The following is a 72,089-nucleotide window of genomic DNA, read 5'->3' on the forward strand; positions in this document are numbered from 1 at the left end:
GCAGAGCCTCGGTCTGACGTCATTAAAAGGTCATTTACCACCTTCACAAGTGCAGTCTCAGTGCTATGATGGGGTCTAAAACAAGACTGAAGCGTTTCGTATACATTGTTTGTCTTCAGGAAGGCAGTGAGTTGCTGTGCAACAGCTTTTTCTAATATTTTTGAGAGGAATGGAAGATTCGATATAGGCCGATAGTTTTTTATAATTTCTGGGTCAAGATTCGGCTTTTTCAAGAGAGGCTTTATTACTGCCACTTTTAGTGAGCTTGGTACACATCCGGTGGATAGAGAGCCGTTTATTATGTTCAACATAGGAGGGCCAAGCACAGGAAGCAGCTCTTTCAGTAGTTTAGTTGGAATAGGGTCCAGTATGCAGCTTGAGGGTTTGGAGGCCATGATTATTTTCATCATTGTGTCAAGAGATATAGTACTAAAACACTTTAGTATCTCCCTTGAGCCAAGGTCCTGGCAGAGTTGTGCAGACTCAGGACAATGGAGCTTTGGAGGAATACCCAGATTTAAAGAGGAGTCCGTAATTTGCTTTCTAATGGTCATGATCTTTTCCTCAAAGAAGTTCATAAATGTATTACTGCTGAAGTGAAAGCCATCCTCCATTTGCGAATGCTGCTTTTTAGTTAGCTTTGCGACAGTATCAAAAAGAAATTTCGGATTGTTCTTATTTTCCTCAATTAAGTTGGAAAAATAGGATGATCGAGCAACAGTGAGGGCTCTTCGATACTGCACGGTACTGTCTTTCCAAGCTAGTCGGAAGACTTCCAGTTTGGTGTGGCGCCATTTCCGTTCCAATTTTCTGGAAGCTTGCTTCAGAGCTCGTGTATTTTCTGTATACCAGGGAGCTAGTTTCTTATGACAGATGTTTTTAATTTTTAGGTGTGCAACTGCATCTAGGGTATTGCGCAGGGTTAAATTGAGTTCCTCGGTTAGGTGGTTAACTGATTTTTGTCCTCTGACGTCCTTGGGTAGGCAGAGGGAGTCTGGAAGGGCATCAAGGAATCTTTGGGTTGTCTGAGAATTTATAGCACGACTTTTAATGCTCCTTGGTTGGGGTCTGAGCAGATTATTTGTTGCAATTGTAAACGCAATAAAATGGTGGTCCGATAATCCAGGATTATGAGGAAAAACATTAAGATCCACAACATTTATTCCATGGGACAAAACTAGGTCCAGAGTATGACTGTGGCAGTGAGTAGGTCCAGAGACATGTTGGACAAAACCCACTCGATGATGGCTCCGAAAGCCTTTTGGAGTGGGTCTGTGGACTTTTCCATGTGAATGTTAAAGTCACCAAAAATTAGAATATTATCTGCTATGACTACAAGATCCGATAGGAATTCAGGGAACTCAGTGAGGAACACTGCATATGGCCCAGGAGGCCTGTAAACAGTAGCTATAAAAAGTGAGTGAGTAGGCTGCATAGATTTCATGACTAGAAGCTCAAAAGACAAAAACGTCATTATTTTTTTTTGTAAATTGAAATTTGCTATCGTAGATGTTAGCAACACCTCCGCCTTTACCGGATGCACGGGGGGTATGGACACTAGTGTAACCAGGGGGTGAGGCCTCATTTAACACAGTAAATTCATCAGGCTTAAGCCATGTTTCAGTCAGGCCAATCACATCAAGATTATGATCAGTGATTAGTTCATTGACTATAACTGCCTTGGAAGTGAGGGATCTAACATTAAGTAACCCAATTTTGAGATGTGAAGTATCACAATCTCTTTCAATAATGGCAGGAATGGAGGAGGTCTTTATACTAGTGAGATTACTAAAGCGAACACCGCCATTTTTAATTTTGCCCAACCTAGATCGAGGCACAGACACGGTCTCAATGGGGAAAGCTGAGCTGACTACGCTGACTGTGCTAATGGCAGACTCCACTAAGCTGGCAGGCTGGCTAACAGCCTGCTGCCTGGCCTGCACCCTATTTCATTCTGGAGCTAGAGGAGTTAGAGCCCTGTCTATGTTCGTAGATAAGATGAGAGCACCCCTCCAGCTAGGATGGAGTCCGTCACTCCTCAACAGGCCAGGCTTGGTCCTGTTTGTGGGTGAGTCCCAGAAAGAGGGCCAGTTATCTACAAATTCTAACTTTTGGGAGGGGCAGAACACAGTTTTCATCCAGCGATTGAGTTGTGAGACTCTGCTGTAGAGCTCATCACTCCCCCTAACTGGGAGGGGGCCAGAGACAATTACTCGATGCCGACACATCTTACTAGCTGATTTACACGCTGAAGCTATGTTGCGCTTGGTGACCTCTGACTGTTTCATCCTAACATCGTTGGTGCCGACGTGGATAACAATATCTCTATACTCTCTACACTCGCCAGTTTTAGCTTTAGCCAGCACCGTCTTTAGATTAGCCTTAACGTCGGTAGCCCTGCCCCCTGGTAAACAGTGTATGATCGCTGGATGATTCGTTTTAAGTCTAATACTGCGGGTAATGGAGTCGCCAATGACTAGGGTTTTCAATTTGTCAGAGCTAATGGTGGGAGCCGTCGGCGTCTCAGACCCCACAGCGGGAGGAGTAGAGACCAGAGAAGTCTCGGCCTCCGACTCCGACTCACTTAATGGGGAGAACCGGTTGAAAGTTTCTGTCGGCTGAATAAGCGACACCGGTTGAGCATTCCTACAGCGTTTCCCTCCAGAAGCCATGAGAAAGTTGTCCGGCTGTGGGGACCGTGCGAGGGGGTTTATACTAACGTTATTATCTGTACTTGCTGGTGGCACAGACGCTGTTTCATCCTTTCCTACACTGAAATTACCCTTGCCTAGCGATTGCGTCTGAAGCTGGGCTTGCAGCACAGCTATCCTTGCCGTAAGGCGATCGTTCTCCTGTATATTATAAGTACAACGACTGCAATTAGAAGGCATCATGTTAATGTTACTTAGCTTCGGCTGTTTGAAGTCCTGACGAACCATGTCCAGATAAAACCTCCAGGGTAAGAAAGTTGAATGAAAAAAGTTAAGTGAGGGTAAAAAGTAAAAATATACGGTAATGAAAAAGTAAAAACCGTTATGTAGCGAAAGTAAGATCGGCAACAAAAACGCACAGCAGCGTAAACAAGTCTGCAAGTTGTGACCGGAAACATGTAAGTTTTAAAATGTTTTTACCAACCCCCAAGGTTGTGTTAAATGTATGCATAATGTACTGTTGCAGCTACTGGAATCATTTGAAGAAAATGTGTTATTTTTAAGGATAATTGAGAAATTACATATGAAATAATGTTATCTTGAGGTCAAGAGGTCCTTGCATTTGACTGCATTCTCCCAGGACTATTAAGTTAAAGTACATTTGAAGTTTATTGTTTAAAGTTTGACCTTCAAATTTGACATGTCTTTGTTAAGGACATTTCTTTTCAGTCTGTTTATAAACAATTTTGTCATGCCCATTTGTTGGCCCTAAGTCAAGTCAAAAGGACATTTTATATAAAGTTCCCTTCTCACACAGCCAATACCCACTCGGTGATGCTTTCATCAGACGTCTCTACCACATTCCATGCACACACACGCATGCATGCACACACACATACACAAACACACACACACATACACACATCACAACTGCTGCAACCAGACTCGTATTACGTTTGCTAAATAATGCACAATTTAAACACTTGCACCCCAATCCCCCCTTCCCCAAAACACGTGTAAATATGGACTATAAATTGTGTCTTCCATTCTACTGAGCAATTCACTTTGTTTGTATTGTTATGTTTTATTATTTCTTATTGTTGTTGTATTGTCGAGAAGGAACCTGCAAGTAAGCATTTCGTTGGACGGTGTATTCCATGTGTATCCCGTATATACTACTAATGAAACTTGACACTTGATGAGGAAATGTCACAAGCTTGTTAGTTTGTGTAGTTAACTAAACTTTGTAAATCTATGGATCTAGTGTGACAGTGCTAGAAGCACACCCTGGTTAGACACACACACACACACACACACACACACACACACACACACACACACACACACACACACACACACACACACACACACACACACACACACACACACAACCCATTCAGAGACACAGGGGTGCCGTATTGACTGATTTGATTTCTCTTCCACTCTCTATTTTCAGTAGACTAGTCTATTTCTTCCAACGATCTATTGGGACAGAGAGAGACGGAGAGAAAGAGACAGAAAGGAATGGAGGGGGGAATAAGGGACTGATTTCCAATGTGTACAGATGGCCAAACAAAACAGAAGAGTAGGTGAATGGACAGGGGACAGGCTGGGAGAGGATTCTGTTTAATTAATGAGGGACTACGGTCACTCAATAAGGGGTAGAAGAATGGACAATGTTTTAGAATGGACAATGTTTTTCTATATAAATATGAAACACAAAAGTATTTCCCAACTGTGGGAGTCAAAAACAACAATCCCTGCATTGACTGTTTCAGTTGCGGTATAAATAGAATGGATAACTTATTCTGTCAGAAGATGAAAACTAAAAAGATGTTTGCTCACTCTTCTCTTCTGAGTGAGGAAAATGTAATTCATATTCAGAGAATGGTGTCTAGCTCGTCATTATTTCATCGAGACATTAATATGAACCACAACAAGTGTTACCCGACAAGCAATGTTGGGGTGATAATAGCATTCTGAGAAAGGTGAACAGTTCTGAGAATTGAATTTGGTCTACATGCATGTGCTTGCTGTTCATAGAATAGAACAATGTTCTGAGAAATCTATAGGTGGACAAACACCGTGTTCTTAGAAAGCTGTGACTCAACATTGAGTGAACAGGAACCTACTGAAAAGCACCTCCCCTTCTGTAGCCGATCACAGCTAGTTGACGTTAGCTTTAGCACGGCATAAACACCTTGCTTTCCTTAGACCTGAACACAGTTGCCCACAACCAATCAATGCCAAGGTTTTCATAGATCAGTGGTATTGAGTGTAACTGCAGAGTACACCGTGTTTCTTGTCTTCTTCTCATGCCTTATTTTTGTTTCTCCCGTGTTTTTGTTGTCATGTCATTTGTTTTGTACTACAATTATATTGATCAATATCATTGCTGGGTTTAGAGCTTTCAACAAAGGCATTTCACTGCACTTGTACACATGATATTAAAACTTGAAACTTGTTTCTGTGAGCATGGCATCACATCCCGCTGTGAATAAACACACACACACAGTATTCATCAGAAATTCCCAAACTACAGTATATCCTCTCCACTAATCCCATATACAGATGTAGGATCTTAAGTTGATCATCCTGTTGCTGGAGGATTTTCCTGCAATGCAGGAAATGCGAAACTTGTAATGTATTTGAGGTTTAAAAAGCCTTCTGAAGTTTGTAATTTCCAATTTGAAATGCCTGCTTTATTTTTACCTTAGGAAAAAATGTGTCAACCCCCACAAAAATATCCTAGAATTAAAATTCACATAATATTTCCACATGTACTGTTGCTGCAGGATTATTTTCCTGCTGTAGCAAACTAGCTCAAATTAAGATCCTACATCTGTAATCATCATCATAATGAGTCTGTTTTTATACTATAACACTATAGCATGATATATGTATGCCTTATAGCCTATTTCTAATTATATTAGCGTAGGGATTTGAGCAGAACATGTTGATTTTATGGTAGTGGTTTATGAGGACGGTGCTCTCATCCATATCCTAATCATATTGTAACCTCCACAGCTTTAGACACTGTAATCATACAAGCCGTGTTGTGTAGTGAGGATGACAGTGCAGTAATTAGTAGCAGCAATGACCTGCCTGTTGACTGGAAATATATGAACAAAATAAAGTGTATGGTTTTGGTGGTGGTCTTGACCTTTCAACTCTAATTTATTATGAAGACGCTTGAAGAAAATGTATAATTTGTCATATTAAATGAAAATAATTGTCAGAAGATTCATCTCCTTCATATCCCTCTTTCTCTCTTTCTCTCTTTCTCTCTTTCTCTCTCTCTCTCTCTCTCTCTCTCTCTCTCTCTCTCTTCCCCCCCCCCCCCTCCCCAGTGGAATGGCCATGCATGGAAGACGGGCTTGGGTAAGGCCAAAGCATTTTTTGCTTCAATTAATTATGCAGTGGAATATATGCCCCAATTATGAAGGGGTTTTCATTAATACAGTCTTTCATGCTATTCAAGCATCTCTCTCGCTATCTCTCTCTCTCTCTCTCTCTCTCGCTCTCATTTTCAATCAATTTCCAATTTCCTCCCTTTCTGCCTCTGCCCCATCTCTGTCTGTCCTCTCTCTCTCTGTCCCTCTGGTCCCTCCCGCCATCTCTCTCTCTCCCTCCCTCCCTCATCTCTCTCTCCCACATATCTCTCTCCCTCCAACTTTCTCCCACTCCATCCCTCTCTCCTTCCTTCCCTCTATCATCTATAAGCTGCCGGTAACGACATAGTAAATGGAGAGAGTTTTGAAGCGATGGTAAACAAAGGAAGCCAAATAGAGCAGTTGTCTGGAGGGCTGACCTCCCATTGAACTCCACAGTCACTGTAGCACACATATACATACAGTATACACCAGTGACAGCTACACTGCAATAAATCCCTTGACCAAAAGAACATTCTCTTTCCTGAAACTAGTTCAGCGACTTATTCAGAGCCTTTGTGAGTAAACAAGTATATATTTTTTTCATCTTGTATTTCAAGGTCTTTTGAGGTCCTTGTATTTGACTGCAGTCTCCCAGGACTAATATGTGAAAGTACATTTAAAGTTTAACATTTAAAATTTGGCATGGCTTTGCGAAGGACATTTGTTTCTTTGTACCAGTTTGTTATAAACAATATTGTCATGCCCATTTGTAGACCCTAAGCCGAGTCAAAATGATATTTTGTAGAAAGTTCCCATCTCACAAAGCCAACATCCACTGGCTGATGCTTTCATCAGACATCCGTGCCACATTCCATGCACACACACATACAAGCACACACACACACACACACACACACACACACACACACACACACACACACACACACACACACACACACACACACACACACACACACACACACACACACACACACACACATTTGTCTTGCAGAGTTACATAATGTTTTCCCCAGATCTCATATTTGGGTTAACACGTCTATTACTGCAGTGTAATACTGTGTTACTCAGCCACCATAGACACACATTACAGATTGCACTATAAGATTGTTCTGTCTGGTCCTCTGCTCTTCTCACAAGCTACCTTGCCTTTGATGATCTGAGAAATGGCTCTAATTCACTGTGCTGTGGTTTCCATGTTGGATTCATTAGTAACACATGTTTGTTAAGGACACCTGACAATACTATTTGTTTCTGGGCTGCGGAGATTGCACTGAAATACAGAGGTACTGTAGAGGGCACACACTAATATTGTGTGAATGTGTGTGTTTGCATGTGAAAATAAAAAGTAAACAACTCTCCGTTTTAATTAATCAAATATTTATCCAAAACTCCATAAATCTCCATGTCTGAACGATTCTAAAATAAAAATCTTTTGAGAACTGGACCCACCCCAATAACTGCTTTTTTTCCTAATTAAAAATCTGTGATTTATTTGTATTTGTTTATTCGGATCCCCATTAGCTTTGGCAGAAGCAGCAGCTACTCTTCCTGGGGTCCACAAAAAATCCCAAAACATGTCAAGTAACAAAACACTGATACATTGATAGAAAAGGATAGTCACACAAATAAAGTACAACAATATACACACAATACAACTAAAAAACGATGTGTGTTTGTGTGTGTGTGTCTGTGTGAGCGTGTGTGTGTATCTGTGTGTGTGTGTGTCTGTGTGTGCATGTGTGTGCGTGTTTGTGTCTTGCCTCACAAATCTTTCTCGTCGTCTCATTAATTGTATATTGACACTGAATGACACATATTAGCACAACATTTTCATTGTTTGAGTGTTTTCTACATAGGAGGAAATAAGAATCAGTGTGTTGAAGTATTTGTCCTATATCTAGGAGATATTAGAAAGCTGAGGAAATGTATGATATATATATAAAACATTTACAAATATTTCACTCCTTTTTGGGGTAAGGCTTAAAACTACCTTCAGACTTCCATTCATTTATTTAATCTGGTACCGGATACTCACCTTTCCCTAGCGGTTGTAGGTTGAACCGTTCAGACGCTACAGATGTTTTCATGAGAAGACCGATTTTCGGGATGTCTCATGATCTGACAAACAGCGCTCTAGCTCTGTCACCTTTCACCGCGGATGCGGAAGTGCAACATCGGTGGATGTGGTGGTTTGAGATGCATCCAACGCATCCAGATGATGTACTGTATCTCTAGTTGGGGATTTTTTTATGATGTTACTTAGATGCACGCAATTGTGCGTCACTCGACTTGAGGGGGTTTTAATAGGGTTGTCTTTGTCTGTTGTTTTCTTTCCAATATTGGATTCTATTTCCACGAAACCTCTGTTCCCTTGCTTATCCATCCATCCGTCAATCCATCATGTTTCGTTATTGTGGACCCTTTCTGTTTGGTTCTTCTCTAGTTCGTTCCATCCATCCCCTTCCAATCCATTCTGTTCCATCATTAAAAGCCACACTTCCTGTTCTTTTCTGCTGAGAACAATTCAATCCCTGATAACAGGGGACAAGAAAGATTGTGGGACATCTAGGGAGTACCTGTCCCTCTCTACTACAGAAACCCCCATCTGTCTGTCCATACCTAGCAGAGTAGTGTATATACAGTTGAAGTTTACATACACCTTAGCTAAATACATTTAAACTCAGTTTTTCACAATTCTTGACATTTAATCCTAGTAACAATTAACTCTCTTAGGTCAGTTGAGATCACCACTTTATTTTAAGAATGTGAAATGTCAGAATAATAGCAGAGAGAATGATTTATTTCAGCTTTTCTTTCTTTCATCACATTCCCAGTGGGTCAGAAAATTACATACACTCAATTAGTATTTGGTAGCATTTCCTTTAAATTGTTTAACTTGGGTCAAACACTTAGGGTAGCCTTCCACACGCTTCCCACAATAGGTTGGGTGAATTTTGGCCCATTCCTCCTGACAGAGCTGGTGTAACAGAGTCAGGTTCGTAGGCCTCCTTGCTCGCACACACTTTTTCAGTTCTGCCCACACATTTTCTATAGGATTGAGGTCAGGGCTTTGTGATGGCCACTCCATTACCTTGACTTTGTTGTCCTTAAGCCATTTTGCCACAACTTTGTAAGTATGCTTGGAGTCATTGTTCATTTGGAAGACCCATTTGCGACCAAGCTTTAACTTCCTGACTAATGTCTTGAGATGTTGCTTCAATATATCCACCTAATTTTCCTTTCTCATGATGCCATCTTTTTTGTGAAATGCACCAGTCCCTCCTGCAGCAAAGCACCCCCACACCATGATCCTGCCACCCCTGTGCTTCACGGTTGGGATGGTGTTCTTCGGCTTGCAAGCCTCCACCTTTTTCATCCAAACATAACAATGGTCATTATGGCCAAACAGTTCTATTTTTGTTTCATCAGACCAGAGGACATTTCTCCAAAAAGTACAATATTTTCCCTCATGTCCAGTTGCAAACCGTAGTCTGGCTTTTTTATGGCAGTTTTGGAGTAGTGCCTTCTTCCTTGCTGAGCGGCCTTTCAGGTTATGTCGATATAGGACTCATTTTACTGTGGATATAGATACTTTTGTACCTGTTTCCTCCAGCATCTTCACAAGATCCTTTGCTGTTGTTCTGGGATTGATTTGCACTTTTTGCACCACTGCGTGGTCCCATCGTGTTTATACTTGAGTATTATTGTTTGTGCAGATCAACGTGGTACCCAAGGATGAACCAGACTTGTGGAGGTCTTGGATTTCTTTTGATTTTCCCTTGATGTAAAGCAAATAGGCACCGAGTTTGAAGATAGGCCTTGAAATTCATCCACAGGTCCACCTCCAATTGACTCAAATGATGTCAATTAGCCTATCAGAAGCTTCTAAAGCCATGACATAATTTTCTGGAATTTTCCAAGCTGTTTAAAGGCACAGTCAACATAGTCAAATCAAATCAAATCAAATGTTATTTGTCACAAACACATGGTTAGCAGATGTTAATGCGAGTGTAGCGAAATTCTTGTGCTTCTAGTTCTGACCATGCAGTAATATCTAACAAGTAATCTAACCTAACAATTTCACAACAACTACCTTATACACACAAGTGTAAAGGAATGAATAAGAATATGTACATAAAAATATATGAATGAGCGATGGCCGAACGGCATAGGCAAGATGCAGGAGATGGTATAGAGTACAGTATATTCATATGAGATGAGTAATGTAGGGTATGTAAACATTGTATAAAGTGGCATTGTTTAAAGTGGCTAGTGATACATTTGTTACATCCATTTTTTCATTATTAAAGTGGCTAGAGATGAGTCAGTATGTTGGCAGCAGCCACTCAATGTTAGTGATGGCTGTTTAACAGTCTGATGGCCTTGAGATAGAAGCTGTTTTTCAGTCTCTCGGTCCCCGCTTTGATGCACCTGTACTGACCTCGCCTTCTGGATGATAGTGGGGTGAACAGGCAGTGGCTTGGGTGGTTGTAATCCTTGATTATCTTTTTGGCCTTCGTGTGACATCGGGTTGTGTAGGTGTCCTGGAGGGCCGGTAGTTTGCCCCCGGTGATGCATTGTGCAGACCTCACTACCCTCTGGAGAGCCTTACAGTTGTGGGTGGAGCAGCTGCCGTACCAGGTGGTGTTACAGCCCGACAGGATGCTCTCAATTGTGCATCTGTAAAAGTTTGTGAGTGATTTTGGTGACAAGCTAAATTTCTTCAGCCTCCTGAGGTTGAAGAGGCGCTGCTGCGCCTTCTTCACCACGCTGTCTGTGTGGGTGGACCATTTCCGTTTGTCCGTGATGTGTACGCCGAGGAACTTAAAACTTTCCACCTTCTCCACTACTGTCACGTTGATGTGGATAGGGGGGCTGCTCCCTCTACTGTTTCCTGAAGTCCACAATCATCTCCTTTGTTTTGTTGAAATTGAATGTGAGGTTATTTTCCTGACACCACACTCTGAGGGCCCTCACCTCCTCCCTGTAGGCCGTCTTGTTGTTGTTGGTAATCAAGCCTACCACTGTAGTGTCGTCTGCAAACTTAATGATTGAGTTGGAGGCATGCATGGCCACGCAGTCATGGGTGAACAGGGAGTACAGGAGAGGGCTGAGAATGCACCCTTGTGGGGCCCCAGTGTTGAGGATCAGCGGGTGGAGATGTTGTTACCTACCCTCACCACCTGGGGGCAGCCCATCAGGAAGTCCAGGACCCAGTTGCACAGGGTTGGGTCGAGACCCAGGGTCTCGAGCTTAATGACAAGTTTGGAGGGAACTATGGTGTTAAATGCTGAGCTGTAGTCGATGAACACCATTCTTACATAGGTATTCCTCTTGTCCAGATGGGTTAGGGCGGTGTGCAGTTAGATTGCGATTGCACCGTCTGTGGACCTATTGGGGAGGTAAGCAAATTGGAGTAGGTCTAGGGTGTCAGGTAGGGTGGAGGGGATATGGTAGTGTATGTAAACTTCTGACCCACTGGAATTGTGATACTGTGAGCTAGCTATAAGTGAAATAGTCTGTCTGTAAACAATTGTTGGAAAAATTACTTGTGTCATGCACAAAGTAGTTGTCCTAATCGACTTGCCAAAACTATAGTTTGTTAACAAGACATTTGTGGAGTGGTTGAAAAACAAGTTTTAATGACTCCAGCCTAAGTGTATGTAAACTTACGACTTCAGCTGTATATATAACCAAAAGAATGTGGACACCTGCTCGTCAAACATCTCATTCCAAAATCATGAGCATTAATATAGAATTGGTCCCCCATTTGCTGCTATAACAGCCTCCACTCTTCTGGGAAGGCTTTCCACTAGACATTGGAACATTGCTGCGGGGAATTGCTTCCATTCAGCCATAAGAGTATTAGTGAGGTTGAGCACTGATGTTGGGCAATTAGGCCTGGTTCGCATTCGCCGTTCAAATTCATCCCAAAGGTGTTTGATGGGATTGAGGTCAGGCATCTCTACAGGCCAGTCAAGTTCTTCCACACCGTGTCACGCTCTGACCTAGGAGAGCTGTGTTTTCTCTGTTTAGCTAGGCCAGGGTGTGATAGGTGGGTGGGCATTCTATGTTTTGTTTTCTATGTTTTGGCCGGGGCAGGTGTCATTCGTTGTCTCTGATTGGAAGCCATACTTAGGCAGCCTGTTTTTCCTTTGGTTTTTGTGGGTAGTTGTTTTCCGTTTTAGTCGTAAGTACCTGACGGAACTGTCTGCTGTCATTTTTGTTTATTTGTAAAGTGTTCATTCCTTTTTCATTAAAATTCAAGATGAACATATTCCACGCTGCACCTTGGTCGACTCCTTTTGACGCATGTGACACACCGATTTCGACAAACCATTTCTATATGGATCTTGTTTTGTGCACATGGGCATCGTCATGCTTAAACAGGAAAGGGCCTTCCCCAAACTGTTGCCACAAAGTAGGAATCACAGAATTGTCTAGGATATCATTGTATGCTGTAGCGTTAAGATTACCCTTCACTGGAGCTAAGGGGCCAAGCCCGAACCATGAAAAACAGCCCCAGACAAACTTTAAAGTTGGCACTATGTATTGGGGTAGGTAGCGTTCTCCTGGCATCCACCAAACCCAGATTTTTTCGTCAGACTGCCAGATGGTGAAGCGTGATTCATCACTCCAGAGAATGGGTTTCCGCTGCTCCAGAGTCTAATGGTGGGGAGCTTTAGACCACTCCTATCAAGGCACAAGACGAGACCCAGATGCAGACACAGGAGGCAGATGGTTAGAGTCTTACAATGTTTATTAATCCAAGGGGATAGGCAAGACAATGGTCGTGGACAGGCAAAAAGGTCAAAACCAGATCAGAGTCCAGGAGGTACAGAGTGGCAGACAGGCTCTTGGTCAAGGCAGGCAGAATGGTCAGGCAGGCGGGTACAGAGTCCAGAAACAGGCAAGGGTCAAAACCAGGAGGACTAGAAAAAGGAGAATAGCAAAAAGAGTAAGGGAAAAACACGCTGGTTGACTTGACCAAACACACAAGACGAACTGGCACAGAGAGACAGGAAACACAGGGATAAATACACTGGGGAAAATAAGCGACACCTGTAGGGGGTGGAGACTATCACAGAAACAGGTGAAACAGATCAGTCCGTGACAACTTGAGCCGACGCCTGGTATTGCGCATGGTGATCTTAGGCTGTTCGGCCATGGAAACCCATTTCATGAAGCTCCCGATGAACAGTTATTGTGCTGAAGTTGCTTCCAGAGGCAGTTTGGAACTAGCTAGTGAGTGTTGCAACCGAGGACAGGCAATTTTTATGTGCTATGCGCTTCAGCACTCAGCGGTCCCATTCTGTGGCTTACCACTTCGCGCTAAGCCGTTGTTGCTCCTAGACGTTTCTACTTCACAATAACAACACTTATAGTTGGTCAGGGCAGCTCTAGCAGGGCAGAAATTTGACGAACTGACTTGTTGGAAAGGTGGTATCCTATGACAGTGCCGCGTTGAAAGTCACTGAGCTCTTCAGTAAGGCCATTCAACTGCCAATAGAATGGAGATTTGTCTATGGAGATTGCATGGCTGTGTGCTCGATTTTATGCACCTTTCAGCAACGGGTGTTGCTCAAATAGCCCAATCCACTAATTTGAAGGGGTGTCCACATACTTTTGTATATATAGTGTTTGCAGTCACATGCGGGTGAGCTGGTGTGATTGAATAGTTCATCTTGAAGACAGCGACGGAGAAGAACAAAAAAATGGTGTCTTAATGTAACGTTGTTTTTTGTGTGCTCCGAGGCAGCGGTAACCATTAAGTTTAAAATATGAAAATGAATCCAATCTGATCTAATTGTTTCTGTTGATAAATGCTTTGCATTGTAAAGCGCTAAAATCCATCTGGTGGGCTCGCATGACTATCAGGGTCTCCAGTGTTCAAATGGAGAGCTGTGAATAAAATATGAATGAAATACCTAGAAACATAATTTCACTACAAACAGCTATTATACTGATGGTCAATGGTTATATGAACTGCACACGTGAACAATTACAGACAAACTAGTAATCTGCCTTTTATTCAGTATATTGGATTATGGGTCTAGTAGTAAATTGACTACTGATCACTGCTTATTATTAAATTATTATAGTTCAATATTGTGTGAGATAATCATTGCTATACTTCCATACTATGATTTGAATAAATACTTTGAAATAAAACATCTTCTGGAACAAATGTGATTTCCAATAAGTATTGGGATGTGCTGTCTTATATACAGTATGATTCACAAAGAGGTAAAGCCCACTGCATTCTGGGTAACAAAGCTCATTTAAAGGTGAGGAGGAGGATAAAGAAGATAACATGCTCTATTAGACTAATGTCTTTAAAGTTTGGACTAAAAATAATCACATTGAAAAGGCCTGCGTTCTGGCAGTTACCCACCCACACACACCACATGCCCTCATAAAATGAGAAAATGCACAAACCCTGTCAACTTCATTCGCAAACACACAAACATGTACTCTCTTTCACATGTTGTTTGAAGATGTGGAAAAGCACATACAAGCCTCTGGGCGTTTCACCACTCACCTACTGTCATGCACGGACACGTGCACGTGCACCGCAAACACACAAACAAACACACACACACACACGCAAGCCTAGAAGAAGATGTGCTTAGCTTCAGAACCTCTGAGTAAAAGGTTGTTTTCTGCTGATATCTAACTCCTCTCATTTCTCCTCTATGTCAACTGCCAGGCACTAGAAACCAAGTTTACTGGAGTTATTTTAGCAGCCACCGGTTTGGGATGAGTTGGACCGCAGAGTGAAGGAAAAGCAGCCAACAAGTCCTCATCATATGTGGGAACTCCTTCAAGACTGTTGGAAAAGCATTCCAGGTGAAGCTGGTTGACATAATGTCAGAGTGTGCAAAGCTGTCATAAAGGCAAAGAGTAGCTACCTTGAAATCTCAAATATAAAATATATTTTGATTTGTTTAACACTTCTTTGGTTACTACATGATTCCATATGTGTTATTTCATAGTTTTGATGTCTTCACTATTATTCTACAATGTAGACAATAGTACAAATAAAGAAAAACCTTGGAATGAGTAGGTGTGTCCAAACTTTTGACTGGTACTGTATATTTCCTCATTTATTTAGTATAGAATATTAGCTATATGATTTAGAATTTTAGGAACCCTTTAGGTATCAAAAAAATACAAACAAATTATTTGACAAAATATAGATTTTGGCCCATAGAAATGCTTATAAATGCATTGAATAACAGTGTCTGTCCTGAAACTAGTATATATATATATATATATATATGTTTGTTTATGTGTACAGCATTTAACTCCGTTTTATTGGGTAGGCACAAAACTACCTTCATACTTACACTTTTTTTTTAAACCAGTACTGGTTACCTTTAGATGATCTCAAAACGGAGAACACCATCTTGTTGTGAGAATCTCACGCAGTGGAGTCCCATTAGTTTCTAACCCAAACGGTTCGGATGTTAAGACCGGTTTTTGGGATGTCTCATGGTCTGACAAATGCCACTCTAGCTTTGCCACCTTTCACCACACACTGGTGGATATCTCTAGTTTAAACTGATGGATTTTGCTGAGGATTTGTTTGGTATGTACTGTAAATTAGATTGACACACCGGTGCGTCAATCGACTCTAGGATGTTAAGCTTCCTGGGTTGTGTGCTTGTTCTGTTACCAGTTACTGCAGGAATGTCTACCAATGGCATGCCCATCTTTTTGTGAGAAATTACACTGGTAACTCAAAATATTTCTAAAGTATTTCTAAAGTATTAATAGTGCTTACTTTAGATTAGGGACTGCGAAAGTAATTTACTAATGATTAGTAAATGTGTTAGAAATGTGGGAGTAATTAACAAATGGTGAACACACAATTTATTTGCCTTACAAATGGTTTATGACAGACCCTTAAAATAATGTGTTGCCATGTTTGTCTGTGTGTTCAAGGGTTTTTATGGGAAACTGTATGTGTGTGTCAGTCAGTCAGTGTGTATGTGTTCCTCTCTTTGTGGGAGTGTGTTCTCTGTGTGGGAGTATCACCTGTCCCAGGGGACCTCCACAGGGCTCTAGTTATGAGAGCTCCCACTCTCAGTGGTTACTGTCAGTTACAATTTGTCAAAGTCCTCATTTGTGTTAATTTACCAGTAAACACCTTTCACACTCCATCCTCCCTCTCCCAAATCATAACACAGCTCATCCAACTGGACAGAGAATCACCGCACCCTGACTCAGGCACTAAATACTTTGGATGGCCCTGATGTGTTGTGTTTGCTGTCTTTTCAGGAAGGGGTTTCAGTTATTCTGAAACCTTGAGAAGGACTAGTACCCTGGTGGATGCTGTTCGATCGATATCACATTAGAAACGAGCTAACCCCTGGAAAGCATGCTGTTCTCTGGGTACTGCAGGAAGGATCAGAGAATCCTGAACTGAACTGTGAATCACACATATACTGTGAGTGAGCACAAGCACACACACACACACACACACACACACACACACACACACACACACACACACACACACACACACACACACACACACACACACACACACACACTGGCTTCTGCATTAGCTGAGAGGCGAAACCCCTCGAGAGCCCAGAGACTTGTGCCCCCCAAAAATAACACTTTATTACATTTTTCAACAGCGTGACTGCTTGTGCTTGCCTGGCTTGCCTGATAAATTCACAGCCAAGGACATTTTTTCCATTGCTGATGTTTCAGAGTGATATGATTTTGTGAGACATTATGAGATATGCTTGTTTCAAACACTCTGTTTTAATCAATTAGTGGTCTTCCAAACTACAGTTAGTTGTCTTAAGCAGTCATTACACTGCTCAGTTGACTAGATTCACTCATGCTGTCTGAGATGTCCATCTGTACGCTGATGTGATATATCATTCCAATTGAGGATACATTTATGTATACATTTGTTTTAATGTGTGATGCTCGTTGAACATTTATGCGTATCTGGGTATTTTAAAATGCACAGATGTGTCCAGTGGTGTAGTGGAGGGTATACACAGGTATACTCCGTATACCCACTTATTTTTGCATGGGCATTGCATATACTTACTTCTTAATCTCCAAGATGAATATAAAGTATTGTAGTTAAGGTATACACCGTATCAATTAATAAGGCTGATGGAACAGATCAGAATGTTTAACTTAAAATGTTGATAAACTTTTATTTCTTCACATTTTATGCGCAGCAATGTGCACACAACGGTAGGCCTACGTGCGGATGTTCCAAAATGCAATTTGCTGGAAAACACATGCTCTCCACACATGCGAGCGATTTTATGGACAGAGATGGAAATAATAGTTTGAAATTTAGAAAGAGCGGACATCTGAAGAGCTAACAACTATTTTGCTAACTCCATCTCATGTGCTACAGTAACACCGCTAACCAAACAACAGTGCAAGGCGCCTGTACACTGGAATTAAAGGGTTACTACACATAACAACAAAAAACATTCTTCGATTTTTCCCAGGCTTCAAAAGTGGTCTCCTGATATGGTTAAAGAATTGTTATGGATGTAGAAACATCACATTTTGTTGTTTTTCTATGAAGAAATTGTGACTTTAAAATAAATTCAGGTTTTTGCTCTTATCTCTTTCAATAGTAGGCCTGCAATTAGCAGGGTGTCACCACCACAATGTCCTGGCTCCCCTGTCTGTCATGGTGTCACCATCAAGGTGTCCTGGCTCCCCTGTCTGTCAGGGTGTCACCACCACAGTGTCCTGGCTCCCCTGTCTTTCACGGTGTCACCACCACAGTGTCTTGGCTCCCCTGTCTGTCATGGTGTCAACACCACAGTGTCCTGACTCCCCTGTCTGTCATGGTGTCACCACCACAGTTACCTGGCTCCCCTGTCTGACAGGGTGTCACCACCACAGTGTCCAGGCTCCCCTGTCTGACAGGGTGTCACCACCACAGTGTCCAGGCTCCCCTGTCTGACAGGGTGTCACCACCACAGTGTCCTGGCTCCCCTGTCTGTCATGGTGTCACCACCAAGGTGTCCTGGCTCCCCTGTCTGACAGGGTGTCACCACCACAATGTCCTGACTCCACTGTCTGTCAGGGTGTCACCACAACAATGTCCTGGCTCCCCTGTCTGTCATGGTGTCACCACCAAGGTGTCCTGGCTCCCCTGTCTGACAGGGTGTCACCACCACAGTGTCCTGGCTCCCCTGTCTGTCATGGTGTCACCACCAAGGTGTCCTGGCTCCCCTGTCTGTCAGGGTGTCACCACCACAGTGTCCTGGCTCCCCTGTCTTTCACGGTGTCACCACCACAGTGTCTTGGCTCCCCTGTCTGTCATGGTGTCAACACCACAGTGTCCTGACTCCCCTGTCTGTCATGGTGTCACCACCACAGTTACCTGGCTCCCCTGTCTGACAGGGTGTCACCACCACAGTGTCCAGGCTCCCCTGTCTGACAGGGTGTCACCACCACAGTGTCCAGGCTCCCCCGTCTGACAGGGTGTCACCACCACAGTGTCCAGGCTCCCCTGTCTGTCATGGTGTCACCACCACAGTGTCCTGGCTCCCCTGTCTGTTGTGGTGTCACCACCACAGTGGTCTTGTTCCCCTGTTTGTCATGGTATCGCCACCACAGTGTCCTGGCTCCCCTGTCTTTCATGGTGTCACCACCACAGTGTCTTGGCTCCCCTGTCTGTCATGGTGTCACCACCACAGTGTCCTGACTCGCCTGTCTGTCAGGGTGTCAGCACCACATTGCATTACTGAGCTCATCAGCATGATGGAACCAGCTTCTTAAAATCTCTTTACAGCATATTGGGTGTGTGTCACTTTTTTACGTGCCAAAGGGACATCATTGCCCCAAGCTGTCCTACATTCCAGCCCATTCCAGAGCAGACTGGATCAAATAGATCAACAGAAACAGTTAGACAATGTTTAGGGAGAAAGGGAGAGAGAGTAATGCTTCCACCGCAAAATCACATATGGATAGTGAGTGTTAGGGGGGCACTGGGAGTGTGTATGAGTGTTTAGGGGAAGGAAATTAATCCTGCAACAGTGTGATCAAATTAAGATCCTACATCTGTACGTGTGTACATATAGTGTGAATTAGTGTATGTTTGGTCTTTCTATGCAATGTCTGCATATCAGTGGCGAAACGTGACTATAGGACCCAGGCATTCATAGGGCCCAAAACTCTTCCAATACGTTGTATCAAACTAGAAAAAAACAGAAAACACAACATCGCTTCATGCACTCGACATGATACATTTTGTAGTCGTACCATTCTTGTTCTAGTGAAGGAAGAGCAATGCTTTTTGTGACATTATGAATTAATCAAACTGGCCTGGCCTCGCTTCGGGCTGACGCAGACAGAGACAGAACCGGCACGGACACAACATGACACACAGAGTAGAATAATGTGACAAGCAAAACAAAAAAAACTCACTGTTTACACAACCTATGGTAGCCTAACACCACTATCACACTGTCACCAATAGCAACAACAACAGTGTCACATCAAAGGTGACAGGCTCGTGGTGCTGAAAGGACAGTGACCGTAATACCTGTGCACTCCATGATGCTGAAGGAGAGACAGTTTTGGTCAATAGACACTGCTGATAGACAGCAATCACACAAAGCATCAAATAATGTTAAAGAATAAGCAGACTATTCACTCCAGTTGGCCCCATGAAATCAGAACAATAATAAAGCATAGCCATTTCATTTCCAAAATGAAATGAACAAACCTTAACAAAGATATTCCCATTGCAAATATATTTGTTCATGTTTATGACACTAACCGGTGATCTAAAGTTTAAATGCAACAATGTTTCATAGTCATTATTTCCAGAGATAGCTAGCACGCGAGCTGCAACAAAAAAGCGGAGGGATTGTCATACCAAGGGTTTTTTTGCTATTTGATTTTAAATGTTAAGACCCCTTGAAGTATGAATAAAAATATATAGTATATATATATATTTATATATATATATATATATATATCTATATATATATATCATTCCGTGTTTTTCTTTGGCCTTATTTTTAGGGTACTAAGATTATTTTTGGGGTACTATCTGTTGTAAATCTGTTATTCAATATGTTTGTATGGGCTAATAGCAGTATATTGATGGCATATATTGATGGCACTAAACAGTCTCCATATATGTATAATTTCAGACGAGTCCCAGGATGCTTGTGGGGTTCATAGAGCAAAACGGAGAACATCATCAGGTTCGTAAGAGTCTCATAATAGTTTGTTTTCCAAACCATTCGGACACTACAGACAATTTTGTAAGAAGAACAATTTTCAGGATGTCTCATGTAGTGCTGTAGGTGGTCATGACATTTTTTCAGCCGGTGATTGTCAAGCAATAACTGCCCATCTCACGGTAGTTGACCGTTAATTAACATAAACACATTTAGCATCTCCTGGCTTCCCCGCACTGATGCAGACCTTTGGAACATCTACATTTTAAAAAGTCAACTAAATCCATGTAATATTGCCTACACCATCGCAATAAATATATTGTTTATATTAAGACAGGTCTAAAGAAACATGATATGAAGAAAATGTAGTCTATTTCAGAAAAACAGAAGAGCATACTCTGAGTTGTCGTTATGTTAGGCCTTGATCTGGTTATGCCATATGGCTGTGGGCGACACTAGTTAATTTAGCAGACAAGATTGGCTTAAAATTCAGTGCCATTGTTTTATATTATTTAATAGTATGCAGAATACAGTTGAACATAGCTTAATAAAATAGAAAGGATATTTTCTCCAAACGATTTGAGGGATTGCTGTCACGTCGTGACCAGCAGATGGAGCTGTTGTAGTAGTTTGGGGGTCAGGACGTGGCAGTCTTGTGTGTGTGTTTGATTGTTCTGTGTGTCTTGTGACTCCTGATCAGGAACAGCTGGGGATCGTTGTTCCTGATTGGGTGTCATATATGTAGGAGTATGTTTGTCACTTGGGTTTGTGGGTGGTTGTTTTGCACTGCGTTTTCAAGCCTGCAAACTGTTGCTGCTGCTGTCGTGTTTGTTTGTTTCCTGTGGATGCTTTACTCCTTTTGTTGGGTAATTAAAGATGAGTATTCACATACCTGCTGCGCCTTGGTCCATTTATGAAGACAACCGTGACAGAACCACCCACCTCACCAGGACCAAGCAGCAGAGGAACGAGGAGGAAGGATGGACGTGGGCAGAGCTAAGGAGGAGCGTTTCCAGGGCGATGGAGGAGTTTAGGAAACTCGAAAAAAAAATTGGGGGGGCACAAGGGGAGTTTTGCGGGGCAAGAATGGAGCCCCAGGCCAGCTCCCCGCACTAGCCTGGAGGTGCGTGTTCACAATCTGGTACGCCCAGTACCAGCACCACGCACAAGGCTTCAAGTGCATGAACCCAGCCTCGCCAGTCAACAGTCACCAGAGCTGCCCGCCAGTCAACAGTCACCAGAGCTGCCCGCCAGTCAACAGTCACCAGAGCTGCCCACCAGTCAACAGTCGCCGGAGTGGCCAGACTGCCCTGAACTGCCGGAGTGGCCAGACTGCCCTGAACTGCCGGAGTGGCCAGACTGCCCTGAACTGCCGGAGTGGCCCGACTGCCCTGAACTGCCGGAGTGGCCCGACTGCCCTGAACTGCCGGAGTGGCCAGACTGCCCTGAACTGCCGGAGTGGCCAGACTGCCCTGAACTGCCGGAGTGGCCAGACTGCCCAGAACTGCCGGAGTGGCCAGACTGCCCAGAACTGCCGGAGTGGCCAGACTGCCCAGAACTGCCGGAGTGGCCAGACTGCCCAGACTGTCCCGAGCTGCCAGACTGTCCCGAGCTGCCAGACTGTCCCGAGCTGCCAGACTGCCCAGACTGTCCCGAGCTGCCAGACTGCCCAGACTGTCCCGAGCTGCCAGACTGCCCAGACTGTCCCGAGCTGCCAGACCGCCCCGACAGCCTGGAACGGCCAGAACCGGAGCCACCTCCAGAGATAGGTGGGTTGGGGAGGGGGGGTGTAGCACAGTGCCGTCGGTGACGGCAGCCACCCTCCCTTCCCTCCCTTATTGTTTAAGGGTTAGTGTTTATGGGTTTTGTTGGGGATTTTGTTTGTTGGTGGGTTTTTTTTGTTAGGTGCATTCCGGGGTCTGCACCTTGAAGGGGGGGTACTGTCACGTCCTGACCAGCAGATGGAGCTGTTGTAGTAGTTTGGGGGTCAGGACGTGGCAGTCTTGTGTGTGTGTTTGATTGTTCTGTGTGTCTTGTGACTCCTGATCAGGAACAGCTGGGGATCGTTGTTCCTGATTGGGAGTCATATATGTAGGAGTATGTTTGTCACTGGGGTTTGTGGGTGGTTGTTTTGCACTGCGTTTTCAAGCCTGCAAACTGTTGCTGCTGCTGTCGTGTTTTTTTGTTTCCTGTGGATGCTTTACTCCTTTTGTTGGGTAATTAAAGATGAGTATTCACATACTGCTGCGCCTTGGTCCATTTATGAAGACAACCGTGACAATTGCGCACATGTTTATTCTGTGTTGAGCGGTTAACAAAGAAACAGGTACTCCTATGTGCTTAATTAGTTAGTTATTTTTGTAATTAGTTAGTGATACAAATGTTGGGCTATATGTTTAGATTTTTTATACCTTATAAGTTGCATGAAGGCATGACCTTTGCTTTGTTTTTTTGCACAGGCTGTACACACTTCATCAGTCCCTCATTCACAATTTGACAAGCACTTGATAATGCCTTGAATTTTCCGGTGGCATCCCCTTTGCGTGGCCGTAATGTCCCCTAAAAAAATTCATGTCTTTGTGCCATTGAGCTGATTATAATAATTATAATTCCAAAAGCACTTCTCATTCAAATGGCTCTCCATCACGTGATCGGGGCATTCTCACAGGCTACAAGTGAAGACAGACACATCGGGGACGCAACTGTCTGCGTCCTAATCCAATTCCCAGGCGCATATTGAAGATATTGGAAGTGATGTCCACATTTACTTTTCATCAGCCAACGAGATTAATAGGCCTAACGAACAGCCAAAGCATAAGCCTATGTCAATCTATTTTCACAATAGCACAAAAGTTGACCTATTCTGTGTGAGAAATAAATATTTCAAACAGTCTCGGACAGTTGGGGGATGAGATAGATCCCAAATTAATACAACCACTAGCATCAAAAAAGTTTTTACGCAATGAGGTTGACACAACAGATCAGAATGTTTTGCTTTCTTAGGGCTAGGACCCTTTTTTCTCAATTTCCAATTAACTGACTGACATGCCCAAAGTAAACTGCCTGTTGCTCAGGCCCTAACCCCTAACCCTTACCCTAACCCTAACCCTAAACCTGACCCATAACCCTAAGCATATCTCCAGTCCATCAGACTGTTAAACAGTCACCACCAGGGGACTCGGCCTCCGCCCAGTCCCCTGCCCTGAACGATAGTCAGTGTTACTAGCCGGCTACCACTCGATACTCTACCCTTCACCTTAGAGACTGCTGCCTTAAAATGTTGTCAAATTATGAGGCTATTTCTTAACATTATAAGTGCAGCAATGTGCACATGGCATTAGGCTATAAGCACAAATGTTACATTAGCGGGAAAACGCCATTCTCAAAAGTGACAGTAAATGCGATTGTGCATGTAATGCTTTTATTATAAAGGTGCATTTTTATGGTGAAAATGATCTTCCCATAACTTGAAACTCACCTGCTGCGTATGAATGCCAGTTTAGAACTAGTGTGCAACATGAGCTCATGGGCTATCATGAAATATTTGATTAGATTTTCGAATACATTTTCATTGATGTCAGAGTGATTAAATGAACAATAGAGCGCTGAGTGCCAGGCAATTAGCAAGTTTGGTAGGCTACTAATGACCATCAGCAGCATCAGAGCTTCGAGAAGCCTAATTACCGACTAAATGCTCACATGGAATTTGACTGCCATCATGACTCGTGATCGCCGGTGTGGCGTTAATACGGTCACTGTAAGAGCCCTAGTAACATGGTCTAAAAAACACAGCTCTAGGTCTGTCACCTTTCACTGCAGATGCAGAAGTGCAACATAGACGGATGCAGTAGATTGAGGTAAATCCAATGCAAAAAAACCAGATATCTCTAACTTAAATTTACATATTTATATGTACATATTTGTATTATGCTAATTTGTTTTCTTCTAGGATGAAGACATCAACCTTAGGGGTTTAAACGGTCCCACCTATTGCAAGTCAAAATATGATAAGTTCATTCCACTGTCACTCCAAAAATCTGCGTCATCAGGCCAAAGCAGGGAGGGAGTAGCGCCATTCTCAAATCGAACAGTAATCTGTGCCCTCTATCATTTTGTCAACCATGCATCATGGTGAATTGTCTAGAAACATACAACATCTCTTTCAATAAAATAAATGTTTGAATTTCAGAACCATTTTTCGTTGGAAAGGCAGAAGAAGCGTTTTTATTAAAAGCATCACTTTTGCATGGGAAAACACTGAATCCTACTAATTACTACACATGCTTATTTCCGTCACTGTTTTGAACCGACTTTGCCATGGGCTTTGAACGGTGCACCTGGCTCACGCCCGAGAGTTAGCCCGGTTCCAAATCGAATGCAATCCACTTTCAGCCAATGCAAAACACGCCTACACATGTGCCCGACGATAATTAATCGAACCGCTTCAATGGCAGAGGCCTTCCGTCCAGCTTCTGAAGACCTAGCCAATGGCTGGCTGAACTAGCTAGATTTTCCCACCCAGAGACCAACAAAGAAAAATCCTGAATAGATATGTTTTTCTCTTGGGTATTAACCGTTCTATTTACAACACAAACTGAAGAGATGAAATCAGAAGATCATAAAATTATTGTAAAGATAAAATAGACATTTTATACATCCTTTGGCTTCTCTGAAGGCCTAGAAGGCCCTCACGGTTCCCCACTGCTGCATATACACGTACATGTATTATTTGAATCTCATGTTGGAGACATTGATGATGGTACAGTGGGTGTGTAAATGAAATATCATGTATCTCTGTGTAAGCCTCTTTCTTTTCTTCCTCTCTCTGTCGCCTTGCTCTCTCATCCGTGGTGAATCTCAATTGTTTATTCGCCAAAAAGCGTGTGCCTCATTTTTCAACGCCACTCTCTCTTTTTACAGAGTATCAGTGCAGAGCGGTGTTGGCTGACTCGCTGTTTCATTTCATTGGTAGAACATTAACGCTTGTTCCATATTGGATGACACTCTCAATCCAATTTAGTTGGGGTTTTCTACTGTTCTACCCCATGTCGCCTTCTAGCTTGCGGTTAATAGTGGTGCGTGTGTGTGTTTGTCTGCGTGTGTGTGCGTGCGTGCTCGCAGTTGGATGTGTGTGTGTGTGTATGTTTGATGTGATTAACTCTAGCTGCCTGTTCTCCCAGGATCTGTTCTTCTCTGATTCCTGTGATAATGTGTTTGCCTGGATTGCCATAGTTAAGAGTCAAGCTAGTAGCAGCACTGGTAGTGAAATTAGGTTTCTCTCTAATGATGTGTTGTGAGTGGAAGGTTGTAGTACAAAATGGCTTCCAAGCTCTCATCCACACTTAGGTGGATGTTGTAGACTGTTGGGCAGTGGTGTAAAGTACTGAAGCAAAAGTACTTTAAAGTACTACTTAAGTCGTTTTTTGAGGTATCTGTACTTTACTTTATATTAATATTTTTGACTACTTTTACTTTTACTTCACTACATTCCTAAAGAAAATTATGTACTTTTTACTCCATACATTTTCCCTGACACCCAAAAGTACTCGTTACATTTTGAATGCTTAGCAGGACCAGAAAATTGTCTAATTCACACACTTATCAAGAGAACATCCCTGGTCATCCCTACTGCCTCTGATCTGGAGGACTCACTAAACACATACTGCATTTGTAAATTATGTCTGAGAGTTGGAGCGTGCCCCTGGCTATGCGTAAATAAATAAAAACTCTAAAATGTGTCCGTCTGCTTTGCTTAAAATAAAGAATTTGAAATGACTTACAGTGAGGGAAAAAAGTAATTGATCCCCTGCTGATTTCGTACGTTTGCCCACTGACAAAGAAATAATCAGTCTATAATTTTAATGGTAGGTTTATTTGAACAGTGATAACAACAACAACAAAAAACAGAAAAACGCATGTCAAAATGTTATAAAATGATTTGCATTTTAATGAGGGAAGTAGGTATTTGACCCCTCTGCAAAACATGACTTAGTACTTGGTGGCAAAACCCTTGTTGGCAATCACAGAGGTCAGACGTTTCTTGTAGTTGGCCACCAGGTTTGCACACATCTCAGGAGGGATTTTGTCCCACTCCTCTTTGCAGATCTTCTCCAAGTCATTAAGGTTTCCAGGCTGACGTTTGGCAACTCGAACCTTCAGCTCCCTCCACAGATTTTCTATGGGATTAAGGACTGGAGACTGGCTAGGCCACTTCAGGACCTTAATGTGCTTCTTCTTGAGCCACTCCTTTGTTGCCTTGGCCGTGTGTTTTGGGTCATTGTCATGCTGGAATACCCATCCACGACCCATTTTCAATGCCCTGGCTGAGGGAAGGAGGTTCTCACCCAAGATTTGATGGTTCATGGCCCCGTCCATCGTCCCTTTGATGCGGTGAAGTTGTCCTGTCCCCTTAGCAGAAAAACACACCCAAAGCATAATGTTTCCACCTCCATGTTTGACGGTGGGGATGGTGTTCTTGGGGTCATAGGCAGCATTCCTCCTCCTCCAAACACGGCGAGTTGAGTTGATGCCAAAGAGCTCCATTTTGGTCTCATCTGACCACAACACTTTGACCCAGTTGTCCTCTGAATCATTCAGATATTCATTGGCAAACTTCAGATGAGCATGTACATGTGCTTTCTTGAGCAGGGGGACCTTGCCGGCGCAACAGGATTTCAGTCCTTCACGGCGTAGTGTGTTACCAATTGTTTTCTTGGTGACTATGCTCCCAGCTGCCTTGACAAGATCCTCCCGTGTAGTTCTGGGCTGATTCCTCACCATTCTCATGATCATTGCAACTCCACGAGGTGAGATCTTGCATGGAGCCCCAGGCCGAGGGAGATTAACTCTGGGCTAGGTGGGACGTTTGCGTCCCACCCTAGTCAACAGCCAGTGGAATCCCATGGCGCGATATTCAAATACCTTAGAAATGCTATTACTTCAATTTCTCAAACATATGACTATTTTACACCATTTTAAAGACAAGACTCTCGTTAATCTAACCACACTGTCCGATTTCAAAAAGGCTTTACAACAAAAGCAACACATTAGATTATGTCAGCAGAGTACCCAGCCAGAAATAATCAGGCACCCATTTTTCAAGCTAGCATATAATGTCACAAAAAACAAAACCACAGCTAAATGCAGCACTAACCTTTGATGATCTTCATCAGATGACACTCCTAGGACATTATGTTATACAATACATGCATGTTTTGTTCAATCAAGTTCATATTTATATCAAAAAACAGCTTCTTACATCAGCATGTGACTAGCATGTGACTAGCATTCCCACCAAACACTTCCGGTGAATTTACAAAATTACTCACAATAAACGTTCACAAAAAATTGAACAATTATTTTAAGAATTATAGATACAGAACTCCTTAATGCAATCGCGGTGTCCGATTTTAAAATAGGTTTTCGGTGAAAGCACATTTTGCAATATTCTGAGTAGATACCTTTGCTGTTCTTCGTCAGAATGCACTCCCTGGACTTCTACTTAAACAACAAATGTTGGTTTGGTTCCAAATAATCCATAGTTATATCCAAATAGCGGCGTTTTGTTCGTGCGTTCAAGACACTATCCGAAGTGTAACGAAGGGTGACGTGCCCGGCGCGTTTCGTGACAAAAAAATTCAAAATATTCCATTACCGTACTTCGAAGCATGTCAAACGCTGTTTAAAATCAATTTTTATGCGATTTTTCTCGTAAAATAGCGATAATATTCCGACCGGGAGTTGTTGTTTTCGTTCAAAGACTGAAAATGTAAACATGGAGTTGTCTCGTGCACGCGCGCTTCCGTCTCATTGTTCTCAGATTGACCACTTACCAAATGCGCTACTGTTTTTCAGCCATGGCCTGCAAAGTCATCATTCAAAGTTCTGGCGCCTTCTGAGAGCCTATGGGAGCGTTACAAAATGTCACGTTACAGCAGAGATCCATTGTTTTGGATAGAGATGACAAAGAAGGCCAAGAAATGGTCAGAGGGGGCACTTCCTGTTTGGAATCTTCTCAGGTTTTGGCCTGCCAAATGAGTTCTGTTATACTCACAGACACCATTCAAACAGTTTTAGAAACTTTAGGATGTTTTCTATCCAAATCATATTCTAGTTACTGGGCAGGAGTAGTAACCAGATTAAAACAGGTTAACAGTTATTTTGTGTTTCTTCCATTTGCGAATAATCGCACCAACTGTTGTCACCTTCTCACCAAGCTGCTTGGCGATGGTCTTGTAACCCATTCCAGTCTTGTGTAGGTCTACAATCTTGTCCCTGACATCCTTGGAGAGCTCTTTGGTCTTGGCCATGGTGGAGAGTTTGGAATCTGATTGATTGATTGCTTCTGTGGACAGGTGTCTTTTATACAGGTAACAAACTGAGATTCGGAGTACTCCCTTTAACAGTGTGCTCATAATCTCAGCTCGTTACCTGTATAAAAGACACCTGGGAGCCAGAAATCGTTTTGATTGAGAGGGGGTCAAATATTTACTTCCCTCATTAACTTCTTGGGGCTATGTGGGACGTTAGCGTGCCACCCGTGGCGCACCCTATCAACAGCAGGTGCATTTCAAGAGCGGCAAATTTGAAACCAAATAAATGTCAAAATTCAAATTTCTCAAACATACAACTAACTTACAGCCTTTGAAAGATAAACATCTCCTTAATCTAACCACGTTTTCCGATTTCAAAAAGGTTTTACGGGGAAAGCATAAAGTTAGGTTATGTTAGGAGAGTACATTGACAATAGCTGTGTGTAGTGTATTGTCGATTCAAAGACAGGCGTCACCAAAACCATAAAATCAGCTAAAATTATGCACTAACCTTTTACAATCCCCATCACATGACACTCCTAGGACATTATGTTAGACAATGCATGCATTTTTAGTTCTATCAAGTTCATATTTATATCTAAAAACAGCGTTTTACTATGGCGTTGATGTTCAGGAAATCGTTTCCCTCCAATACCGGCAGTCAAGTCATGACAACAAAATAATTAATTCATATTAGAAAACATTGGTAAAATATTATAGTGTCATTCAAAGAATTATAGATTTACATCTCTTGAACGCAATGGACTTGCCAGATTTAAAATTAACCTTACTGGGAAATCACACTTTGCAATAATCTGAGCACTGCGCTAGAATAATACGCATTGCGATACAGACTAACCGCCATGTTGGAGAGATCTAAAATCGAAAATACTATGTAAATAATCCATTACCTTTGATTCTCTTCATCAGATGTCACTTCCAAAGAATCCCAGGTCCATAACGAATGTAGTTTTGTTCAAAAAAGCTCATCATTTATGTCCAAAAACCTCCGTGTTGTAGCACATGATCTAAGCCAGCCGGACTTCACTTCACTTCAAGAACGGAAAAAATATATTTACGTTCGTTCAAACATGTCAAACGTTGTATCGCATAAATCATTAGGGCCTTTTTTAACCAGAACATGAATAAAATTCAAGGCGGACCATTGGGTTCTCTTTTAAAACGTTTCGGAATGAGAGTACCCACCATCAACTCGCACGCCAGGTGTCTAATGGGCCATCACGTTCCAAGGCTCTTCTTCAGTCAGATCTCACTGTAGAAGACAAAACACTTTGTAAAGGCTGGGGACATCTTGTGGAAGCAATTGGAAGTGCCAAAATATTCCTCAGCCCCTTTGTTTTTCAATGGTATAGGCTTAAAGTCAATTCAACACATCAGGTATCCACTTCCTGTCAGAATCTGTCTCAGGGTTTTGCCTGCCAAATGAGTTCTGTTATACTCACAGACACCATTCAAACAGTTTTTGAAACTTTAGGGTGTTTTCTGTCCATATATAATAAGTATATGCATATTGTAGTTACTGGGTAGGATTAGTAACCAGATTAAATCGGGTACATTTTTTATCCAGCCGTGAAAATACTGCCCCCTATACCCTAACAGGTTAAAATGCAAATCATTTAACATTGTTGACATGCATTTTTCTGGATTCTTTTTGTGTTAATCTGTTTCTCACTGTTCAAATAAACCTACCAATAAAATTATAGACTGATCATTTCTTTGTCAGTGGGCAAACGTACAAAATCAGCAGGGGATCAAATACTTTTTTCCCTCACTGTATACTGGTTCTTGTACTTTTGATACTTACATTTTAGCAATTACATTTACTTTTGATACTTAAGTATATTTAAAACCAAATACTTTTAGACTTTTACTCAAGTAGTTTTTACGGGGTGACTTTCACTTTACTTTTTTCTATTAAGTTATCTTTACTTGTACTCAAGTATGAAAATGTACTTTTTCCATCACTGCTGTTGAGATGGTGAGACTCACACACGCAGAAATGCACACCAGCCAGGTCACTGGAGATCCACGTCAGGAGAAGCCTTCAAAACGGCCTCTAGAGCACCATCTCCAAGGGTTGTGTATTCAATCCCAGTGCTAGGCACTCATTTTAGTGTCTTTGTTGTTTTAACCCTAACCCAAACCTTAGCCCTTACCTTAACCATTCAGAATGAATGCCTAAACATTATGTTTGAACTCTAACCCAAACCTTGGCCCTTACGTTAACCATTCAGAATTAATGCCTAAATTTAAGCATTGAAATTTGACGTTTACCCCCCTCCCACCAACAGCCATTTAAGATCCATTTAGGTGGACGGGGGCGATTATGTCTTAACGATACAAGAAACACCACAACACCACTACCCCAAACAAGAACAAGGAGGATTAAAAACAAATGGTTTCTCTACAGGAGCCCAAGAGCTCAATTTAGCGTGATCTTCTTTTGATTAAAGGAATGACAAACACTTTGAGTCCCTGGACATTAATTGTTAATGTGAGGTCTGAGGTTGTTGCTAGGAGGCTTGTTTTGATTACAATCCCATTTCAATTTCTTCTTCTTCCCTCTCAAGCACTCTCCAGCTTTCCAAGTAGGGATTTTCTGGTCATCCAGGGATTTGAAAACTGTCGCATAGAACAAAGCACAACACAGCTCCATTTGATGGCAAATTAATATTTTGACAAGATCAAATCGAGCAATTGCTGTAAATCCGCTGATCCACTTTGGTCCCCATGGTGTCAGATCTATTTTGTTCTGCCTCAGGCCGAGCCCAGAGCTCGTCCGTAATAAGAAATACCAAGCAGACTCAACCCAACGGTGATCAAAGGGATTACATATCAAAATGTTATATTTACATGTTTAGATAAGATGTTTGTTTAAGAAATGTTTATTTATAGTTTTATGAAAAAAAAGGAAATTAACTGAGGTTGTATTTTGATTTCTCTTCACAGTCCCCGACTTGCAAAGTTTAGAAAGAGAAAAGGGTAAAGGACTGAGTCAGGAAGAGATATTTCTTGTGAATGTAGCACCCGGGAAAAATTGATTTTGGTTTGAGTTGAAGGTTTTATCACAATTTTTAATCTTGCGAGAAAAGGACATATCTAATCAGCTGACTGTTCTGTTGGGATTAGTGGGTTTAACCCCAGCTGGTGTCTGTTGAGATCTCTCTCTCTATCCCCCTCTCTCTCCCTATCTCTTTTCTCTCGCTCTCTCCATGAAACTCTTTCTCTTGTTCTCTCTCTACCTCTCTCAATATCTCTCTCTCTCCATGAAACTATCTTTCTCTTGTTCTCTCTCTCCCTCTCTCAATATCTCTCTCCATGAAACTATCTTTCTCTTGTTCTCTCTCTCCCTCTCTCAATATCTCTCTCCATGAAAGTATCTTTCTCTTGTTCTCTCTCCCTCTCTCAATATCTCTCTCTCCATTAAATTATCTTTCTCTTCTTCTCTCTCTGTATTTTAGATCTGTCGCCATATCTCTTTCTTCATTTCATTGTTTATTTTTTCACTCTTTTTTCCCTTTAGACTCTATCTACTATCTCTCATGTTCTTCCCTTGTCTCTCACTTTCTTTCTGGCTCTTATGCTCTCTCTCGATCCAAAGACTCATCACTATCAAGAGCAAATTTTTCCAGTGTGTGTGTGAAATAACATTTAAAAGTAATACCTTTAACAAGCATGAAACTGGTCCTCGATGACACTAGCTAATGATATTGTGGACTCCAAACATCACAAGAGAAACCTCTATACTGCTGCGAGATAGACTATATAGAGACTAGCCATAGAGACAGAGATGGAGTCAATGTGTTTATGCACAGTGTGGTGTCCTTGTGGGATTGAAGGAAAGCTCGCTACTCTTGTGTGATAAAGGGAAAAAAACGAGAAAAGTGAATACATTCTCTGTTACATCTTCACACACTATATATAGAGGCTATAGATACTTTTGTATGATGGTGAATAGTAATCCAGTTAGTGAAAAATCTGTTCATAGTTTGAGTGGATTAACGCATAATCTGAGTTTGGCCTGGATCAGTGTCATACACAACAATGTTAGGCTTACAGACAGTGTTTCTTTGAATCAACTGTCTGATTCTGGAACAGTGTGGCTTGTTTCTAGTGACTGATTCTAGAAGAAAGTGGTTTGGTTCTTGAGTCTGGTTCTAACAGTGTGGTTTGGTTCTAGAACAGAGGTTTGGTTCTAGAGTATGATTCTAGAATATGGTGTTTTGATTCTACAGGCTGGGTCTGGAAAATAGTTTTCTGGTTCTAGACTCTGATTCTAGAACACAGTGGTTTGGTTCTTGAGTCTGGTTCTATAACAAATTGGTTTCATCCCACAGTCTTGTTCTAGAATATGGTGTTTCAAGTCTAGAGTGGTTCTGGAACCGATTGGTTTGATTCTCTGCCTTGCCATTCAATGCCCTTTCATACCATCTCTCTTCATCTCTCCCTCTCTGCCCCAGTCTAAGGATGTACAGAACCGTGTGGGTGGTGGATAAGTCAAGATCCCAGCTGGGGTTGATGTTCAAAGGCAGCATCAGAGAGACGCGATCCAGTGTTATCTCAGTTAAGCAAACAATGGCCAAACAACTCCACAGCATCAAAGCACTCTGTCTTATACACCCTTATCCATTTTCTGAGCTTGAAACAAGCTGCTTGTGATGGATAGAGGCATCAAATTCCTTGTTGTTTCCTTTGCTCAGTGACCACACATGTCAAAGACTGAACATGCCACAGTAGAACCCACTCAAACAGACGCTGCATCAAAAATGAATGCATGGTTTGTGCGGGGGCGGGTGTTTGTGTGGATGCACGTGTGTGTGGTGCATGCGTGCATGTGTGGGTTCATGTGTTTGTAAGGATCCTCTTCCTTTAGCAATCTTCTCTTAGACCCACCCCAGGTTCTTATAGTGCTCTGTTCACACAGGCAAGTCTTGATTTTCTGGTTTCATCTTTATTTTAATGGGAATTTCTATCAACCATGCTGAATTATTTTTCTGACTGAGCGCAATCCGTTGGCACAAAACCATTTCATACTGTTAAATCTGTGTTTTTCTATTTCAATTAGATTTTCCTGCAGATCGATAGTGAAGTATACATTTCAAGTAGATGCAAAATGAGATGCAGGCCAGACTGTCTCCCCACCCACGTGTATGGCATCCAACAATACCAATTATACAGTCTTCCAGTTCAAAGCTTCTCATCTGTTTCAGTGTCTCTCTGTTTCATTTGTCTGACTCATACCATGCTCTACAACAGTATAATTTACACTTAGTGAGGCGTGATGGAGTGGTGATGGGCATTGATAGTGTGAGGCTTGACGGAGTAGTGATGGGCATTCATATTGTGAGGCGTGATGGAGTAGTGATGGGTATTGATAGTGTGAGGCGTGATGGAGTAGTGATGGGTATTGATAGTGTGAGGCATGATGGAGAAGTGAAGGGTATTGATAGTGTGAGACGTGATGGAGAAGTGATGGGTATTAAGAGCTTGTGTTTTCTTTCTCCTCTTTCTCCATCTGCTTTGTTTTAAAGATCAAAAGAAGAGATCCTAAATCATAGCCCTGGTTTTACCCTAATACTGTACTCTGCTCTAATCCAATTCATGTGTTTGACCATTTGAATGGTGCGGTGAAGATATTTTCTCTGGTCTTCAGATCATGTGTTGTTCTTGAGGCTGTGTTTGTGTTTCTGCTTTTGTTGTGTTCTTTGTCAAATGTTCTTATCTCTTTCCCCTCGTCCTCTTCCATGTCTTCTGTCGACCCATTACTTTTCTCTCTCTTCGTCTCTCCTTCTCTCTCTCAATCCCTCTCTACTGATCCCTTCTCTCTATATCACCTCTATCTCTTCACCCCTTCTTCTCTCTCATCGCTCTCCATGCCCCTCTATACCTCTCTCCACTATCTCTCTCATGTCTCTCTATCCCTACGTATCACTCTCCACCCTCCCTCTCGCTCATGTATCTCCAAGCAATTTCCTTCTATCTGTCTACTCCTCCTTTCTCGCCAGCCTGGTCTCATGGACTAGACGTGACATAGTAGAGGAAAGTAGGGTAAGTTGAGCCAAAGGGGTAAGTTGAGCCACCCTTGTTACTAGGAAACAATAGGCAAAATGTATAATTTCACCAAATATTTAGAAAGAGGTGATCCTTTCATGGAGTCTGTTAAGGAAGAAACCACATGGAAAAAGTGGTAAGCATATTAGGTTCAAAAAACTGATTTTCACCAAGTCAAACAACTGTATTGTTTTAGAGGTTGTATTGTATCTAAATCAAAGTAGATCATTTTAAGATTATGAGGTCCTAAACCTAGCATGAAAGTGCATCCTTGTAACTGTGTGACTACATACCGTACACAAGTAAAATAAATTGAAGGAGATAGAGTTTACGTTTACTGTGCTTTGTCTGCCCCTGAGTCCAGGTTGCTCTCTCAGGTCTCTCTCCATGTCTTTCAATCCCTACCTCTATCTCTCCATACCCCTCTCTATCTCTCCATACCCGTCTCTCTCAGGTCTCTCTCCATACCCCTCTCATAGCCAGTCCTAATGAGGTGCTGTCCTCCTGGGTCACAACCCTATTTCTCTCCCCCTGGATAAACATCCATTCACAGAGCAGCCTCGGCCTGATCCTTGACCTATCAGAGAGCACATCAAAGCAGAAAGAAGAAGAGAGGGGCGCCCCAGTATGAGAGATGTATCATCATTACAGAGAAAGAAAGGGAGGGAGAGATTGAGAGTCTGTATACAAAGATTCCAAGATGTAGAGAGAGAAGGAGCATGCCTGAACATACTATAGGAGAGAGATTGGAAAGAGAAGGCCAGAGGTGGAGGGAAAGAGAGATTAAAAAAGCAGGAGGAGGCAGAGACAGCTATGGAAAGAGAGAGGTAGAACGAGAGACAGTCACTGTAATAGATCTTGTCAAGTGTGATTAGTTGTCTACTCAAAATAGGTCAAAACTCTTCCCCCTCATGTGTCATCTTTATGTCAACATCATAACTCTCCCTGACACTACCGTCTTGACTTGGGGAAACTGTTCATTTAAAATGGTAGATTAATTCTGTGTTTTTGACTCTGTCTGTAGTCATAACTGAACATGTAGAGGGAGTTCTGTGACTGTGGGATCCAAGTTCTTAGCCCAAAATGTCATTGGGACCTTCCATGTATTGTTCAGACTTGATTAGATGAGCATTTTATTATTGATGGGCCAACTCTTTGATTCCACTCTGCTCTTTGACCACGTCATGAAAGTGAAAAGTATTATGTGATTGAGAGAGAGTGAGCCATGTTTGAATCATAAGGCCAATGCTGTATGAGACAGTACTGTAGGTAGAATAGGCTTGAATGGGACTGAACTCTAGTGACTTTGAAGGCTGCATTATATAAAGAGGAAGTTGTATTATTTATGATATACTTAAATTACCGAATGATTGAGAGTGGTGTAAGAGACCACACATGAACAGAGAGCGGTCAGAGATCGACGACCATTCTCTGTTAGTTAATATAGCCTGTTCAGCGTGTGTAGGCTTAGCGGTTCTCCACCATTGATCTGTCTGAAAGAGATAAGCATACTGCCACACTCTCTCACACACGCATACCTACACACACACACAGTGAGATATAAATATATATATATATATAGAGAGAGAGAGAGAGAGAGAGAGAGAGAGAGAGAGAGAGAGAGAGAGAGAGAGAGAGAGAGAGAGAGAGAGAGAGAGAGAGAGAGAGAGAGAGAGAGAGAGAGAGAGAGAGAGAGAGAGAGAGAGAGAGAGAGAGAGAGAGAGAGAGAGAGAGAGAGAGAGAGAGAGAGAGAGGTGTCATACACTCCTGATTTCTTCTGGATAAAATGTGAATTAGGGTTGGATAAACATAGATAAATTTTGATTTTTTTCACAAGGACTTACAGATGAAGTCAGAAGTTTACATACACCTTAGCCAAACACATTTAAACTCAGTTTTTCGCAATTCCTGACATTTAATCCTAGTAAAACGTCCCTGTCTTAGGTCAGTTAGGATCACCACTATATTTTAAGAATATGAAATGTCAGCATAATAGTAAAGAGAATGATTTATTTCAGCTTTCATTTCTTTCATCACTTTCACCGTGGGTCAGAAGTTAACATACACTCAATTAGTATTTGGTAGCATTGCCTTTAAATTGTTTAACTTGGGTCAAATGTTTCGGGCAGCTTTCCACAAGCTTCCCACAATAAGTTGGGTGAATTTTGGCCCATTCCTCCTGACAGAGCTGGTGTAACTGAGTCAGGTTTGTTGGCCTCCTTGCTCGCACATGCTTTTTCAGTTCTGCCCACAAATTTTCTATAGGATTGAGGTCAGGGCGTTGTGATGGTCACTCAAAAACTTTGACTTTTTTTAAGCCATTTGCCACAACTTTGGAAGTATGTTTGGGGTCATTGTCCATTTGGAATATCCGTTTGCGACCAAGCTTTAACTTCCTGACTGATGTCTTGAGATGTTGCTTCAATATATCCACATCATTTTCCTAACTCATGATGCCATCTGTTTTGTGAAGTGCACCAGTCCCTCCTGCAGCAAAGCACCCCCACAACATGTTGCTGCCACCCCCGTGCTTCACGGTTGGGATGGGGTTCTTCGGCTTGCAAGCCTCTCCCTTTTTCCTCCAAACATAACGATGGTCATTATGGCAAAACAGTTCTATTTTCGTTTAATCAGACTAGAGGACATTTCTCAAAAAAGTATGATCTTTGTCCCAATGCGCAGTTGCAAACCGTAGTCTGGCTTTTTATGGCAGTTTTGGAGCAGAGGCTTCTTCCTTGCTGAGCGGCCTTTCAGGTTATGTTGATATAGGACTTGTTTTACAGTGAATATAGATACTTTTGTACCTGTTTCCTCCAGCATCTTCACAAGGTCCTTTGCTGGTGTCCTGGAATTCATTTGCACTTTTCGAAACCAAAGTACAGTGAGGGAAATAAGTATTTGATCCAATGCTGTCGTACATTTCACTATGGTCCCAGCTGCCGTACATTTAACGATACAAGCATTTCGCTACACCCACAATAACATCTGCTAAACATGTGTATGTGACAAGTACAATTTGATTTGAATTGAATTGAATAGATAATGAAGATCCTAATAAAATACCAAAAATAATGCAGAGGATTTGTTGACGCGTATCACCATGTTTTAGTGTGTTCCAATTTTCCCAAAAAGTGGTTAGAGTCTGTGGATTCTTCAATTACATTGAGCTGATTTCTGAAGTGCTGTTTGTTCTTTTTCTATACTGTATTTCCGTATTGCTTTAGCGATTCACTTTAAGGAAGGCATAGGCTCACATTTTCTGGGTCTGTATGCTTTTGGTTGGATACATTTCTCAATTTCTTTCTTAGGTTATTGTATTCTTCATTAAACCATTTGTCATTGTTTTACATTTTCTTAGGTTGTCTGATTGAAATGTGTAGATTATATAGGGAAGCTGAAAGGTGAAATATACTGTTTAGGCTTTCTACTTCCAAGTTTACACCTTCACTATTACAGTGAAATGTTTTGTCCAGGAAGTTATGTAAAGGAGTTGAATTTGTTGTTGCCTAATTGTTTTTTGGTAGGTGTATGCACTACTGTCCTTCCATCTATAGCATTTCTTAATATTATGCCGTTACATTGGCTTTGATGCATCATGATTGAGTATTTCTCTGTTCAAGTAGACTCTTATTTTGCTGTGATCAGTCAATGGGCTGACTGTGAATGATCTGAGAGACTCTGGGTTAAGATCAGTGATTTAGCAATCTACAGTAATAGGAGACCCTTCAAAGCCTACCATTGACTATGGACTGACCCAGCATGCGACAGAGCTCCAGGAGTTGTGACCTGTATTTGTTGGTGTTTGTGACATAGTTTTGTCTTGGGGGGCATAATTGGGAGGGAATGCTGTCACCTCCAGGTAGGTGTTTGTCCCCCTGTGTGCTGAGAGTGTCAGGTTCTTGTCTAATTCTGGCATTTAGGTCGCCAAAGACTAGTACATGTCCCTGGGCCTGGAAATGGTTCATCTCCCCCTCTAGGATGGAGAATCTGTCATCGTTAAAATATGGTGATTCTAGTGGGGGTATATAGGTAGCACACAATGACATTTTTCTCTGTTGAAATAATTTCCTTATTCATTTCTAGCCAGATGTAAAATGTTCCTGTTTTGATTAATTTAATAGAGTGGGTTAGGTCTGCTCTATACCAAATTAGCATAGCCCCTGAGTCCCTACCCTGTTTCACACCTGGTAGTTTGTGTTCCATAATGTCTAATGTTGTTCTCATGTGTTTTAGGTTTGGACCATTACAGTAGGTGTGAGCACAGCATGTTGAGCATTAGATACTGTAAATAGCTCTTAGGTCACATGATGGGGCTTGCGAAGGTGTACTAGTGGAAGTTGGGCCTGTTGCTCTGCTCACGGCCTGGGCACATGTGCGGCTGTCATGTTGAGGTCCTTGCTGCAGGGGCGGAGGGCATGTAGGGGGCTGAAGGGGCATAGGCCTGATGTGGGGGGTCCTATTTCTGGTGTTGCCAGGGATTGTTGGGGGGGGGTGGGGGCTTTAAGGGGAGCTGACAAGGGGGCAGATAGGAGGGTATGGGGCCATTTGGGTTGGTGGCTCCTGTGTTGCCTGTCCCATTGTGGTGTTGAGGTTGTGGTCTGGATCTGAGGTGGGCTGTTCTGCTGGCCTCTCTGGGAAGTGCCCTGCTCTCCCATTGCGGTGTTGAGCTTGTGGCTCGGGTCTGTTATGTTGCTCTGTTCTGCCTGGAGTGTGTGGACTAGCTCTCTGAGCTCCACCATTTCTCTCTCCAGCTCTGTGAATGTATCTCTCTCAATAATGGAGGAGCAGTGCAGTTGTGGGACCTTGGTCTGTGTACAGTGCTGGGCGGATGGCACTCCTCTTGGGGCTGCTCATCTGCAGGGCAGTATGAGGATGAGGTGTGATCAGACTCACTCAGAATGGGGGAGTCATCACCAAGAGAGAGTTTCTCCTGCTGTGCTCTCTCTTTGATCCCGTAAAAGTCCTGATGACATAAGGATAAGTCCTTACTACATAAGGATCATCTTCACCAGTGCATTCCAGACTTGTACAAGTTGACAGATGTTGTGTCAGTTTCATGGTCCTCAATGTCTAGTATTCCACCCTGGGCCAATACCCTCTCTCTTGACATAGGGGTAGTGTACTCTTATAGCACTGTGACATGCCAGGTGATGGTCTGTTTGGAAAATCAAGTTGCTTACGTTCCCTTCTTTCTAGCAGTCAGCAAATAGTGTTTTTGGATTGGCCTTGAGGAGCTTATTTTTTTACTAATTCTGTGCAGTGTTATTTTAATACCCAACGGGTACTGTACTGTGATGACCTCTGCACAGGGGGAGCAGGGAGCCTCAGAGGCCTCTGCATTTGGGTGGGGGAGGCTGTGAAACTCTGCTGCCATTGTTGAGCTCAAGGGTTACTTCACACTTCAGTGCTAATTGAAGTTGCAGTCGAGTCGGTTCAGTCTTAGCAGCTTGGTAAAATAGGTACCTTATTTACTTAGCTTTATACAGTGCCTTGCGAAAGTATTCGGCCCCCTTGAACTTTTCGACCTTTTGCCACATTTCAGGCTTCAAACATAAAGATATAAAACTGTAATTTTTTGGTGAAGAATCAACAACAAGTGGGACACAATTATGAAGTGGAACAAAATGTATTGGATATTTCAAACTTTTTTAACAAATAAAAAACTGAAAAATTGGCCGTGCAAAATTATTCAGCCCCTTTACTTTCAGTGCAGCAAACTCTCTCCAGAAGTTCAGTCAGGATCTCTGAATGATCCAATTTTGACCTAAATGACTAATGATGATAAATAGAATCCACCTGTGTGTAATCAAGTCTCCGTATGAATGCACCTGCTCTGTGATAGTCTCAGAGGTCCGTTTAAAGTGCAGAGAGCATCATGAAGAACAAGGAACACACCAGGCAGGTCCGAGATACTGTTGTGGAGAAGTTTAAAGCCGGATTTGGATACAAAAATATTTCCCAAGCTTTAAACATCCCAAGGAGCACTGTGCAAGCGATAATATTGAAATGGAAGGAGTATCAGACCACTGCAAATCTACAAAGACCCGGCCGTCCCTCTAAACTTTCAGCTCATACAAGGAGAAGCCTAATCAGAGATGCAGCCAAGAGGCCCATGATCACTCTGGCTGCAGAGATCTACAGCTGAGGTGGGAGACTCTGTCCATAGGACAACAATCAGTCGTATACTGCACAAATCTGGCCTTTATGGAAGAGTGGCAAGAAGAAAGCCATTTCTTAAAGATATCCATAAAAAGTGTCGTTTAAAGTTTGCCACTAGCCACCTGGGAGACACACCAAACATGTGGAAGAAGGTGCTCTGGTCAGATGAAACCAAAATTGAACTTTTTGGCAACAATGCAAAACAATGCCGTTATGTTTGGCGTAAAAGTAACACAGCTCATCACCCTGAACACATTATCCCCACTGTCAAACATGGTGGTGGCAGCATCATGGTTTGGGCCTGCTTTTCTTCAGCAGGGGCAGGGAAGATGGTTAAAATTGATGGGAAGATGGATGGAGCCAAATACAGGACCATTCTGGAAGAAAACCTGATGGAGTCTGCAAAAGACCTGAGACTGGGACGGAGATTTGTCTTCCAACAAGACAATGATCCAAAACATAAAGCAAAATCTACAATGGAATGGTTCACAAATAAACATATCCAGGTGTTAGAACGGCCAAGTCAAAGTCCAGACCTGAATCCAATCGAGAATCTGTGGAAAGAACTAAAAACTGCTGTTCACAAACGCTCTCCATCCAACCTCACTGAGCTCGAGCTGTTTTGCAAGGAGGAATGGGCAAAAATTTCAGTCTCTCGATGTGCAAAACTGATAGAGACATACCCCAAGCGACTTACAGCTGTAATCGCAGCAAAAGGTGGCGCTACAAAGTATTAACTTAAGGGGGCTGAATAATTTTGCACGCCCAATTTTTAAGTTTTTTATTTGTTAAAAAAGTTTGAAATATCCATTAAATTTCGTTCCAATTCATGATTGTGTCCCACTTGTTGTTGATTCTTCACAAAAAATTACAGTTTTATATCTTTATGTTTGAAGCCTGAAATGTGGCAAAAGGTCGAAAAGTTCAAGGGGGCCGAATACTTTCGCAAGGCACTGTATAAGAACATTACTTAGAGGTTATTGTCTTTTACTTTACTGTTTCAGAAGTAGATTCAGACTACACATTACTCACTCAGTATTGGGTTGGATGGTATTTCTAGATTTCTGGTGTGTTTGTTCTGCAGATTTTAGTTTGCTATATGTTTTTCTTGATAGTTGAAAGAAACCATTGTAATTTTGTACAAAATCAAGATTGTAGGTGGTTTGTAATTTTGATTTGTTGTGAAGGTTTTTATGTATACAGTTGAAGTTTACATACACAGGTATGAGTCATTATTAAAACTGGTTTTTCAACCACTCCACAGATGTCTTGTTTAACAAGCTATAGTTTTGGCAAGTCCCACTGGATATCATAAGGTGAATGCACCAATTTGTAAGTCGCTCTGGATAAGGGTGTCTGCTAAATGATGTAAATGTAAGTCGGATAGGACATCTACTTTGTGCATGACACAAGTCATTTTTCTAACAATTGTTTACAGACAAATTATTTCACTTATAATTCATTGTATAACAATTTTAGTTGGTCATAGGTTTACATACACTAAGTTGACTGTGCCTTTAAACAGCTTGAAACATTTCTGAAAATTGTGTCATGGCTTTAGAAGCTTCTGATAGGCTAATTGACATAATTTGAGTCAATTGGAGGTGTACCTGTGGATGTATTTCAAGGCCTACCTTCACACTCAGTGTCTCTTTGCTTGACATCATGGGAAAATAACAAGAAATCAGCCAAGACCTCAGAAAAACAATTGTAGAACTCCACAAGTCTGGTTCATCCTTGGGAGCAATTTCCAAATACCTGAAGGTACCACATTCATATGTACAAACAATAGTACGCAAGTATAAACACCATGGACAACACAGCCATCATACCACTCGGGAAGGAGACGCATCTGTCTCCTAGAGATGAAAGTACAGTGAGGGAAAAAAGTATTTGATCCCCTGCTGATTTTGTACGTTTGCCCACTGACAAAGACATGATCAGTCTATAATTTTAATGGTAGGTTTATTTGAACAGTGAGAGACAGAATAACAACAACAAAAATCCATGTCAAAAATGTTATAAATTGATTTGCATTTTAATGAGGGAAATAAGTATTTGACCCCCTCTCAATCAGAAAGATTTCTGGCTCCCAGGTGTCTTTTATACAGGTAACGAGCTGAGATTAGGAGCACACTCTTAAAGGGAGTGCTCCAAATCTCAGCTTGTTACCTGTATAAAAGACACCTGTTCACAGAAGCAATCAATCAATCAGATTCCAAACTCTCCACCATGGCCAAGACCAAAGAGCTCTCCAAGGATGTCAGGGACAAGATTGTAGACCTACACAAGGCTGAAATGGGCTACAAGACCATCGCCAAGCAGCTTGGTGAGAAGGTGACAACAGTTGGTGCGATTATTCGCAAATGGAAGAAACACAAAAGAACTGTCAACCTCCCTCAGCCTGGGGCTCCATGCAAGATCTCACCTCGTGGAGTTGCAATGATCATGAGAACGGTGAGGAATCAGCCCAGAACTACACGGGAGGATCTTGTCAATGATCTCAAGGTCCTGTGTGGCTCAGTTGATAGAGCATGGTGTTTGCAACGCCTCGGTTGTGGGTTCAATGCCCATGGGGGACCAGTACGGAGAAAATTTTTTATGAAATGTATGTATTCACTACTTTAAGTCGCTCTGGATAAGAGCATCTGCTAAATGACTGTAATGTAAAATGTAAGGCAGCTGGGAGCATAGTCACCAAGAAAACAATTGGTAACACACTATGCCGTGAAGGACTGAAATCCTGCAGCGCTGGCAAGGTCCCCCTGCTCAAGAAAGCACATATACATGCTCGTCTGAAGTTTGCCAATGAACATCTGTATGATTCAGAGGACAACTGGGTCAAAGTGTTGTGGTCAGATGAGACCAAAATGGAGCTCTTTGCAATCAACTCAACGCTGTGTTTCGAGGAGGAGGAATGCTGCCTATGACCCCAAGGACACCATCCCCACCGTCAAACATGGAGGTGGAAGCATTATGCTTTGGGGTGTTTTTCTGCTAAGGGGACAGGACAACTTCACCGCATCAAAGGGACGATGGACGGGGCCATGAACCATCAAATCTTGGGTGAGAACCTCCTTCCCTCAGCCAGGGCATTGAAAATGGGTCGTGGATGGGTATTCCAGCATGTCAATGACCCAAAACACACGGCCAAGGCAACAAAGGAGTGGCTCAAGAAGAAGCACATTAAGGTCCTGAAGTGGCCTAGCCAGTCTCCAGTCCTTAATCCCATAGAAAATCTTCGGAGGGAGCTGAAGGTTCGAGTTGCCAAACGTCAGCCTCGAAACCTTAATGACTTGGAGAAGATCTGCAAAGAGGAGTGGGTCAAAATCCCTCCTGAGATGTGTGCAAACCTGGTGGCCAACTACAAGAAACATCTGACCTCTGTGATTGCCAACAAGGGTTTTGCCACCAGTACTATGTCATGTTTTGCAGAGGGGTCAAATACTTATTTCCCTCATTAAAATGCAAATCATTTTATAACATTTTTGACATGCGTTTTTCTGGATTTTTTTGTTGTTATTCTGTCTCTCACTGTTCAAATAAACCTACCATTAAAATTATAGACTGATCATTTCTTTGTCAGTAGGCAAATGTACATAATCAGCCGGCGTATCAAATACTTTTTTCCCTCACTTTACACCCAGACCACTACAATGCCTAGCTTATAGAAAGCTGGTAGGATCCTCCTCTTTTTAGTTTAGGCCATCACTCTGTATTCATGCGCAATTGCATAACCTGTAGAAATGTTGTTCAACATGAGCTCATGGGCTCTCATTAAGTATTTTGTTATACTTTTGATGACATTTGCATTGATGTCAGAGTGATTAGAGGGACAATAGAGTGCTGAGTACCAGGCAGTTAGCAAGTTTGGTAGGCTACTAATGACCATCAGCAGCATCAGAGCTTGGAGAATCCTAATTATGGTGACTCAGCGGTCACGTGGAATTTGACTGCGTTCATGACTTGTGACCACTGGTGTGGTGGTAATACGGTCACTGCCACAGCCCTGCCCATTGCCCTTTCTGGTTGTGAGGTCTGGGGTCTGCTCACCAACCAAGAATTCACAAAATGGGACAAACACCAAATTGAGTCTCCACATGAAGAGTTCTGCAAAAACATCATTTGTTTACAATGTAAAACACTCAAATGATGCATCCAGAGCAGAATTAGGATGATACCAGCTAATTATCAAAATCCAGAAATGAGACATTAATTTCTACAACCACCTAAAAGGCAGCAATTCCCAAACCTTCCATAATAAAGTCATTACCTACAGAGAGATTAACCTAGAGAAGAGTCCCCTAAGCAACCTGGTCCTGGGGCTCTGTTTAGAAACAGAAACAGACCCCAGGACAGCAATGCAATGAGACCCAACCAAATCATGAGAAAACAACAAGATAATTACTTGACAGATTGGATTTTTTTAACCAAAAATCTGAGCAAAGTGGAATTATATTTGGCCCTAAACAGAGAGTACACAGCAGCATAATACCTGACTCCTGTGACTGATCTAAAATTAAGGAAAACTTTGACTATGTACAGACTCATTGAGCATAGCCTTGCTATTGAGAGAGGCAACCATAGGCAGACCTGCCCCTCAAGAGAAGACAGTTTATGTGCACACTACCCACGAAATGAGGTGGAAACTGAGCTGCACTTCATAACCTCCTGTCAAATGTATGACCATATTAGAGACACAATTTTCCCTCAGATTACACAGACTCACAAAGAATTCAATGTTGATAAAGTCCCATATCTATTAGGTGACATACCACAGTGTGCAATCACAGAAGTAAGATATGTATTTTGTTGCCACAAGAAAAGGGCAACCAGTGAAGAACAAACACCAATTTAAACAACTTTACTTTAAACAACCAATTTTACAGCCCATATTTATTCTTTTGTGCAATTTGCACATTGTTACAACACTGTACATAGCCATAATATGACATTTGAAATGTCTCTATTCCTTTGAAACTGTTGTGTATAATGTGTACTGTTCATTTTTTATTTATTATTTAACTTTTGTTTATTATCTATTTCATTTGCCCTTTGAATTTAATTGAATTCAATGGAAAGGGAGACTCAGTCACAATGCATTGAAAGTATGATAGTTAAGCAGACATATCTAAGAAAATTAATTGTTATGTACATAGCTGATTTAGCTAATCTCTGCTAAAATAGTCTTAGTCGTCAGTTAGAGAACAGGCAAACAAACACAAAGACATTTAGGCTGATTGTGACAGATGCAATGAGAGAGAGAGAGAGAGAGAGAGAGAGAGAGAGAGAGAGAGAGAGAGAGAGAGAGAGAGAGAGAGAGAGAGAGGACTCACTACCTTTTTCTTTAAAAAATCTTCCCTTTACTTGTTATTTTATTCTCTAACAACTCAAAGTTCCACAGCAGCTGTCTGGGTGTAAGTTTATATTCAGACATTCAATTTTAATATTTCTGCATTTTTCATGATCAAAACAGAGGTGAAAAGAAGATGCTGAATAACTTTACGTAGGATCAGAAGTCTATCATATATGATTATATACCTCTGAGACTGTATTGTCAAATGTGATTTAAGGATGACACACAGAAATGTGAGTTTTGCATCACAAAGCCAACCATATTCAAAGTAGATTTTGACATACTGTTCAGCAGAAATCAAGCTGCTTTCGTACCTTGACAAACAAGGCTTTGATAGATGTATTTCAGTAGTTGAAACTTCTTCTATTAAAAGATATTGTAAAGCCCAATTCCTTCAAATAGTTCTCATTAGTTTCTGAAACTATCAACAATCTTCTAACTGTATAGCCTTGTACCAGCCTTAAAAGCTCTCAAGGAAAGTGTCAACCACTTTCCCACTGTCTCTCTCTGACTCACTTTCTTATTTTTGTGCTTTTACCAATTTCCAGGGCTCTCCAGTGGTCAGCGGAGAGCATCAAAGGCCTTTCATGTTTCCTGTTTCCCCATTGGAGTGGCCAGTCGCTCAATAGGTCCATGGTATTCTGCTCTTTCCTCCCAGGCACGGAATGGTGGACAGGCACAATGAAGCCACAATGGCCTCCCACTAGGGCTGCTCTAGTCACTGTGAACTGAATGAGTCACCACTCTGCTCTAATGTTATATCTTCCTCCTGATACTTCTCTGTCGTGGGATACTGACACTGTGAGTCAATCAGAGATGCCACTCTTATACACACACGCGCACACGCACACACTTACACACACACACACACTGACACACAAACACGTGTGTATGGCCCACTCTGAAGCCTTTGGCCTGTTGTCAGCTGCCATAAGCAAGAGAATGTATTATTCATGTTGATTTACAATAGAGGTGTCAAACATACGGCCCGTGAGGGGTCCAATATATATATATATATATACAGTATATATATTTTTTTTATTTAAAAAAAACAATTTGGGTGGGAGGACGAACTCTATACTTTAACATGATTAAAACCAAATTGAAACTGTGTAGAAAATGATAACAGACCTACATTCATACAGTTTCTTGACTGATAAATAAAACCAAAATAAAGGCCAGACAGTCAGGGAGCATTGAATCAAATTTTGACGACAAGGAAATATAACACATTTTCAGTCTGGCACTCCGGATCTCATTTAAGACCGAATGCGGCGCCCAGGGATTTTTTGTTGTTGTTGATACCCCTGGTTACTTATAGTCTCATATCTATTAACCTGCCTGGGCCAGGGGGCAGTATTTTCACGGCCGGATGAAAAACGTACCCAATTTAAACAGGTTACTACTCTGACCCAGAAACTAGAATATGCATGTTATTATTAGATTTGTATAGAAAACACTCTGAAGTTTCTTAAACTGTTTGAATGGTGTCTGTGAGTATAACAGAACTCATATGGCAGGCAAAAACCTGAGAAAAATCCAAGCAGGAAGTGGAAAGTCTGAGAATTGTAGTTCTTCTTTTGATTCTCTATCAAAGCTACAGTGTTTGTGGGGTGACGTTGCACTTCCTAAGGCTTCCATTGGCTGTCTAAAGCCTTCAGAAAGTGAGCATTTGAGCATTTTCCTGTCACTGGGCAGACAATAGGAGCTCAGTTACTGAGTGGTCTGCCTGGCAACAAAGAGATTGGATATGCTCGGTCCCGCCAGCGCGCCCCTATTTCTTTTTTTTCTTGAATGAATATGCTATTGTCCGGTTGGAATATTATCGCAACTTCACGTTAAAAATACCATAAAGATTGATTTTAAACAGCGTTTGACATGCTTCTAAGTACGGTAATGGAACATTTTGACTTTTCGTCTCTCATTCCGCACTCGCGCGTTATGTCTTTGGATAAGTGATCTGTACGCACGAACAAAACGGAGGTATTTGTACATAAATATGGATTATTTCGAACAAAAACATTTCTTGTGGAAGTAGCAGTCCTGGGAGTGCTCGAAGATCAGCAAAGGTAAGAGAATATTTCTAATACTAATTCTGAGTTTAGGTTGCCCCGAACTTGGCGGGTGTCTGAATAGCTCACCGTATGTACTCAGAATATTGAAAAATGTGCTTTCTCCGTAAAGCTATTTTAAAATCTGACAAAGCGGTTGCATCCAGCGGTAGTCTATCTATATTTCTTTAAAAAAAAATTATATATTTTCTCAACGTTTATGATGAGTATTTTTGTAAATTGATGTGCACATTCACCGGACATTTTGGTGGGAATACATTTTCTGAACATCACGCGCCAATGTAAAATGCTGTTTTTGGATATAAATATGAACTTGATTGAACAAAACATACATGTATGGTGTAACATAATGTCCTAGGAGTGTCATCTGATGAAGATCGTCAAAGGTTAGTGCTTCATTTAGCTGTGTTTTGGGTTTTATTGACACATGTCCTTGATTGGAAAATGGCTGTGTGATTATTTTTGTCTATGTACTCTCCTAACATAATCTAATGTTTTGCTTTCGCTGTAAAGCCTTTTTGATATCGGACAATGTGGTTACATCAAGGAGAAGTGTATCTTTAAAATGGTGTAAAATAGTTGTATGTTTGAGAAAGTTGAATTATGACATTCTGTTGTTTTTGAATTTGCCGCCCTGATATTTCACTGGCTGTGTCCCGCGTAGCCCATAGAAGTTAACAGCATTTCCCTCCACAGGGTTGGTTCATGGCTACTTTTGTTAGGGGTGTGTACGGGAGGCGAAGTCAGGTGCAGGAGAGCAGAGTGCTGTAAACAGGCGCACTTTAATTCTGGTACAAAAATGACAGCACATAAGACCAATAACGCGCCAAAAACACGGAACACCACAAAAGTATAGCGCCTAACACTATCCACATAACAATAAACAATTACACACAAAGACATGTAGGGGAACAGAGGACTAAATACATGCAGTGATTCTGGAATGAAAACCAGGTGTGTAATGGAACTAAACAAAACAAATGGATATATGAGAAATTGAGAGGATGACTAGAAAGCCGGTGACGTCGATCGCCGAACGCCGCCCGAACAAGGAGAGGAGCCGACTTCGGTGGAAGTTGTGACAACTTTACTGTTAACTCTCAGTCTTGATATTGTAAGGACAGATGCCAGGGACAAGAAGCAGGTACAGGGAGTGAACATTTAATGAATAATGGACATGAAACAGAACAGGAACAGAATAAGGACAGTGTCTGGACAGGAGAAACAGAAACGACAACAGTGCTGATACAGGGAACACACAGGGAAGCAGACAGATATAGGGAAGGCAATTTACCAATTAAAGGAGTCCAGGTGAGTCCAAAGATGCGCTGCCTCCCTCACTAACCATTCACTGAAACACTGAAATATAACTTTTCCAACTTCCACTTTAGAAATTATAATTGATGTAAACTACAGTGGTTCAATGTTTCCAGGAATAGGCTCAAACTTAGTTTATTCAGCTAGATAACTTGTTACAGTATTCTTCCGTGAAACCCACCCAGTGCACCGTGTCCTATGACGCCGTAGCTAACTAGCATGCTAGCATCCAATAACACACGGTTAGCACCAATACTTGGTTACAACAAACTACCAATGGATCATTTGTTTCCATGTATAGTTCCTTTCATAACGCAGAAGTAATTAAACATTGGCTAGCTAACACAAAGTCAGTCCTGCTAGCTACGCAAGTGGACTACACAACTCTTAAGTTCAGAAAGTTAAGCTTACGTTGCAAAAATCTTATTGACTAAAAATGATACAGTTTTGCTAGCTGGTAGATTTGGCTAGCTAGCAGTGGCTGTGTTTACCTTTATCTTTTATCTTTGATACAGAGACAACTGTGTAGCTATGTAGCTAGCTAACATTACACTAATCAAAACGTTCCGTTGTAATGTATTTAGTTTCTACAGTACTGCTAGTTGGTAAAGTTGGCTAGCTAGCAGTGGCTGTGGTGTTGTGGTGTTGACGCCGTTTGGAAAACGGAGCGAACGAACGAACGAATACAACTGGCTAGCTAACCTTGTTAGTTTCTCAAAGTTAGTTTCTCAAAGCTACACCTACACCTTTAGCTACACCTTTATCCTTGATGCAAAGACAACTATGTAGCTAGCTAGCTAACATTAACTGCTTAACACAGAATAGCTGCATGTGCGCATTCTCTCAGAAATCCCTTGGAGAAAATATCCTTTCTATTTTATTTAGACAGGTTCAATTGTATTCTTCATACAATAAAATAATATAAAATAATGCCACATAAATCTAATGTCTGCTAAATTAACTGCACAGACCACAGCCATATGGCATAGCCACATCAGGGCCTAACATAAGGACAACCCACAGCCAAATCAGGGCCTAACATAAGGACAACTCAGAATATGCTATTCTGTACTTCTTAAATGGCGTAGACTATATTAAATGTATTTATTAGACTTTTTAAAATGTAGATATTCCAATGGTCTGCATCAGTGGTTTGAAAGCTATGAGTGGAAGCCAGGATATGCAAAATGTGTTTATGTTAGTTAATTGTAAATTACCGTGAGACCGGCAGTTATTTGCATGACAAAATGTCATGACCGCCACAAAATGTCATGACAGCATTCAGCTCTTTAATGATAGGAATAACAGCAGTGATCTTGAGTGGAGAGTTCGATGCCAGAGGTGAGGGAAGAGTTGATTATGCCAGTGAGGAGGGGAGAGATGGAAGGCAGGCTTTGACAAGGCTGGTGGGCAGTGGGTCAAGTTAGCAGGTGGATGATTTGGATTTGCAGATGAACTCAGTGATGAAGTTCTCAGTAGCGAGGGTAAAGTCAGAGAGGCAGGTGGTGTAGGCTGGGCCTTCCAAGGTGTTCATCCAGGATAGGTTGTCAGCAGGAGTACTCGGCATTGGAAGTAGATATTGCTGGATGTTGTTGATTTTGGAGTGAAAGAAGTTCAGGAACTTGTTCGTGGGAGGGGTCTGGAGGGAAGTTGTCAGTAAGTTGAAGTAGGCGGTTCACCGTGGAGAAGAGGAGTTAAGAGTTGTTTTTACCAGAGATGATGTCAGAGTAGTAGGATGATCTGGCAGCTAAGAAGGTGTTATTGTATTTCAACAGGTGTATCAATATATGCTTGAGAATGAACTACCTGACCAGTCCTCTTGCAGAGACACTCGAGACACCGTCCACCAGGGAGCAGTGTGGGTGGAGGAGACGGAGCGGATTTTGAGGGGAGCGAGGATATCCAGGGAGAAGGAAAGGCAGTCATTGCATTGAGTGATGAGGTCAGGGGAGACTGGGAGTCAGGACTGGGGTATGTATTAATCAGGATGAGGTCAAGGTGGACTGGGAGTCAGGACTGGGGTCTGTATTAATCAGGATGAGGTCAGGGGGGACTGGGAGTCAGGACTGGGGTATGTATTAATCAGGATGAGGTCAGGGGGACTGGAAGTCAGGACTGGGGTATGTATTCATCAGGATGAGGTCAAGGGGGACTGGGAGTCAGGACTGGGGTATGTATTAATCAGGCTCATGAGGTCAGATCGGTTTATGTTTTTTATGTTTTTTAACTTTCTATAGGAAATGGTGTGTTGGACATATTGCTTGGAAAGGTGGGCAGAGACTTCAAACATAACAACACTATGATCAGAGATGGGGAGCTCAACGTCAGTTACATTGCAGGCAAGAATACCAGTGGACTGGACTACATCAAAAATGTGACCATTGTTGTGGGTGGGTGTCACGTGTGCTCCCTCTCCGGCCTCTAGGTCACCATGCTGCTCGTTATGGCGCACACCTGTCACCATCGTTACGTGCATCAGCGCATTATGACACTCACCTGGACTCCATCACCTCCTTGATTACCTGCCCTATATATGTCACTCCCTTTATGTCTGTGCATTGTTCGTGTTTCTGGTTTTGTATTATGTTTTCATTTATTTATTAAATGATTCCCTCCCTGAACTTGCTTCCCAACTCCCAGCGCTCTCGTTACAGTGGGGAAAGTCATATTTTGAGTGAAATCAAGACCATCGAGTAATGACAAGTCAACAGCAAAATATCCATCAATGTGGATATTAAAATCACCAAAAAGCAGTACATTGGGAGACAAGACAGACAGAAGTCATTAATGAGGACAGTTCAGATACAAACAGATCAGATGGTGTTGGTGGTCTATAGATGGTTAGTATTATCAGTGGTTGAGAGCCAGGGAGTTTGACAGCCAGACATTTATTTTTTTATTTTTTTATTTCACCTTTATTTAACCAGGTAGGCCAGTTGAGAACAAGTTCTTATTTACAACTGCGACCTGGCCAAAATAGAGCAAAGCAGTGCAACACAAACAAACGTACAGTCAATAACACAATAACATTCAAACGAAGAGCGCTGGTTTACACTGACAGGTTTGACTTTGAGATTTACATGTTCCAGTACAGCAACACCACCCCCTCGCCCAGTAGAGCGAGGCTGACTGATGTACGAGTCACTTAGTAGGTACCACCGATGTGCCAACTTCTCTCTGTATTGTTAGAACGGTTTGGGCTACACACTAATGTGACCCCTCTATGGAAAGATGAGACTGTCACGAACACGATGTTCTCTGTTTTCCTCTACGACCCCCACAAGTGTCATGGAACTCGTCTGAAGGTAACCCAGTACCGGGCCAAAAAATGAATTTAAGTGAATAGGGCATTTCCACGTCAAAGGTATATGGGCCGTTCCATGGTAACAAAGATCTTTCCTATAGTATGTCTCTCAGATATAGGAGAGACACCAAAACACATGACTATCTCTTTTTCCATGTATAAATCTGTTATTCAAAGCAGTTCTATGGGCTAATAGCAGTAAGGCCAAATGTTTCATCAAATAGTTTTTAAATATATATATTTTTTGAGACCTACAGGGGTCCTAAAATTCAACACCAATCAGCTAAATGATGACTATCTTAAAACAATGACATATGTTAGCTTAGTAGAAACACAACCCGGGCCTTTAGACTCTAGGGGGTTAAGTTTAAAAGGCAATTCCACCACTTTTGAACGTCATTTTCATTCAGCATAACACCAGTCTCTACATAGTTTTGCAGGAAAAAAAACAAAGTAAAAATTCTACCCAATGACATGGCGAGCAATAAAATACCCTCCCTCTAGCTAGAAGCTTGTTGCAGGTTTTACGAAAGCATTTTTTAGGATACCTGATATTTTTCAATGCAGATCCTCGTTTTCACGTGTAGATACTGGTATGGTGCTGGAGATAATGAGTACGAGGTTAAAAAGTGGCGGAATTGCGCTTTAAAAGTGGACAGGCATAAGTTGTTACCTTGGTAACCGGGCAAAGCACACTGTGGTCAACACCATGGCAAGAGTGGTGAGAGACATTGCATTGGTTTGCAGACCAGAAAGAATGGATAGCAATCAGAGATACTGAGAAACAGTGGGCGCATGTGGAGAGAAAGCCGAAGCAGAGAAGGTAAGAGTAAGACAGAGAGAGAGAGAGAGAGACAGACCTGGCTCTCAAGAGAAGACAGGCTATGTGCACACTGCCCACAAAATGAGGTGGATACTGACCTACTGCCAAATGTATGACCATATTCGAGACACATATTTCCATCAGATTACACAGATCCACAAACCCAATTTTGATTTACTCCAATATCTACTGGGTGAAATACCACAGTGTGCCATCACAGCAGCAAGATTTGTGACCTGTTGCCACCAGAAAAGGGCAACTAGTGAAGAACAAACACCATTGTAAATACAACCCATATTTATGTTTATTTTTTATTTTGTACTATAACTATTTGCACATCGTTAAAAAACTGTATATAGACATAATTTGATTTTTTTATTTTTTTATTCTTTTGGAACTTCTGTGAGTGTAATGTTTACTGTTATTTTTTATTGTTTATTTCAATTGTATTTATTATCTACTTCAATAAAGCCGTAAAATTGAAATTTGAGAGAGGGAGAGAGAGAGTGTGCGGAAGTGTATGGTTGTCAGTGTAATGTGTTTAGTGTCAAACTGTAACAGGGAAGACCCACCTCAAAGACTATCCATTAATTAAACTGTCCTCCCCAGGCTAGTGTGTGTGTGCATGCGTAGATCGGTGCATATAAGTGTGAGAGCAAAGTCACAGTACTCAACAAATGGTAGATTTAGGAATCAAGCTAGTTATGCTCCAAACACAAAACACATTTTCAAGCCTCATATGCCAGATGTTACTATAATATCAGTGTATTTTTGATTGTGTTATAAAATCGGTTCCATTCAGTGTTGTATTCTCTGTGTTGTCTGTTGATTGTACTAACTGAAAGTGCTGGAGGTAAAGAGCTTTAAAGCCTCCCTTGTTAAAACTAACATCTGCTGCTCTGATTTCTGGGAAATGAGACCTTGACTAGAACGCCCGGGGAATCTCCCACCAGAAGCATAGGTGTGTATATGTGTGTGTATACAGTATGTCTGGGTGTGTGTTCTGGTTCCGCTCACCTGTGGGGGGAGGGTAGTGATGGAGATGAGAATCGGAGAGAGAGGAGTGAAGACGGAGAGAGAGAAAGAGAGATGGAGAGAAAGAGACAGGGTAACAAAGAGAGGGAGGGAGAGAGAGAGAGAGAGAGAGAGAGAGAGAGAGAGAGAGAGAGAGAGAGATGGGGGACAAAGAGAGGGAGAGGGAGAGAGAGATAGCAGAAATGAGAATTCAAAGGAGAACAAAATAAAAATACACTTTCAAGGTGCATTTTTAAAAGGTCATATTTAACACTCACACATGCTCATTCAAACATGCACACACACGCCAGAGATACAGGCCATTGCTGCTTCGACAGACCCCCACATCTCTGATTGTGGAATGAAAATTTAATTAGGCTGTCGTTAATTAGAAGGCCAGGCAGTGGGTGGTGCACAAGAGGAGGAACCAGCTAATGTTAATTGGAGTCCTCCACAGGAGAATGAACCGAAAGGCCACTTCATACACACGCACGCACGCACACATGCAAATGTCGCAAACACACACACGCACACACACACATATAGTAGGCACACACTCATACATATAAACAGTATAAAATGAAGAGATAATTAAGATATTATGTTAGAATCAAATTAAGTTGTGTGATACTCCAATACACAAAAACAATCAAATTAAAGGATGATATTTCTCTCTTCTGAAGACAATCCTCTAGCTATTTCTTCTGATATTCAAATATATTCATTTATATCTCAATAATGCAAATGCTGTCCATAGGCAATGTAATTTATTCATTAAAACATCTCAGTAACTTGACATGTGCTACACTCTTAGAAAGAAAGGTGCTATCGAGAACCAGAAGGGTTCTTCGGCTGTTCCCATAAGAGAACCCTTTGAAGAACCCTTTTCGGTTCCAGGTAGATCCCGTTTCGGTTTCATGTAGGATCCTTTCCACAGAGGGTTCTACATGTAACCAAAAAGGGTTCTAAGTGGAACCAAAAAGGGTTCTCTCTGGTACCAAAAACGGTTATCCTATGGGGACAGCCGAAGAACCATTTTGGAATCCTTATACAGGATTTGCACAGTTAATTGCATAATGCATAATTGATTAAACCCAATGAATGAGTCAATTAAACCTATGCTGCCTAGAATGTATTGCAAATAGTTAGGTGAAGAGTTATACTCGTAATACCTTTGAAGTGGGATTTTACGCATCCCAGGAGTAGATTCCATTTATTTATTTTGTTTTCACCAGGGTTTCAAAAAAAAACTTTCAAAAAAAGATAGTTTCAGTGAAATGTACAATATCAATGACAGTAGTATGGCGCCACTGGAGCAAATTAGGGTTAACCCCTTACACTCTTGGGAGTTGGACTATATTGATAGGACTACATTGAAATGTTTCTTACAGAATAAGTATTAAAAGCATTTACACTGCCATCATAGCATTTGAAAGGCACGAGTTATGGGTAAATTATTAGACCAAAGATGAGGTCAAAATTGCTCACCTGACAGAAAACTGAATACAAACATTACACTGTTGATTTCATGTGCATTTTACATTTGCTGTACATTTCATCGCGTTTGTTGATACAAAATCTAAAAGTGCTCTGGACACATTTATTAATATGATAAGAATGTTCCTGGAAAATGTGGAGTACTGTCACGGTTGTCGTACTGTAGAGAAGACCAAGGTGCAGCGGATTGTGTGCTCAACATCATAATTTATTAAATAATGAGAACACGGAAAAACAAGAAAATAACGAAGGACAAACCGACAGTTCTACAGGCTATATAGATACTTACAGCAGTGCAAAATAAAACAACCCACAACCCCAAGAGAAAAACACACACCTAATATATGACTCCCAATCAGGAACAACGATATCAAGCTGTTCCTGATCAGGAGTCACACAGACTAACACAGAAACAGAACAACTAGAAACTACATACAACACACAACTTCTGCCACGTCCTGACCAAATACTAAACAACTACTCCCTCTGCTGGTCAGGACGTGACAGTACTCCCCCCCCCCCAAAGGTGCAGACCCCGGAATGCACCTTAAAAGAAAACACCAAAAAAATTCCCCCAATACTACAAAAAATAAAAAATAAAATACCCCCTAAACAAAAAGGGGAGGGACGGGAGGGTGGCTGTCGTCAACGACGGCACCTGTGCTACACCCCCCCTCCCCAACCCACCTATATTGGAGACGGCTCAGGTGCGGGACGTGGACCCCGCTCCACCCTCGGCGTCGCCCACTTAGGTGGCGCCCCTGGCCGCGTCGGAGGACTGGTGGGCGACCCTGACTGCGCCCGGCTGGCGAGCGATTCCTGCTGCGCCCAGCTGGGGGTCAACCCTGCCTGCGCCTGGCTGGCGGGCGTCCCTGGCTGCGCCCGGCTGGCGGGCGACTTTTGCTGCGCTCGCCTGGCTGATGACCCTGGCGGCTCCGGCCTGGCTGATGACCCTGGCGGCTCCAGACTGGCGGGTGGCTCTGGCTGCTCCAGACTGGCGGACGGCTCTGGCGGCTCCAGACTGGCGGGCGGCTCTGGCGGCTCCAGACTGGCGGGCGGCTCTGGCGGCTCCAGACTGGCGAGGCTGGGCTGATGTACTAGAAGCCTGATGCGGGGGGCTGGTACTGGACGTGCCAGCCTGGAGACACGCACCTCAAGGCTAGTGTGTGTAGCGGGAAACACTGGACCGTAGAGGCGCACTGGCGGTCTCAAGCGCAGGACTGGCATCACCCCTACTGGCTGGATGTCCACTTTCCCCTGGAACATGCGGGGCGCTGGTACTGCGCGTACTGGCCTGAAAATACCCGGCCTCGCCATAGCACCCATCACCCCAAGGCACGGGACCTGTCCAGTATGTCTCTGCCCAAAAAGGGTACGGGGAGCTGGCCTGGGGCTCCATCCACGCCCAGCCAAACTACCCTTGTGCCCCCCCCAAAAAAATTATTGGGGCTGCCTCTCGGGCTCACTTACCAGCCGTGTTCCCCGGTCCTCACCAGATTTCCTCCGCTGCTTGGTCCTTTTAAGGTGGGTTGTTCTGTCACGGTTGTCGTACTGTAGAGAAGACCAAGGCGCAGCGGATTGTGTGCTCAACATCATAATTTATTAAATAATGAGAACACGGAAAAACAAGAAAATAACGAAGGACAAACCGACAGTTCTACAGGCTATATAGATACTTACAGCAGTGCAAAATAAAACAACCCACAACCCCAAGAGAAAAACACACACCTAATATATGACTCCCAATCAGGAACAACGATATCCAGCTGTTCCTGATCGGGAGTCACACAGACTAACACAGAAACAGAACAACTAGAAACTACATACAACACACAACTTCTGCCACGTCCTGACCATATACTAAACAACTACTCCCTCTGCTGGTCAGGACGTGACAGCTACGTGCAACAAACAGTGCATTCGGAAAGTACTCAGACCCATTGACTTTTTCCACTTTTTGTTACATGACAGCTTTATTATAAAATTGATTAAGTACACGTTTTCTTCATCAATCTACACACAATACCCCATAATGACAAAGGGAAAACAGGTTTTTAAACATTTTTTCAAATGTATTCAAAATAAACAGAAATAGCTTATTTACATAAGTATTCAGACCCTTTGCTACGAGACTCGAAATTGAGTTTAGGTGCATCCTGTTTCCATTGATCATCCTTGAGATGTTTTTACAACTTGATTGGAGTCTATGGTAAATTCAATTGATTGGACATGATTTGGAAAGGCACACACGTGTCTATATAAGGTCCCACAGTTGACAGTGTATGAGTCCATGAGGTTGAAGGAAATGTCCGTAGAGCTCTGAGACAGGATTGTGTAGAGGCACAGATCTGGGGAAGGGTATCAAAAATGTCTGCAGCATTGAAAGTCCCCAAGAACACAGTAGCCTCCATCAATCTCAAATGGAAGAAGTTTGGAAACATCAAGACTCAACTTAGAGCTGGCCACCCAGCCATCCTGAGCAATCGGGAGAGAAGGGCCTTGGTCAGGGAGGTGACCAAGAACCCGATGGTCACTCTGACAGCTGCAGCGTTTCTCTGTGGAGATCTCTGCAGCACTCCACCAATCAGGCCTTTATGGTAGAGTGGCCAGACGGAAGCTACTTCTCAGAAAAAGGCACATGACAGCCCACTTGGAGTTTGCCAAAAGGCACCTAAAGGACTCTCAGACCATGAGAAACAAGATTCTCTCATCTGATGAAACCAAGATTGAACTATTTGGCCTGAATGCCAAGCGTCAAGTCTGGAGAGAATAAGGCACCGCTCATCAGCTGGCCAATACCATCCCTACGGTGAAGCATGGTGGTGGCAGCATCATGCTGTGGGGATGTTTTTCAGTGACAGGGACTGGGAGACTAGTCAAGATAGAGTGAAAGATTAACAGAGTAAAGTACAGAGAGATCCTTGATGAAAACCTGTTCCAGAGTGCTCAGGATATCATACTAGGGCGAAGGCTCACCTTCCAACAGGACAACAACTCTAAGCACACAACCAAGACAATGCATGAGTGGCTTCGGGACAAGCCTCTGAATGTCCTTAAGTGGCCCAGCCAGAGCCCGGACTTGAACCTGATCAATCATCTCCGGAGAGACCTGAAAATAGCTGTGCTGCGACTCTCCCTATCAAACCTGACAGAGCTTGAGAGGATCTGCAGAGAAGAATTGGAGAAACTCTCCAAATACAGGTGTGCCAAGCTTGCAGCGTCATACCCCAAAATACTCTAAGCTGTAATCGAGTAAAGGGTCTGAATACTTACAGTATGTAAATGTGATAATTCACTTTTTTTTTTACATTTGCTAAAATTTCTAAACCTGTTTTTGCTTTGTCATTATTGGTTATTGTGTGTAGATTGATGAGAAAAAAACGAAAGCAATTCAATCCATTTCAGAATAAGGCTGTAACGTAACAAAAGGTGGAAAAATTCAAGGGCTCTGAGTACTTTCAGAATGCACTATAAGACAAAAAATGAAAAGGGTTTGAGTGAGTGGACAAACTGGTGTTTCCAAGTGACCACACACCTCTCCAAAGTGTTCATAGTTCCGAAGTCATTTCAATGCACTTTCATGACTCAAGGAATAGTCTTCAACTTTAAGGTGCTTTTTTGAGCTCTCCTGTGCCATTGAGGAAGTAGAGCGAGAACACTTGTAGTTGTTTTGTTAGAACACAGCCCTGCATCCCCGCCTCTACACAATTACTGTTTTAGTTTAAGCAATCCACAAACTGTCCATTATAAATCGCAATCTTGGTCAGGTGGGCATAATTTCAAAGCTTGTTCTATCGCCAATCTGACCGCCTAATTATAAAATATGATCTTACAGTGTGAAGCTTTCACACGGTAATTCAGAGAAGTAAACCATAATTTTGGTGCTTATAGAATGAAGCCAAGAATGCATTCAGATGGGTGAGCCGCAGCTCATTTTCTTCACAATACAACAAACAGGCTCATTCTGTTCAGGTCAACCCAGGGTATAACGTCATGTCATCTGGTGACTGTACATCAAACATAGTGATCAGAAACACTGACGCTGTTTATTACATGAGTTGTATAACATGGAAATGTGAAGTGCACATTTGGACACAAGGGTGTTTGCTTGTAATCTTCAACGTCCCATCTTTCAAAATACATAGTCATTTCAGCATTTCCTTCACTTACACAACAAAACATTTTAAAACATTGCCCAATTAGCAGGAGGGATGGGGGAAACTTCACGCGCAGTGCTCAAGTTCAGAGCGTCTGTCAGTCAAAAACCCTACTCTGATGTCATGTAGAGCATGTTACTGTACAGCCACTGCATTCCAGTTTAGGTGTTTATCAGTGTCCAAATCTGCAATTTTCAACCCATATACGGGTACGAGTGTAAAGGGCCATGTGCCTTGCTCAAGGGCACATCGGAAGATTTTCACCTTGTTGGCTCAGGTATCGAAACAGTAACCTTTCTGTTACTGGCCCAATACTCTAACCACTAGGCTATCTGCTGCCTTATAAGCTTATAATATACTTGTCCAATATTACTGTACCTACTATACATGGCATAAAGTCTACATTCTAAAAGTTGGTTTCTTTTCTGGTATTTGTGTCATGTGTACCACTGTCTCTGTCCATGGTGCTGATTTCATGTTAGATCCCCTGCATTGTGTGTTAGTGTCTCTGTCCATGGTGCTGATAATGGTTGCTCTATGGCTTTATGGCACATGGGAGACTAAAAATGCTAGAACACATGACATCATACAGTCCAATGTAAGGAGTTAGGGACCAACATGGAACCAGGCCAAATGTTTCCCAGGAAATAACCGACTTGGTGTCCTTCAGAACACTTCCAGAAGGGTTAAATCCCCTAGGCTACAATTTCCAGGGTCTAGGAACCAACATGAAACTTGTATAAACACCAAGCTATAATGGCCAGGGTCTTGGAACCAACATGGAATTTGTATAAACACCAAGCTATGAAGGCCAGGGTCTAGGAACCAACATGGAATTTGTATAAACACCAAGCTATGAAGGCTAGGGTCTAGGGACCAACATGGAATTTGTATAAACACCAAGCTATGAAGGCCAGGGTCTAGGGACCAACATGGAACCCTTCTAGAATATCCCAAATGACCCTATATAGTGCACTACTTTTCACCAGGGCCCTGGAATAGGGTGCCATTTGGGATGCAGACATTGCTCATGGGATAACTGGTCCTTGTCTGGTTGGTATGGAGAGGCTACTGCAGTGTTTGCTCTGTTAACCTTCTCTCTATCTGACTGCAGCATCTGTTCAAGCCCAGAGAGAGAGAGAGAGTGTGTGTGTGTGTGTGTGTGTGTGTGTGTGTGTGTGTGTGTGTGTGTGTGTGTGTGTGTGTGTGTGTGTGTGTGTGTGTGTGTGTGTGTGTGTGTTGAAGCCTAGAGCTATGTTACAGTATTTCCCTGCTCACTCCACCAGTGCCTGTTTTAATTAGAAGCGCCAGGAGAAAGAGATGACTTACCTGCCAGCTACCATAAACATATTCACCACAGTTCAAAGATGCAGTCAGTCATATCAGAAGTTAGCAGATTCACTGCTTACGAACAACAGCTAGAAAATCGAATAAAACAACATGTTTTGAAGTTCACTTTACTTGCTTTGTCTAACAATGTTATAGTGAATATAGCAAATACATTTTGTGGGTCAGAGTGCGATATTTATTTAGTTTAATCGCAAAAACATTTGTTAGCACGTTTCTTACACTGGCTTTAGCCACGGAGGGAGCAGGCCTACCAAGGCAAGCGCAGAGGGGTTGCCTAGCAACACGGGCCTCGGAGGAATACAACATTTGCAGAGCACAACAAATTAACATGATTTGTAAATCTGTTCGGACTGAACATCTAGCACGACAGCTAAAAACAGCTAAAATGGCTTTGAAATAAATACTATTTCAGCTTAAAGGGAGAACTATACAACAAAATAGCTACATTATGACATTCACTAATCTTCAGCTATTTACATATAATAGAAATGTGGCTATATTTGTGGACAAAATGCTGACTTACTCAACCTTTAATTATATTAACCTCCTGTCTAAACTGCCAACTTGAACTGGTAATAGGGCAGGAAGAGTGTGTGTAGCAGAGTTTGAGAAGGAGGGTTGGATGGAAAAGCACATCTTAACACAGATATACAGTGAGGGAAAAAAGTATTTGATCCCCTGCTGATTCTGTACGTTTGCCCACTTACAAAGAAATTATCAGTCTATAATTTTAATGGTAGGTTTATTTGAACAGTGAGAGACAGAATAACAACAAAAAAATCCAGATAAATGCATTTCAAAAATGTTATAAATTGATTTGCATTTTTTAATAAGGGAAATAAGTAATTGACCCCTCTGCAAAACATGACTTAGTACTTGGTGGCAAAACCCTTGTTGGCAATCACAGAGGTCAGACGTTTCTTGTAGTTGGCCACCAGGTTTGCACACATCTCAGGAGGGATTTTGTCCCACTCCTCTTTGCAGATCTTCTCCAAGTCATTAAGGTTTCAAGGCTGACGTTTGGCAAGTCGAACCTTCAGCTCCCTCCACAGATTTTCTATGGGATTAAGGTCTGGAGACTGGCTAGCCCACTCCAGGACCTTAATGTGCTTCTTGTTGAGCAACTCCTTTGTTGCCTTGGCCGTGTGTTTTGGGTCATTGTCATGCTGGAATACCCATCCACAAACCATTTTCAATGCCCTGGCTGAGGGAAGGAGGTTCTCACCCAGGATTTGATGGTACATGGCCCCGTCCATCGTCCCTTTGATGCGGTGAAGTTGTCCTGTCCCCTTAGCAGAAAAACATCCCCAAAGCATAATGTTTCCACCTCCATGTTTGACGGTGGGAACGATGTTCTTGGGGTCATAGGCAGCATTCCTCCTCCTCCAAACATGGCGAGTTGAGTTGATGCCAAAGAGCTCCATTTTGGTCTCATCTGACCACAACACTTTCACCCAGTTGTCCTCTGAATCATACAGATGTTCATTGGCAAACTTCAGATGGGCATGTATATGTGCTTTCTTGAGCAGCGGGACCATGCCGGCGCTGCAAGACTTCAGTCCTTCACGGCGTAGTGTGTTACCAACTGTTTTCTTGGTGACTATGGTCCCAGCTGCCTTGAGATCATTGACAAGATCCTCCCGTGTAGTTCTGGGCTGATTCCTCACCATTCTCATGATCATTGCAACTCCACGAGGTGAGATCTTGCATGGAGCCCCAGGCCGAGGGAGATTGACAGTTCTTTTGTGTTTCTTCCATTTGCGAATAATCGCACCAACTGTTGTCACCTTCTCACCAAGCTGCTTGGCGATGGTCTTGTAGCCAATTCCAGCCTTGTGTAGGTCTACAATCTTGTCCCTGACATCCTTGGAGAGCTCTTTGGTCTTGGCCATGGTGGAGAGTTTGGAATCTGATTGATTGATTGCTTCTGTGGACAGGTGTCTTTTATACAGGTAACAAGCTGAGATTAGGAGCACTCCCTTTAAGAGTGTGCTCCTAATCTCAGCTTGTTACCTGTATAAAAGACACCTGGGAGCCAGAAATCTTTCTGATTGAGAGGGGGTCAAGTACTTATTTCACTCATTAAAATGCAAATCAATTCATAACATTTTTGAGATGCGTTTTTCTGGATTTTTGTTATTGTTATTCTGTCTCTCACTGTTCAAATAAACCTACCATTAAAATGATAGACTGATCATGTCTTTGTCAGTGGGCAAACGTACAAAATCAGCAGGGGATTCTTTTTTCCCTCACTGTATGGTGAGATATATCTCATCTGTGATTCTTGTGCTGTATACATATACATAGGATTGAACAGTTATGGATAGAAAACAGCTCTGAGCTAACCAACCAGGACCAAGAAAACAACTGTATCTGTAAAACTCTTGCTGTGTATATACATGTATACATATTCCATAAACTATACATGAACTGCATAACTTGCATGCCATCACACTCATGAAAATATGTTAAAGGCCCAGTGCAGTCAACAATTTGGGTTTTAAATATATTTCCACAAGATTAGTTGGAATAATGCTGTGAAATTGTGAAAAGGATAATACTGCCCTTTTAGTGTAAAAGCAGTTTGAAAAGACAGCCTGAAATGTCAGCCTATTTTGGTGGGATGGAGTTTTGGCCTGCCTGGTGACATCAGTTAATAGTCCAATAAGAAAGAGAACCTGGCTACATTGAAATTATTTGATATTGAGATCAAAATGGCTTCATTGGACCTTTAAAATATGCACACACTGAACTACAGTACGTGCATATGTACAAACTATTCACTGATTCAAAGGATTCACCTGTTGACAATGGTACACATGGACACTTGAAATCACACACACACAAACACGCACACACACGCACACAATTGCACACAGATGGATAGATGAAAGCCCATGTAAAGTAATCAGCTAGATACAGACCAACTGTTCAATAGCTACCCTGACCAGGCGATTGAGCAACAGTGTTCATTGGCAGGTGATCAGAGATCTACTTGGGAATGACTTTACTCATTTGCATCTGACTAAGGCTCTAACGTGATGAGTTTAAAGGATTATGCCAACAAAAACAATACAGTATTTTTTTCCTCCTGCTGACATTTCCGTCTATTATGTTACTCTGCCCCTGTGGGTGATGCCATCTGATCATCATCAATTAAATGTTTTTGTCTGAGCCAATTACATTCATGAAGAATGACAGACAGTTCTGAGAGGCTGGCTGTGTGCCAAGCACCAGAGAATATATCAAGGTAACCCTTGTGTACTAACATACATACTCTATACACATGTGTATGAACACAAAGACACACACACAATGACAAACGCATATTAGAAGAACTGCGGTTATCACCAGCAACAGTGACTCACACATATTTATACAAGAAATAGACAAATTCAGAGTGATTTGATGACACACACACTACCTGTCTTCCGCTCTCTCTATCACTCACTCACTCACTCACTCACTCACTCACTCACTCACTCACTCACTCACTCACTCACTCACTCACTCACTCACTCAATCACTCTCACACTCACTGTCACGCCCTGGCCATAGAGAGGGTTTTATTCTATATTTTGGTTAGGCCAGGGTGTGACTAGGGTGAGCAATCTATGTTCATTTTTCTATGTTTTTTATTTTCTATGTTTTGGGTATGGTTCTCAATCAGGGACAGCTGTCTATCGTTGTCTCTGATTGGGAACCATACTTAGGTAGCCTTTTTTCCCTCCTTGGGTTGTGGGAAGTTGACTTTGTTTAGGGCTCATTGCCTTTAGCTTTACAGTTTGTTGGGTAGAGTTTATTGTTTTGTTCGGCATCTTTCCAATATAGAGTATATGTACGCTCACCACGCTGCACCTTGGTCCTCTCCTTTCAACCGTCGTGACAGAACTTCCCACCACCAACAGACCAAGCAGTGTGGTAAAAAGGAGTCATGGACCTGGGAGGAAATCCTGGATGGGGCAGGACCGTGGACAAGGCCGGGAGAGTACCGCCGCCCGCCGGAGGATATAGAGGCAGCGAAGGCGGAACGGCGTTTCTGGGAGGATCGGCTGGCACGGCAAGAGGAGGCTGAGGCAGCCCCCCAAATTTTTTTGGGGGGGGGCACACGGGGAGATTGGCGGAGTCAGGCGATAGTCCTGAGCCAACTCCCAGTGCTTACTGGAAGCAGCGTGGTACTGGTCAGGCACCGTGTTATGCGGTGAAGCGCACGGTGTCTCCAGTATGCGCTCATAGCCCGGAGCGCTATATACCAGCCCCATGCGAGAGTGGGCATCCAGCCAGGGCGGATTGTGCCAGCTCAGCGCACCTGGTCTTCAGTGCGAAGTTTCGGACCAGGGTATCCTGCACCGGCTCTGCGTACTGTGTCTCCAGTGCGCTGGGAGGGCTCAGTTTGTCCTATGCCTGCGCTCCGCCCGTGCCGGGCGAAAGTGGGCATTGAGCCTGGAAGAGTGGTGTCAAGCCTACGCACCAGATCTCCAGTGCTCCCCCACAGCCCGGTCTATCCTGTGCCTCCTCCACAAGCCAGGCCTCCTGCATGTCTCCCCAGCCTGGTCAGTCCTGTTCCTGCTCCTCGCACTAGCCCTGTGGTGCATGTTCCTAGTCTGGCACCTCCAAAGCCAGTCCCACGCATCAGGCCTCCAGTGCGCCTTCCCAGTGCAGTACGTCCTGTTCCTGGTCCTCACACTAGCCCTGTGGTGCGGGTTATTAGTCTGGCGCCTCCAAAGCCAGCCCCACGCATCAGGCCTCCAGTGCGCATTCCCCGGCCAGAGTCGCCCTCCAGTCCGGAGCTGCCAGAGTCGCCCTCCAGTCCGGAGCTGCCAGAGTCGCCTGCCTGTCCGGAGCTGCCAGAGTCGCCCGCCTGTCCGGAGCTGCCAGAGTCGCCCGCCTGTCCGGAGCTGCCAGAGTTGCCCGCCTGTCCGGAGCTGCCAGAGTCGCCCGCCTGTCCGGAGCTGCCAGAGTCACCCGCCTGTCCAGAGCTTCCAGAGTCGCCCGCCTGTCCGGAGCTGCCAGAGTCGCCCTCCAGTCCGGACCTGCCAGAGTCGGTGCCCAGTCCGGGGTCGTCGGCGAGGGTCCCCGCTCCAGAGGCGCCACTGAAGTGGGTCGTGCCAGAGGTGGAGCGGGGTCTGCATCCCTCACCGGAGCCGCCACCACAGAGAAAAGCCCACCCAGACCCTCCCCTATAGGTTCAGGTTTTGCGGCCGGAGTCCGCACATTTGGGGGGGGGGGGTACTGTCACGCCCTGGCCATAGAGAGGGTTTTATTCTCTATTTTGGTTAGGCCAAGGTGTGACTAGGGTGGGCAGTCTATGTTCCTTTTTCTATGTTTTTTATTTTCTATGTTTTGGCCGGGTATGGTTCTCAATCAGGGACAGCTGTCTATTGTTGTCTCTGATTGGGAACCATACTTAGGTAGCCTTTTTTTCCTTCTTGGGTTGTGGGAAGTTGACTTTGTTTAGGGCACATTGCCTTTATCTTTACGGTTTGTTGGGTAGAGTTTATTGTTTTGTTCGGCGTCTTTCCAATAAAGAGAATATGTATGCTCACCTTGCTGCACCTTGGTCCTCTCCTTTCAACCATCGTTACACTCACTCACTCACTCACTCACTCACTCACTCACTCACTCACTCACTCACTCACTCACTCACTCTCACACACACGCACACAGGCATAAACTCACACACACACAAACATGGATGCGAACCCAGATAATCGCACGGAATAACCCACAAATCTCCACGTGAACACACACTTCTTATCGCACACAACATATACCCACAAAATCACCCGGTCTCTAAAATCTCAGGTGGCGGACGAGTTGAGAGAATATTAAATCTGCCATGGCAGCACACACACACACACACACACACACACACACACACACACACACACACACACACACACACACACACACACACACACACACACACACACACACACACACACACACACACACACACACACACACACACATACACACACACACACACACAGCGGTGAGCAGAGAGGATTGGTTTCATGCTGAGTGTGAGAGGCTCTGCTGTTTAGAGCGGTGGAGATCAGTAGCAGGGATAGATGTCATTAGGATAAGGCTTTTGCTCTGACTGAAGAGGTAAATGTATTTGAGGTGATAAAGAGAGTCAATCTTGTCCTCCGAGCTCCTGGTTGCCTCTGAATTAGAATGAGAATGGAGGATAGTGTGTGTGTGTCTATCTGTTTCTTCCTGTGTGTGCATATACAGGGCAGAGAGAGAGAGTTTGTGTGTGCATGTGTGTGGGTGTGGGTGTGTGCGTGTGCATGTGCGTGTGTGTGCATGCGTGTGTTCGTGTCTTTGTGGTGTGTCTCCATATGTGTGTGGGAAACAATGAGATGCTCTCTTCTAAAAGAACCCTGCCGTAATACGGAAGCGTTACAGACTCAAGCCCCCATCTTGGAATGACAATGCCTCTTCAGTGTGACACAAACTACTTAATTTAGTCTGGACTGACTTCATTTTCATGATTTAGAGTAGAGAGGCCGTTCAGAGAGAAAGCGAGGACTTCATGCAGAGTACAGGTGAGGTCCACAATTGGTAATTTTCTAGAGTGCCTGTTTTTAAATGTACAACATCTTGACACCAGTTAGAAAAGCAGAGGCACAACTCTGACAGAGGAAGAAATTTAGCGTCTGGAAACATTATGAAACCGTTTGGCTTTGTGTCCTTCACAATGCATTAGGCAGGTTACAACTGAATAAAAAGTTATAGATCGAAGAGGGATTAAAAGTGTACATACTTTAAGTATTGTTTTCATATCTACTAAAATCAAATCAAATCAAATGTTATTAGTCACATGCGCCAAATACAACAGGTGTAGACCTTACAGTGAAATGCTTACTTACGAGCCCCTAACCAACAGTGCAGTAAAAAAAAGAAAGATGGATAAGAATAAGAGATAAAAGTAACAAGTAATTAAAGAGCAGCAGTAAAAAATAACAATATATACAGAGGGGTGCCGGTACAGAGTCAATGTGCGGTGGCACTGGTTAGTTGAGGTAGTATGTACATGTAGGTAGAGTTATTAAAGTGACTATGCATAGATGACAACAGAGTGGCAGTGGTATGGAGGGGGGGGGCAATGCAAATAGTCTGGGTAGCCATTTGACTAGATGTTCAGGAGTCTTATGGCTTGGGAGTAGAAGCTGTTTAGAAGTCTCTTGGACCTAGACTTGGCGCTCCGGTACCGCTTGCCGTGCGGTAGCAGAGAGAACAGTCAATGACTCTGACACCGCCTATTAGAATTAGTGATGATTTAAATTACAGTGATGTCCAAAACGTCACGGTTGTTTCTTTACTAGAGTCAGACTCTCTGTTGATGATGGAACAGATCAGTAGAGACTGTGAGCAGCAGCTGCCCTTGATCTGGCTGACTGGCAGCTGGGGGCATGGATGCCCACTGCCCACTGTGAGCCAGGATGGACTGGCGCAGAGAAGGGAAGAGTTGGCATGTGTGGCCTGCATGATGAAGGAATGGAAGGGGATAGAGGAAGACAATACATTTATGTAATTTAGCAGACGCTCTTATCCAGAGCGACTTACAAATTGGTGCATTCAACTTATGATATCCAGTGGAACAACGACTTTACAATAGTACATGTATATCTTTTCGGGGGGGGGGTTAGAAGGATTACTTTATCCTATCCCAGGTATTCCTTAAAGAGGTGGGGTTTCAGGTGTCTCCGGAAGGTGGTGATTGACTCCGCTGTCCTGGTATCGTGAGGGAGCTTGTTCCACCATTGGGGTGCCAGAGCAGCGAACAGTTTTGACTGGGCTGAGCGGGAACTGTGCTTCCGCAGAGGTAGGGAGGCGAGCAGGCCAGAGGTGGATGAACACAGTGCCCTTCTTTGGGTGTAGGGACTGATCAGAGCCTGAAGGTACGGAGGTGCCGTTCCCCTCACAGCTCCGTAGGCAAGCACCATGGTCTTGTAGCAGATGCGAGCTTCAACTGGAAGCCACTGGAGTGTGCGGAGGAGCGGGGTGACGTGAGAGAACTTGGGAAGGTTGAACACCAGACGGGCTGTGGCGTTCTGGATGAGTTGTAGGGGTTTAATGGCACAGGCAGGGAGCCCCACCAGCAGCGAGTTGCAGTAATCCAGACGGGAGGTGACAAGTGCCTGGATCAGGACCTGCGCCGCTTCCTGTGTAAGGCAGGGTCGTACTCTGCGAATGTTGTAGAGCATGAACCTACAGGATCGGGTCACCGCCTTGATGTTAGCGGAGAACGACAGGGTGTTGTCCAGGGTCACGCCAAGGCTCTTAGCACTCTGGGAGGAGGACACAATGGAGTTGTCAACCGTGATGGCGAGATCATGGAACGGGCAGTCCTTCCCCGGGAGGAAGAGCAGCTCCGTCTTGCCGAGGTTCAGCTTGAGGTGGTGATCCGTCATCCACACTGATATGTCTGCCAGATATGCAGAGATGCGATTCGCCACCTGGTTATCAGAAGGGGGAAAGGAGAAGATTAATTGTGTGTCGTCTGCGTAGCAATGATAGGAGAGACCATGTGAGGATATGACAGAGCCAAGTGACTTGGTGTATAGCGAGAATAGGAGAGGGCCTAGAACTGAGCCCTGGGGGACACCAGTGGTGAGAGCACGTGGTGCGGAGACGTATTCTCGCCACGCCACCTGGTAGGAGCGACCTGTCAGGTAGGACACAATCCAAGAGTGAGCCGCGCCGGAGATGCCCAACTCGGAGAGGGTGGAGAGGAGTATCTGATGGTTCACAGTATCAAAGGCAGCAGATAGGTCCAGAAGGATGAGAGCAGAGGAGTGAGAGTTAGCTTTAGCAGTGCGGAGAGCCTCCATGACACAGAGAAGAGCAGTCTCAGTTGAATGACCAGTCTTGAAACCTGACTGATTTGGATCAATAAGGTCATTTTGAGAGAGATAGCAAGAGAGCTGGCCAAGGACGGCACGCTCAAGAGTTTTGGAGAGAAAAGAAGGGATACTGGTCTGTAGTTGTTGACATCGGAGGGATCGAGTGTAGGTTTTTTAAGAAGGGGTGCAACTCTCGCTCTCTTGAAGACGGAAGGGACGTAGCCAGCGGTCAAGGATGAGTTGATGAGCGAGGTGAGGTAGGGGAGAAGGTCTCCGGAAATGGTCTGTGGAAGAGAGGAGGGGATAGGGTCAAGCGGGCAGGTTGTTGGGCGGCCGGCCGTCACAAGTCGCAAGATTTCATCTGGAGAGAGAGGGGAGAAGGAGCTCAAAGCATAGGGTAGGGCAATGTGAGCAGGACCAGCGGTGTCGTTTGACTTAACAAACGAGGATCGGATGTCGTCAACCTTCTTTTCAAAATGGTTGACGAAGTCATCCGCAGAGAAGAAGGGGGGGAGGAGGATTCAGGAGGGAGGAGAAGGTGGCAAAGAGCTTCCTAGGGTTAGAGGCAGATGCTTGGAATTTAGAGTGGTAGAAAGTGGCTTCAGCAGCAGAAACAGAGGAAGAAAATGTAGAGAGGAGGGAGTGAAAAAATGCCAGGACCGAAGGGAGGCTAGTTTTCCTCCATTTCCGCTTGGCTGCCCGGAGTCCTGTTCTGTGAGCTCGCAATGAGTCGTCAAGCCACGGAGCAGGAGGGGAGGACCGAGCCAGCCGGGAGGATAGGGGACATAGAGAGTAAAAGGATGCAGAAAGGAAGGAGAGGAGGGTTGAGGAAGCAGAATCAGGAGATTGGTTGGAGAAGGAGGGAAGAGATGATAGGATGGAAGAGGAGAGAATAGCAGGAGAGAGAGAGCGAAGGTTGTGACGGCGCAATACCATCTGAGTAGGGGCAGAGTGAGTAGTGTCGGAGGAGAGCGAGAGGGAAAAGGATACAAGGTAGTGGTCGGAGACTTGGAGGGGGGTTGCAGTGAGATTAGTAGAAGACCAGCATCTAGTAAAGATGAGGTCAAGCGTATTGCCTGCCTAGGGAGGTTAATGTCACCTAGAACTGTGAGGGGTGAGCCATCCTCAGGAAAGGAACTTATCAAGGCGTCAAGCTCATTGATGAACTCTCCAAGGGAACCTGGAGGGCGATAAATGATAAGGATGTTAAGCTTGAATGGGCTAGTGACTGTGACAGCATGGAATTCAAAGGGGAGATAAACAGATGGGTCAGGGGAGAAAGAGAGAATGTCCACTTGGGAGAGATGAGGATTCCAGTGCCACCAGATGCTCTCGAGGTATGCGAGAACCCGTGGTCAGACGAGGAGAGAGCAGTAGTAGTAGCAGTGTTGTCTGTGGTAATCCATGTTTCCGCCAGCGCCAAGAAGTCGAGGGACTGGAGGGTACCATAGGCTGAGATGAACTCTGCCTTGTTGGCTGCAGACCGGCAGTTCCAGAGGCTGCTGGAGACCTGGAACTCCACGTATGTCGTGCGCGCTGGGACCACCACATTAGAGTGGC

Source organism: Salmo trutta, chromosome 34, assembly GCF_901001165.1.
Source record: "Salmo trutta chromosome 34, fSalTru1.1, whole genome shotgun sequence".
In the NCBI taxonomy this organism is placed as follows: Eukaryota; Metazoa; Chordata; class Actinopteri; order Salmoniformes; family Salmonidae; genus Salmo; species Salmo trutta.